We start from the raw sequence: 72,089 nt of genomic DNA, 5'->3' as shown, positions 1-72,089 counted from the left end.
TAGCTTACCCAAAGAGGTCACCCAACACTTGAGCAACCCCACCATGACCAATAGGGTCAGAGGGCCTACTTTACTATTGGCCCTGGGGTCTGCCTCCCAGGCCAAGTACAGTGCTGCCAGGAAGGCTAGCACCCAGCAGAGGCTACTGACAGCTGTCAGTACCCAGAACCACACCCTAAGCTCTCCACTGACAGGTGGCTGAGCTGCTTTAGGGGCATCTTTGGGGTCCTGGCACCCCTCTTGCTGTCTAGAGTGGGGGGTTACCACCTCCTGTGGCAGACACCCTCCTTCCACTCTCCCTTCTGTCAGTGCAGGGGCAACACCTTGCATCTGGACAGCTGCCTGACTACTCAGGACTTCCTTGGGGTCAGGTGAGGCCTCACCAGTGCCAACTCTGGGCTCCCCCCTTACTGGGGCAGAAGGCCCTTGGCTCCCTGGAACTCTCTTTAAGAGTGGCCTACCCTTCCTTTTCTTCTTTCCTTTTCTTGGGGACCCCTGTCTCCTAACTGTAGGGACTGACTCCCCAGGACTTTGGGTTGGGGGGGCGCCCTGGGCGACCACCCCATCTGTGACCAGACTCACCTCTGGGAGGTCATTGCCCAGGATACAATCTAGGGGAAGGTCAGCACTGACTACCACCCTAATCCAGTCAAGGATACCCTCCCTCTCTAGGGGCACTATGGCTACAGGTTTGGGGGTGACCTCCCCTATGGCTATCCTGACTTTCTTTGTCTTTCCTGGGACATACATGTCTGGGGTCACTAACCGGTCACTCACTATAGTGTGACTGGCACAGGTGTCTCTCAGGCCAGTGGTAGGGATCCCATTCACTTGAATGTGGTGGAAGTGCCTACTCCCACCCTCAGGGATCACCAGCTTACCATCTGGTCCTGTCTCCCAGCTCAATGCTAAGAGGACTTCATCATCTGAGGAATCCTCCTCTATGGCTACACTGGACAGCCCAGTGCTAACCACCTTCTTTGGACAGGCTGCATCTCCTCTGAAGTGACCTGTCTGCTGACAGTCAAAGCAAGCCCTACTGTCCAAGAGCTTTTTTAACCCTGGGTCTAACTGTCTCTGCTGGTCAGAGGGGGAGTGGGATTTACTCTCCTCCTTCTTAGGGTTCTGGGGTACAGAGGGAGTCTCTGTGGTGGGCTTACCACCTCCCTCCTTAGGTTTTTGGGGACCTGTCCCCCCCTTCTTGGAGTCTCCCCCCTGGGACTTGACAACCACCCTGGTTCTCAACCACTCATCAGCTGCCTCCCCTAGCTCTCTAGGGTTGGTCTGCTTAGAGTCCACTAGATGCTGGCGTAACCTTTCTTGGGTACAATTGGTCAAGATGTGCTCTCTCATGATCAGATTGTATAACCCCTCATAAGTATCTACTTTGTTACCAATAATCCAGCCCTCTAGTGCCTTTAGTGAAATGTCCACAAAGTCAACCCAAGACTGGGTACTGACCTTCTGGGTGTCCCTGAACTTCATTCTATATTGCTCTGGGGTCAGACCAAACTTCTTGGTTAAGCACCTCTTCATACTAGGGTATGAATCTGCCTCCTCCCCCCTTAAGGTCAGAAGCCTATCCCTCCCTGAGTTGGGGACCAACTCCCACAAAAGGGAACCCCAGTATTGAGGCCTAACCCTTCTCATTTGGAGTGCCCTCTCAAAGGCCCCCAGCCACTTATCTATGTCATTCCCCTCTACATAAGCAGGAACTACCCCCTTGGGTAATCTGGGGCAAACTCCCCCACCCATGGACACCTCAGCTTCTTTATCGCTGCCTCCATCTCTTTTCTCTTTGTATGCCCACTTTTTCTTTTCTAGGGCCAGCTTGTCTGCTTCCAAAGCTATGTATGCTAGCTGGGCCTCCAGCTCTCTTTCTCTGATGGATGGGTTCTCTCCTCCTGAAAGGACCCCCTTCCCACCACTAGCTTTGGGTCTGCCCCTAGTGACTGTATTTACTGAGGACCGTTCTTCCTCATCCTCACTTAGGCTCAGATGCCTTCCCTCCCCTGAGTGGTTAGAGCTTGCATCCTCCCTTCTTTCTCCCTCCTCTGGAGCTTCTTCTGACTCTACCTCTTGGGCCTCAGCCCATGCTGTCAGGGATGTGATCAGGATTTGCTTCCTGAGATCAGTGGTTGCAGGCAACCCTCTTTCAATACACAACCCCCTAAGCTGGACTACTGTCAGTGTGGGTAGGCTAGCCAGATCAAGCTCCTCTGGTTCCCTAGTTTTGTGTCAACAAAAACTTTTTGCAAAAATTGGAAACAAGAATTTAGAAAAATTACAAAAATTCAATAATTGAAATTAATCAAAATTAAAAACAATTTTTGCACTAGGACAATTTAAAGGATTTTTAATTTGTTTCACCTAAAACTGTAACGTGATATTGAACACAAGTACAGGATCCCGTCGCTGCTTCCAATTATGTTGGAAAATGGGTTATTGGTAGGGCAGGTAGGTACCTACACCTAGCAACAAGCCACTAACCTCCACATAGGTACAGTTAGGTCTCAGTAAATTAATCCCAGCTCAACCCTTGGTAGCTTGGCAACGAGCGTCAAGGCTTAACTTAGGAGACAAAGTGTAAAGCATTCAAATATCACAAAACAGTAATTAAATAAAACACAGGAAACAGTTTAAAAATCCAAAACCAATTTATAAAAATAGTTTATATTTTTATCTTTAAAATGACACAAAAACGATTAAAATCGGTTCAGGGGAACCATAGATATGAATTTTTAAAGAATTATTACTTTTCTAGCGCTTAGAAACAAAAAGCGCCAATCGGGTCATCTGGTTGCACCTCGACCGGGGCAAAGTCAAACTTTCAGGCCGACCGCGATGGAGCCCTGCTCGGCTACAGGTCGCGGGAGGCCTCGGTTAAAAAGTTACCTTCTGACTTAGTCTTTATTTTGAAGTTTTTCTTCACCGGGCCGAACCTGCCAGTTGAATCCGACCTCCTGGAGCCCTTGTCCGGATACGCGATGTGGGTTTCCTCGGTGGAGACTTTTACCTTCGGACTTAGTCGTTTTTTCGAGATGAAAATCCTTCGACCGGGGTAAACCTGGATCTTGATCCGACGTCCATGGACCCCTTCTCGGATACGATGGCTGGGAGGTCCCGGTCAACTTTTTACCTTCGGACTTAGTCTCTTTTTTGGATGTTTTTCTTTACCGGGACGAACCAGGAAGTCAGGCCGGGTCGCGGTTGAGGCAAGCCGGCTAGAATTTCCGCGGCGGGTCGGTCCCTCTCTGGAGCTTTTTTCCAAAAATTCTCAAATCTTTTCCAAACTTCTGGGGCTTCACCCAGATGTTCTTTTAAGGTTCTTTTGGGGTCCACAGCTCACCCCAAGGGTCCAGAAGTTCTGTGATGGTCCTTGGGGGGTGCGGACTTCAACTCCCAGAATGCACCTGGCGCAAACTCCTTTTTGGCCACTGGACAGTGGTCAGCTGGTCGCTTTCTTCAGGAGTTGGTGCAGGGGACTCTGGTTAGCAATTTTTCACCTGTAGCAAACAGGGAGTCCCTCCTTGAACCAGTTGAAGCCAGGCAAAGTCCTTCTTGTGGTGAAGCCCAAGTGTGCAGCTGGTGCAGTCCTTCTGAGTGCAGGTTCCAGGTGCAGGCCAGGGGTCCAGCAGGGCAGTCCTTCTTCTTCTTCTTTAGTTCCTTTCTTGTTGAATTCTGGAGGGGATCTGAGGCGTGGGTGCAGGTCTGCCAGTTTTATCCTTGCTCCTGGGTGAAAAGCAGGGGGGCCCTGGTTCTCCAATCAGGGACAGGGTCGTCCCCCTGTGATGACCACTTCCTGGGAAGTGTGGCAAAAATCCATCCCAGAAGGCAACAGTCTCTAAAAATCCAACATGGATGAATCTGATTTTTGGAGGGTACATCTGGCTGAGCCCACCCACTGGTGTGGCTAAAAATCATAAACACACCCCTCTCCTAATCTAATCAAGGGGGCACCTAATTGTCTGGGGTTGCAGGATGTGGGGGTGTTGCTGGGTGCTGCAAATGTCCTTCTCTGCCTTTGAAGACCAGTTTGGCAGCCCTCCCCCTTCCTGCCTCACCATCTGCTGAGGAGAGATTCTCTCCCCCAAGCACATTCCTTTGTGTGAAGCCTGGCCACTTCACACCTCATCAAGGCAGCCTGGCAGAAGCTGCTGCAGGCTGGCCAATCACAGCACAGCAGCAAAAACAATGCAGAGCTGAAATTGGCAACTTTTTAGGTAAAGTCTAAACTTTTTACCTGAACAAGTTATATTAAATCCAACAACTGGAAGTTGTGGGATTTATTACAACAATTAATTTGATACCAAATTCTTGGTATGTAACATTTAAGGAGACTTTAAAATTTAAAATAAAGTCTGCCCATTCTAGCCTATGAAGGCCATTTACTTCAATGAGGGAAAAACTAATTTGGCTGTTTTTACCTCACCAGGGCTTATAAATCTATTTTTATAAAGTCCCTGCTTATAGTTACATGGCACCCAGCCCTAGGGGCACATAGGGCACACCTTAGGGGTGACTTATATGTAAAAATAAGGTAGTTTAAGACTTTGGAAGTACCTTTAATTCCAAAGTCGAATTTGCATATAACTTTAATTTAAAAGCAGCCAGCAAGGCAGGCTTGCTTTTAAAATGACACTGGGCACCTCAGCAGTGCACCTAGGTGTGCACCACCTATGCTGTGGTCCCTAAACCTACATGCCCTACCATATACTAGGGACTTATAGGTAGGTTAACTTAGCCAATTATAATTAGCCTAATTTGCATATCCATTTTACACAGAGCACAGGTCCTGGGACTGGTTAGCAGTACCCAGGGCACCATCAAAGTCAGGAAAATACCAGCAAAAAGAGGAAAATGGGGGCAAAAAGTTATGGGGCCTCTGCAATCAGCCCTGTTTTCTCACAAACATTATAATCCATATTATAATTGTGAGAAAGTCCCTCTTTTTGTGTAGTCACCCCACATTTTTTGTAGATCAAGGCTGCTGGGTATTTGACAAATGACTGACAATAATCTAATATAATAATCTATCTTTTTGTCCTTCCATCTTTGGTAACATTTTTGCCTTACTCTGTACCCTAGCAAACTTTCTAGACCTTCTCCCGTTAGAGGCTTGTAAAACAGTGGTTCATGCCCACATCACAGCAAGTCTAGACCATGCCAATATAATTTACTTATGTCTACCGGACCATTTGATATACCATCTTCAGACAGTTAAGAATGCCACAGCACATCTGTCAGGAATCCCCAAGTTGCCTCCTGCATTATCTGTTCGCATCCCCAGGGATTAGGGTTAAATCATATCTCTGTTCTTGGTTAAACCTTCATTTTTCTAAGTAAACATAATGTGCTGTGTTACACAATTGGTTTTATCAATACTTGTTTTACCAATGCTTGTTTGTTAATGTGAGCAGGTGTAGACATGTGCTTCTAATTTGGTGTGGTGTAGACATATGCTTCTGATTGGATGTGGTGACTCATCTACATGTGGAAACTCAACTGCTTTCCTGATTGGCTATAAATAGCAGGGTAAAGCATGCCTCCCTGTTTGGATTTGTTTTGCTTCCTGATCTCAGCATCTGATTTGGCAGTCCAGCCCCTGTCATCCTCGTATTCAGGACTTTTGAGGCAATTATTTTCTTCGTTCCTGTACCAGCTGACACCAGGCATTCCTCCAGCACACCGGAAAAGACTGCAGCTAAGTGACTAGTATTCTCAAGGGAGTTTGTTCTTTGAACGCCTCGCTTTCCTAGAACAGCTGGTGTATTTTGGCAGAGTGCTTATCTTGAAGAGACAAATGCATTTCTGAACATTCTATATTATTATTGTAGTTACTTGCTTAATTGTGCTTCAGGCAATCTGCTTGAGCTCAAGTACTACAAAAAGTGACAGTGCAATTTTAAAAGAGCATTTACATGACTTTTCTTTCTCTAATAGCATAACTCTTGGATTTAAATTGTGTCATTAATGCCTGTGTTTCAGGTTTTGCGGAATTTGCTTTTGAAGGGTTTTTCACACACACAGTGAAACCAAACCAATCTGTGCCACCCTAACTGTTTAAACTCAGAGTGGACATTTGTATTCATTGGAGGTTTTTTGTTCCTTTTAGTTTAACCCTATGCATGCAGGAAAGTTATACGTGATATAATTAATGCCCTTGTTTGTCTTACTTGTGCATGATAAGTGCAACCACAGTTCTAATTGTAGTGTGCAACAGTAAATCTGTGTGAAGTCAGCCCTACTGTTGCAGTACTTATTGTTATGGTACTCAGTTTGGGTTTTTGGTAATGCAGTGTTAGTAATTGTGCCAACAGTTATTATCCAAGAAAAGTGCTGGAGCATCCCGGTGTTCTTCTACCACTCCTGTGCCCATATCAGAAAGAGAGATTCAGTTTCAAGGAAGTTGAGTGCATTAACTCTACTATCACTCTGTCAACAACAACCGGCCCCCCTGAAGATACAGGGTGCCTGGCTGGACCGGCAAGACATAGCAGTGTTTTGTCTCTTTCTCTTCCACTCCCCCTTTGCTTTTGGAACACCTGCCGGGGTTTCTGTGTCCACCAGGAAGTGCCGAGAGGTATCCCAGGAGGTCGGGGGCATACCATCGCCCCTGCAGACAACGTGCTTTTCAGGTGAGTGGCCCCTTCTCGACACCATCTAATTCTGAAGATTTGCTGACACTCATCTGTATCACACCACTTAATATTTTTTCACTGGTTGTTAGTAAAACAAAAGATTCAACTTGAAGATTTTCTGTTGCTCTAAAGGGTTTTCAGTACCCTGGTTCAAATTTGTATCTGATCATTTACTACACTATATTCCAGTTAGAGCCTTGTGATCCTCTGATGGTTTGTATCCCCAGGTTTAGATGCTGCAGAAAATGAGGATGTTCCCTCTCCGTTCTGGCAACCAAAGCATGGTATCATCTCTTGTTGAATTGACATGGCACACACAATCTGGGGCATTTCTCAAACCTCCTAAACACTTGGTTATTTTGCATTTGTTAATTTCTGTTTTACTGCTGGTCTTTTAGTGCTAGGAAGCTCCTATGGAGCAACTGTGACTTAACAAGTCTTGTGATTCATTCATTAATTGATTCCTTCATTCACTCTTCGCACTAACATCAACCTCACACAGTAGCTCAATATTCATCCTTTGTTTGATACTCATTCCATCTACTCCTTTCTGTTTTTTAACAGTCCTCTGGAAGAAAGGCTGTCAGAACACAGATCTTGCTTTCTGATTTTATTATGGTCCCTCAAAATTCTATCCACCCTAGCTGGACTCCTTATGTGTTGGAGAGGCAGTCTTAATTTTCTGTTTTGCCTCTTCTTTTTTTCTTAAACTCTGGTGCTTCTTTCTATTTAATAAAGCCTTCCATCTTATTTTTTAGTTTGAGTTGAGGTTTTGCAGCTCGAAAATCTAAAGTAGCACAGTCCTCAGAGCCCACAGAGGTATATACTCCTGAAATAATTTTAGGAAGCTACCATTTTCAAACTTGAAAAGGATCAGAATGGCATTTTCCCTGCAATATGGCTTCCCCTCACATGTTACTCAGAACTATTGATGAAACTGCTTCAAAATTCCTAATCAATTTCATTTCTAAATCAAGAGTCAATGCAGCTCTGTGCACATTATGTGTTTGTTTTAACAGCTCCAGTAAAACCAATAATATGGGTGTGCCATGCATAGAAGTGTAAATGCTTCCAAGTATAGTTTCCCATGTAGTATACTCTTCTACAGGTGGTACCATGCCAAGTGCAAAACACACTTAGCATTCCTATCGTAGGGTGTTGTGTAATGACAGACAGCTTCCAATTGATTTGTTGTACAAATGAGCATGAGAAATGCCTTTTACCCAACTTCAGAAAGGTCTGTCTCCCCCCTTTATTTCCTTAATAAAATCTATTCTGTTTTCGAATATAATGCTGCTGAACTATTAAATTCCTACACTAGCAGCAATTACATCCACCCAGGGAGGGAGTTTGATTTCAGATGTATGCCCTATCCATGCCTATCAATTATCTTTTACTTGGCACTCCAGGTGTTCCCTTCATCCCTCCCATCCAGGCCTATTTTATCAATTGTCTATACAACATTTCCAAACAGCTCCTCTAGTAACCTATCTGTTACTTACTGCTGCTCTTTTGCTTGCAACAAATCTTTTCTTGGGTGTTTCCTCCTCTATTGAGTCTCTCAGGGCTTGAGGTTTGAAAGCAGAGATCTTGTCCATTGATCTTTAAAGTTCTTAAAGTGCTTCCAATACTTGCTGGATGCCATGTGTTCATTAGGTCTTATTACAGGTAGAGTTAGTGTTTTCTAGACAATACATCGACCCACAGTCTACTGAGCATGGGTCCTTCTTCAAACCAGGCTTCCTCTGGTGTGTGATAGACGTGAGCCTTGTCCTTGAATATCCCTTTAACCTCAGCCTTGAATAGTAGCATATACTAGAACTCTCAGATTTGGCTTCACTTGGTCGTATAGTTCCTACTGATGTTGAATTGCTCTTGTGTAGAATGGAAATAGCAGTATTCTATTTGACCCACTTAACACTTTACCTTTAAGTCTTACTTCTCTAATGGTCTTTGTCTCTGTAATGGTAGTTAAGGAAACAGGCTATCATTGGCCTTGTGGAATGGACCATTAGCAGTCTCATCACAAGTTCCATATACCCCCTTTCCATGATGAACCAGGGAGAGAAGCTTTCTGTTGATATTATAAAGGACAGACACTTTTTCAAGAATTTCATTGGATTCTTTCCTTCTATTCCCCCTTGGAATCCAACATAGTGGAGTTTGTTTTGACTCTCTGCATCCTGTACACTCATCACCAGTTCTTTAGAGGATGTTGCTAGTGCCAATACTGTACTTATGAGCTCTTTGAAAGTGTCCTCCAAGTCTGAAATACACTCTTCACCACATGCTACTCTCACAGAGACATTTCAAGGTCCTATCTAATCAGCAATATGTCTGAGCCCATTTCTCCACTCTTGTGTTCAAGGGCCCTCCATGAGTTCTGAATTGCCTGGAGGAATGTTTTCACCACTGGGGGCTGAGTCCATGGTCCCTTATCACACCTTGCTGTCTGCCCCCTTGTGGGGTACCATCAGCTTGATACACTTGACCATCCTTCTCTGTTTTGGGGTGCAGTGCTCCTTATTTTTGGCCATTACCCTGGTTGATGTGTGGCAGTTGAATCAGTTTTTGCCTGTTCTTCCCTATCTGTATCTTTGAACTGGTGCTGTTTGACTTAACCTCCCTGCCACTGGGCCCCACTGAGTAAGCCCTGCTCCAGATGCAACTCAGGTTTGTTTATTAAATATGGGAGGGTCCATGTCCTATATGTGTGGTCCCCAGCCTCTCCATTTTGTTAGTTCTGTACTTCGCCTCGCATGCTTACCCCTTCTCTTGCACATAGCAAGAGCAGCTGGGCCTTTATGTTTCACAGTCCTTACGGTTAACTTAGAGATGTCCTATAGGCAGCGCCTGCAGTCCTAGTCAGTGGCCCAATTTGCAAAGGATGTAAAATGCGGTCTCTAGGATTGGCAGTAGTTTAATGACCTTTCATCTCTCCTAAGCTCCCAACAGTAGTGTTTGTAAGGGAACAGAGGCATGAGGAAGGTGATGGGGCCCCTTTCTGCCCACCCCCTCTCAAATGTATGTATATGGTATTTCTATAGTGCAAACTGATTCAAATCAAAGGAAAGCTTAAAGTCAGTGAGTAACAGGAGATGAATCTGAGCTGTTGAAGGTTAATGCATTTGCGACCTAGTGTTCTTTAAACAGATGAATCTTCAACTCTTTTCTAAACTGGAGCTGCGTTGAGGCGGTCCTGATGAATAAAGGGATGCTGTTCTAGAATCTGAGGGTATAGGTGGAAAAGGCCTGTTGCCTTGTTTTTTTCTACTTCTTAGTCGATGGACCGATGATATTCTGGCTGCTGGATTACAGAGAACCACCAGAGATGGTGAGCCTGTCCATAAGATAAGTGGGGTTACTGGTCGTGATAGCTTTGTAAATGATGCAGCTTGTTTTGAATATGTCAGAGGCCAGTAAGGGGAGCAAAAGGAGTTTTATCTGGATTGGGGTGATGTGATTGTACTTCTTCAGGCCCTGGATGAGATGTTCTGAGGTGTGGAGAGTGCAGCCATGGAGTAGCCATCCTGAAGAACGAGTATAAGAGCTTGAATAACAGTTTTGCAGTCTCTTTCTGAAAGAAACAGTTTGACGTTCATTAGAAGAGAGAGCTGGTACCACACTGTCTATGTGTTTTTGGCAATGTGTACCTTGAGGGAGTGGTTGCAATTAAGGGTGAAACAAACTGATTTGCTATTCAGTGAAAGTTATGGTTCGAAGCTCTCAAAGTTAATGCCACTGAGCCACTTTTGTACTGTGTCTAATTTGCTGTTCTTAGCAAATAAATAGGGGTGGGCAGTGAACTCCACTCCGCTGGTGGAGTTTGAGAAGTTTTTCCCACTCTGCTTAGAGCGCAGACTTCCGAAAAATTCTGCATAGCTGAGTTTTTTTCTTCATTCACTTACCAACATTAAGTTGGCAAGCACGAATAAGGAAAATCTTACTCCAGACCACCTTCCAGCAAGATTTCTCAACGCTGGAGGTCACAGATGGTCCCTACCGCTCGCATTGGGAAACCTTCCCTTCGCGTTGAGGAAGCTGCTGCTTGAGTAGAAAATCTACTCGAGTGGCAGAAAAGAAGCAGTGCACTCTTGCACTGCACATGGTGCGGTTTGTGGTGATTTTTCAGCTCAGGACAAACACCCAGTGCTAAAAATCAGTGCGAGGGGCGTGACCTAATGTACACCGCCACTTGTGGAACTTCACGTAGCACGGCAGAGTTTTTTGGTCACTTCGTGTAGCAGAACTCAGAAAACTCCGCCAAGACCAAACAAATAACATGAATTCTGTCTTGGTTGAGTTGAACATTAGGTAGGCTCTGGACGTTCAGTTCAGTATGATGTTCAAACAGTGTTTGAGGCACTGGAAGTAGAGCTGAGTATCATCAGCAAATTGGTGAACTTGATACTGTTGTTGCTCGAATGAGATTTTACTCTGAAAAACAAAAGACAAGAGGCGTCTGGCAAAATAGGAAATGGTTCATTTAATTAAATGTTACAGTAGGAAGATGCAGGAGGCTAGTCTGGTTTGTAGTGGGTACCTATGGTACTTACACCTTATACCAGGTCCAGTTATCCCTTATTAGTGAAATGTAGGCAGTGTCTAGAAGCCAGGCTCTCTAGAGGTAGCTGTACTTGAGCAACCAAGGCTTATCTAGGAGATATGCAAAGCTCATGCAATGCCATTGTAGTCACACAGTACTCACACACATGAAAGAAAACACTCAGGCCCTCATGATATTGGCATTAAAAACCGGCTACCGCCGCGGCGACGGCCACCAAAAGACCGTTGCCGCGGCTACCAGCTGTCCGCTGTATTATGACCACAGCCGGATTTCAACCAGAAGGATGGTAGAAATCCGGCTGTGGCCATGCCGGCTGATGGTGGTAAGGTTGCATTGTTGCCAGCAGCAGTGCCATGCCAGTAGACCACCGCCAGATGTATTATGAGAAATAATACAGCCTGGCGGTGTTCTGCTGGCAGACGCTGCTGCTGGCAGCAGCGCCCCATCCCGTCTCCTGCCGGAGGACCCCCTGAACACAGGTAAGTGGGTGCTCTGCCAGGGGAGGGGGGTGGGAGGTGTTGTGTGTGTGTGTGTGGGGGTGTGTGTGTGTATGTCTGTGCATGTGTGGGGGTGTGTTGCGTGTTGTATGTGTTTGCATGTTTGGAGGTGTGAGTGTGTGTATGTTGAGTTGTGTGAATATGTGTCTGTGTGTATGTATGTAAGTGCGTGCGGATGTGTGTGTGAATGGATGTATGCATGTGTGTATGCATGTGTGCATGTGTGAACGGAGGGGCGTGAATGAAGGGGGGGGTCTGGAGAGGAGGGGGGCTGGGGGAATCTGGGGAGGGGGGTCGGGATGGGGAAGACCTCTGTCAGTGACAGGGAAGGGATTCCCTGTCACTGATAGTGCCTACCGCCATGGTTTTCGTGGCGGTAAGGAAGCCACGAAAACCATGGCAGTAGGCGGGGTCATTATTAGCCACGTTACAGTGACGGCTGCTGGGCTGGAGATTGATATCTCCAGCCCGAAGGCCATTACTGGATAATCTTGTTTTTTATTTCTGTGTGTGTTCTAGGAAACTTACTGTGATTTACTCCTGCTTTCCTGGCACCTGGGGTGGGTTCTGGTACTTACCTTTGGGCTTTCCATGTACTCCCAGCTCCCCTCGACACACTACACTTGCCTAGGTGGGAGACCGACTTTTGCATTCCACTTTCTTAGTATATGGTTTGTGCTCCCCTAGGCCCATTTCTAACTATTGTGATTTTCACTAATTGAACTGTTTTCTAACTGTTTTATGCCTATTTCTGCAGTACAGTGTATATAATTTGTGTATTACTTACATCCTAAGGGAGTATAGTCTCTATGGTATTTTTGGTATTTGTGTCGCTAAAATAAAGTAACCCTGGCGGTCGGTGTTAAAGCGGCGGCCAACCCGCCAACAGGCTGGCGGTAAAAAAAATGGGATTCTGAGCCTGGCGGGAACCGCCAACACAGACAGCCACCTTAACACTCCGACCGTCACGGCGGTACAAACAAACAGCGCGGCGGTCACCGCCAACAGACAGGCGGCAGACAATGTACCGCCCACACTATTCCAACTCACCAATACGCCACCTTTTCCGGGGCGGGAGCACCGCCGATAAAAACACGGCGGAAACAGACTACGGACGGGAAAACGCTCACCACTACGCACTCCAGGAGGAAGGAGGACAGCATGGAACCCGAATTAAGCATCCTACCTGCTCTCGTCTACCTTCTCATCTACCACGAGTACGAAGTCCGGCGCAGACGACAACGGTGAGTACTGCACCTGCGACACACGGGAGGGGGAGGACGAAAGGTTACGGGCACACACATATGCGACCCCCCCCCCCCAACTATGTACTCACCAATGCAGAGCACCAAGTCACAGTGACACCACCCAAACACCCCTGAAAAATGCTAGGACATAATCATATTTGGAATAAATATTTATGTACCAAAAAGCTCCAGAAAATTATCGCACAACCATGAAAGATATTCACAACAAAACTAATGACATACACATCAGTGTATAACTGAAGTACCAAGTCCTGCACATCCTACGAATTCAGCATGTCCGTGGGCCAAAGTCTTGAGAAATAAGGGCAAAGCCCACACAGGAGACCTGAGTCCTTTGGAGAGAACATTGCAGGGGCATCAGATGTAAAAACTACAGGCACCTCAGGGGGAAGGGAAGGGGGGGGCACCACAGCCACATGAGTCCACAACGCCAGATCCACGAGGAGCCACCATGCCCACTGGACCATCCTGGGGAGTGCAAAGCCACAGTCTCTCAATGTCTCTACAGTGGGTGGGCTGCCCACTGGACCATCCTGGGGAGTGCAAAGCCACAGTCTCTCAATGTCTCTACAGTGGGTGGGCTGCCCACTGGACCATCCTGGGGAGTGCAAAGCCACAGTCCATCAGGTGGATGACAGTCTCCACTGGTCAAGGAGGAGGCATGGTGGGCACAGTGAACCATAAACGTGCTTGAGACGGCGGTGCCCAGTGGAGCGGTGCTTGAGAGGAACGGCCCAGCGGAGCGGTGCTTGAGAGGAAGGGCCCAGCGGAACGGTGCTTGAGAGGAAGGGCCCAGCGGAGCGGTGCTTGAGAGGAAGGGCCCAGCGGAGCGGTGCTTGAGAGGAAGGGCCCAGCGGAGCGGTGCTTGAGAGGAAGTGCCCAGCGGAGCGGTGCTTGAGAGGAAGGGCCCAGCGGAGCGGTGCTTGAGAGGAAGGGCCCAGCGGAGCGGTGCTTGAGAGGAAGGGCCCAGCGGAGCGGTGCTTGAGAGGAAGGGCCCAGCGGAGCGGTGCTTGAGACGGCGGTGCCCAGCGTAGCGGTGCTTGAGAGGAAGGGCCCAGCGGAGCGGTGCTTGAGACGGCGGTGCCCAGCGGAGCGGTGCTTGAGACGGCGGTGCCCAGCGGAGCGGTGCTTGAGACGGCGGTGCCCAGCGGAGCGGTGCTTGAGACGGCGGTGCCCAGCGGAGCGGTGCTTGAGAGGAAGGGCCCAGCGGAGCAGTGCTTGAGAGGAAGGGCCCAGCGGAGCAGTGCTTGAGAGGAAGGGCCCAGCGGAGCGGTGCTTGAGAGGAAGGGCCCAGCGTAGCGGTGCTTGAGACGGCGGTGCCCAGCGTAGCGGTGCTTGAGAGGAAGGGCCCAGCGGAGCGGTGCTTGAGACGGCGGTGCCCAGCATAGCGGTGCTTGAGAGGAAGGGCCCAGCGGAGCGGTGCTTGAGACGGCGGTGCCCAGCGGAGCGGTGCTTGAGACGGCGGTGCCCAGCGTAGCGGTGCTTGAGAGGAAGGGCCCAGCGGAGCGGTGCTTGAGACGGCGGTGCCCAGCGGAGCGGTGCTTGAGACGGCGGTGCCCAGCGGAGCGGTGCTTGAGATGAAGGGCCCAGCGGAGCGGTGCTTGAGATGAAGGGCCCAGCGGAGCGGTGCTTGAGAGGAAGGGCCCAGCGGAGCGGTGCTTGAGATGGCGGGGCCCTGTTCAGCGGTGCTCTTCTCCGCGGCGGGGCCCTGTTCAGCGGTGCTCTTCTGCACCGCGGGCCCTGTTCAGCGGTGCCTATCTCCACCGCGGGCCCTGTTCAGCGGTGCTCTTCTGCACCGCGGGCCCTGTTCAGCGGTGCTCTACTCCACGGCGGGCCCTGTTCAGCGGTGCCTATCTCCACGGCGGGCCCTGTTCAGCGGTGCTCTTCTGCACCGCGGGCCCTGTTCAGCGGTGCTCTACTCCACGGCGGGCCCTGTTCAGCGGTGCCTATCTCCACGGCGGGCCCTGTTCAGCGGTGCTCTTCTGCACCGCGGGCCCTGTTCAGCGGTGCTCTACTCCACGGCGGGCCCTGTTCAGCGGTGCCTATCTCCACGGCGGGCCCTGTTCAGCGGTGCTCTTCTGCACCGCGGGCCCTGTTCAGCGGTGCTCTTCTCCACGGCGGGGCCCTGTTCAGCGGTGCCTATCTCCACGGCGGGCCCTGTTCAGCGGTGCTCTTCTGCACCGCGGGCCCTGTTCAGCGGTGCTCTACTCCACGGCGGGCCCTGTTCAGCGGTGCTCTACTCCACGGCGGGCCCTGTTCAGCGGTGCTCTACTCCACGGCGGGCCCTGTTCAGCGGTGCTCTTCTGCACCGCGGGCCCTGTTCAGCGGTGCTCATCCAGCAGGTCAAGGGAGCCAGACCTGGCCTGGACTCCCTGCTCAGTCGCCCTCGGACCGTGACGTTTCTGGACCCTTCGGGGACGGACTCCTGGCCTCCTTAGTGTCCTCCTTCCCAGCTGGGATGTGGCATGTGGGGTCCACCTTCTCCGCGCTCCTGCTGCCCTTCCGCTCCTTTGATGGGGCTCTCGGGCCCTTGCCTCCCCTAGATGGTGTGGGTGGTGAAGTGGCCGCACATTGCTCCTTGGGGGCAGCCCTGTCGGTCCTCGCACGGCGGCCCTTGTTTTTGCGGATCCTCTTGCCGGGGGGGGGGCTGGACGTGTCCTTGCTGCTGATCGATGTGTCACTGCTGGCAAAGGGTGGGCTCCAGAACCCAGGCACAACAGTGACACCCGAAGCTGGGCTGGTGGTGGCTGCGGTGCTCTTGGGACTCTTTGAAGATGGATGGGGGAGCTCATCGGGGGAAAAGAGGTTAAGGTTAGCCAGGAAAAGTTTTTTAGGGCCAAGGTAAAGGGTAGGAGAAGTGGAGATGGAAGTGGAGGTAGAGGAGGTGGTTGTAGGAGAGTCAGGTGTGCTGTCATTGGGTGAAGGTGCTGGTGCTGTAGGCTGTCGTGAGGTGGATGGCTGTTGGGTGGGTGTCTGCCTGCGTTTGTGTGTCTTGGAAGAGGGGGTGACAGACACAGTGGGAGAGGACACAGGGGACGTGTAAATGGCAGTGGGGGTGGTGACTGCACGAGTGTGGACTGTCCTGGAGGGTGAGGTGGTGATGGAAGCACTGGCTGATGTTGGGGTACATGCAGGTGTGAGTGTAGACGTCACAGGGAGGGAGGAGGGAGACGAGGAGGAGGGGGACACAGGGGTGGCAGTGGCTGTTGGCATGTCTGCATCTGGGTGTTGCTTGGGTGAGTGTTTGTGGGATCTGTGGTGCTTGTGTTTGGATGAGCTGCTCTTGGGTGTTGAGGTGTGTGCAGGCTGGTCTGATGGTGTGGATGGGATAGGCTGAGGAACAGGAGACAGAGAAAGGCTGGAGGCAGTAAGAAGAGGGAGGCTGGAAACAGGGACAATGGCTGCCGTCAGTGCTGAGGCCAGAGCAGTGAACGCTCGTTGATGGGCAGCCTGACCCGAATGAATGCCCTCCAGGTATGCATTGCTCTGTTGCACCTCCCTTTGTACACCCTGGATGGCATTCAAAAGGGTCGTCTGCCCAACAATGAGCGTCCTTACCAGGTCAATGAGCTCCGCACTGAGGGCAGCAGGGGCAACAGGGGCAGGGGCTGAGGTGCCTGGGGTGAAGGAGACGCGCGCCTTCCTGGGCGAACCGGCACGGAGCGAAGACTGAGGGGCTGCTGGGAGGGCGGGGCTGGTGCGCTGGGTGGTGGCTGTACCTGTAGAGGCGGGGGGCACGGATGTTGCCGCCACCCCTAGGGAGCTCCCATCCGAGGACGTGTCGCTTTCGCTGCTCTCACCAGCGGTCCCCGTCGTGGTGCTCCCCTCGCCCTCCGGATCACTGGTGCCCTCGGTGTCTGTTCCTGGGCCCACCGGGGCCTTGTGTCCTGCAGCTCCCTTGTGCTCCGATGCCAAATCTCCTCCGCCTGATGATGCTAATGCACACATGCACAAGAAGATGAAGAGAAAGGGTGGGGGGAGAAAAAAGAAGACCAGGTTGAGTGCATGCAATGTCAACACCGTTGGCGGAGAGGACAGACACAGGTGCCTAATGCACTAAGCCGCGCATTCGGGGTACACTACTCAGTACTACTGACTAAGACAACAGGCCAAGAGACGTCAAACGCGCACATGGGAGATGCTGGACCTTCAATGGCTGTACTTGTCACCCTACTGAGGTGGGGGCCGGGGGCACAGGGCCATGCCTAAGGGAGAGGACTACACTACAGAAAGCGCCCTGGCCTAATGTCACCCACAGCCCTCCTCCCCCACCCAGACGCCTCCACTGCGCAGAAAGATAGGAGAATGTGCTGATACTCACCCCCTTGTGTCTGCTGTGATGTCTTAAAGCGCCCATCCAATTCAGGGTAGGCCACCGCCAGGATCCGGGACATAAGGGGGGTCATGGTGCGACTGGCACCCCTCCTAGGTTGGGAGGCCATCCCCAGCAGTGTTTCTGCGGTCTTCCTTGTTCCGCGGCGGATGTCCTCCCACCTCTTGCGGCAGTGGGTGCCCCGTCTGTTGTGGACCCCCAAGTTCCGGACTTCCTTGGCGATGGCACGCCAAATCTCGATCTTCTGATGGGCGCTGACCTATTTGACATGTACAGGGTGGAAAGGAGGAAATCATGAATGACCTGCATGTTAGATGTGATTGGCCCCCCCCACCAACTTTGCCATATGGCACATGCTCTCATCTGTCGGGCGTTGCACTCCTCATTCGCCCCCCACCCCACCAACTTACATCCACCCCAATCCACACAGGCATAGCCCATTCCATGTGCACCCGGTGTACTCACTTGTTGGTCTGGAGGACCGTAGAGTAGCGCATACTGGGGGAGGACCCCATCCACGAGCTTCTCCAACTCTTCAGACGTGAAGGCAGGGGCCCTTTCCCCAGTCGCAGCAGCCATTGTATCTTCCAGACCGAGGTCACAGCATCACTTGCAGTATAGGTCCTCTCCTGTGGATGATCAGGTCTCGAGTGATTAAGCAGATAGAAAATGGCGGTCTCGCCCGCGGCGGTGCGTACCGCGACCGCCGGCGCACTTCGTCATTGGCTCCTGAAACACATAGGCTTCAATGTTAACCAATGCGGCTTTGCGCCGCGGTCTTCGACCGCCTACCGCCACGGTGTGCCCCGCCAGCGCATTGACCTCACATCCCATTGTCCCACTTCACAGGTCAGGCAGCCTCCATTTCAAGGGCCTACATGGCTTAATTTTGACTGCGACACACAGTCCTAGGCCTTGCATTGCCACACATACACGCCTTTCAACCCATTGGCATTCTTTAACTGTGCAAGCTGTCTGTACGTACCTGTGGTTTGGCTGACTCTGTGCTCCATGTTGTCCTTCCTAGGCACCGTCCGCTGGGACTTGCGATGAGAAGGAGGAATCCTCGCGTGTACCGACCGCTGGCGCGGACCTGTCGACAATGGAAGAACGCCATATAATACTTCGATACAGACTTGACCGTGCCACTATCCATGAACTGTGTGCCCAGCTGGAGCCAGCCCTGATGTCCCCCATCTGCCAACCCACAGGGATTCCCCCTCTGGTGCAGGTTTTGTCAGTCCTCCATTTTTTGGCCAGTGGGTCATTCCAGACCACAGTGGCCATGTCATCTGGAATGTCTCAGTCTATGTTTTCTAAGATTTTGAGCAGAGTGTTGTCTGCCCTGATGAAACTCATGCGGAGCTACATCATTTTCCCAGAGGAGGGTGACTTGCCTACAGTGAAGGGTGATTTCTATGCCCTTGGACATATCCCCAACATCATTGGTGCCATTGATGGGACCCATGTGGCTTTGGTACCCCCAAAAGACGATGAGCAGGTGTACCGAAACAGAAAAAATTATCATTCGATGAATGTCCAGGTGGTCTGTTTGGCTGACCAGTACATCTCCCATGTAAATGCCAAGTTCCCAGGGTCAGTGCATGACGCGTATGTGATGCGAAATAGCAGCATCCCCTATGTGATGGAGCAGCTACAGAGACAACGTGTGTGGCTAATAGGTGACTCTGGTTAACCCAACCTGCCGTGGCTACTGACCCCAGTGAGGAATCCCCGGACAAGGGCAGAGGAACGCTACAATGAGGCCCATGGGCGTACTAGGAGGGTGATTGAGCGAACCTTTGGCCTCCTGAAGGCCAGGTTTAGGTGCCTGCATATGACAGGTGGATCCCTAATGTACTCACCAAAGAAGGTGTGCCATATCATCGTGGCGTGCTGTATGCTTCACAACCTGGCTTTGCGACGCCAGGTGCCTTTCCTGCAGGAGGATGGTCCAGATGGTGGTGTTGTAGAAGCCGTGGAGCCTGTGGAGAGTGAAGAGGAGGAAGACTCAGAGGACGACACAGACAATAGGGACAGAGTGATACAACAGTATTTCCAGTAACACCAGGGTAAGAATCACCCACGCCATTTCACAATTGCTTCTAGCCTCCTGCATCTGTACTTTCTGTAGTTCCCACCAGATATTTTTGGGTAATTTTTGATTTTCCCTTCCCTTCTCAGTGCTGTATGACGCAGTGCCTGACTTCTGCTTGGTTTGCCCATGAACTACAGCGTATTGACATTGGTATGTTGTCATCACTAATTGACAGAACAGATATCGAACAGTAATATGTAATACATTTGCTAATAATACAGCATGACTCCAAACTGATTTGTGTGCAATATGTGATTTATTTACAGGGCTAGATATTGGTACATGTGATTATAAGGGTGATGGGTGGGGGTGGAGTAATGTCCATGGCAGAGTCCAGTTCTCAGTCTCACAGGTGCATTGTCCTTTTGCCTGTGGAAGGATGGAGCAGAGGCAGTTCATGGTTGGACAGGGTGGCAATGTGGGACAGTGGGAAGAGTTCAGGGGGTATGTCCTGCTGGCGGGGGTCTTGACATCCTACTCTGTCTTTTTTTTGGATCTCAGGCTCCTCTTACGAGGTGGTTGTTCTTCAGCAGGAGGTGGGGTTCTGGTGGCCTGCCGTGGTGTTGGGGCCTCCTGTCCACTAGCGCCGGCGGAGGTGGTAGGCTGTTCCTGGTCCGGGCTAGTGACAGGGGCCCTGTGTGGTGCCACATGGTCCCGCAACGCGTCTTCTATCCTGTTGAGGGCCAGGACGATGGTCCCCATTGCGGTCCCGATGATTCTCAGCTCCTCCCTGAACCCCATGTAGCGTTCCTCCTGCTGTGCCTGGATCTCCGTGAACCTGGCCAGTACCGTCGCCATCGTCTCTTGGGAGTGGTGGTAGGCCCCCATGATGGTGGTGAGGGCCTCTTGGAGAGTGGGTTCCCTGGGCCTCTCCTCCCCCCCTTGTCGCACAGCAGCCCTCCGAGCTGCCCGGTTTCCCCCGGCCTCTGTCTCCTGGACGGTGTGCCCGCTACCACTGCCCCCAGGTCCCTGTTGTTGTTGGGGTGTTGGGTTAGCCTGGGTGCCCTGTAGTGGCTGACACACCGCTGATTGACGTGTCCTAGAGACAGAGGCATGGGCCCGCTGGGTGGGAGCTGTGCTGGTGTTGGCAGAGGGGGTCGGGTCTGGTGTGGCCTGTGTCTGGGTGAGGGGAACCGACTGCCCAGAGGTCCCCGATGGTCCGGGCTGGTCATCAGGTTCAGTGTCGACAGAGCTGCTGTCCTCACTGTGGGCCTGTTCCGGGGGTGGGATGGACATTTCTGGACCCTCCTGGCTGGTGTTTTGGCGTTCGGGTCCTGCATGGGGTAAGAGAGTTTGGTTATTGTTTCTGTGTGTGCAATAGCGTGCGTGTTATGGGTGCCCTCGTCCCCCAGTGCAGGCATTCCCTTGAGGGAGGTGTTGTGAGGGTAGTTAGTGGGGGGGGGGGTAAGTGCGGTGGTCATGCTTGGGTGATGGGTGTCCATGGATTGTGTTGGCATGCAGGAGTTGGTGTTGGGATGGGTGGGTTGTGCTGGTGAGACATTGTCAGGGAGGATGTGTGCTGGGGGGTTGGGGGTGAGGGTGGGGGTGTGGGTTGGCATGCTGGTGGGGTGGGGGGGATCTAGTAGTTGAGATTGGACTTACCAGAGTCCATTCCTCCGGCTACTCCTGCGAGGCCCTGAGGATGCAGGATATTGAAGACCTCTTGCTCCCATGATGTAAATTCGTGAGGGGTGGGTGGGGGTCCGCCGCCAGTCTTCTGGACCGCGATGTTGTGCCTGGAGACCATCGATCGGACCTTCCCCCGTAGGTCGTTCCATCGTTTGCGGATGTCCTCCCTATTCCTGGGATGCTGTCCCACCGCGTTGACCCTGTCCACGATCCGCTGCCATAGCTCCCTCTTCCTAGCTATACTGGTGTGCTGCACCTGTGAGCCGAAGAGCTGGGGTTCCATTCTTAGGATTTCCTCCACCATGACCCGGAGTTCTTGGTCCGAAAAGCGTGGGTGCCTTTGGGGTGCCATGGGGTGGTGTGGGTGAGGTGTGGGGTGGTGTATGTGATGATGAGTATGTTGGTGTGTGGTGCTTTGTGCTACTATGTGGTGTGTGTGATGGTGTAGTGTGCCTCAGTGTGTATTGCTATGGATTGTCTGCTGTGTCTCTCTCTCCTTCTCTCAGTAATTGTGGTCGTAGGGGTTTGTGGGTGATGTGGGGGTGTGTTTTATAGTTGATTGATTGTGTGGGAGTGGGTTGTGTATGTGTATCAGGTGTGTGTATTTGTAATTGTCCAATGTGCCTGTGTTTTGGTGCTGTGTGTGTATTTTGACCGCGGCGGTGTGTACCGCCAATGGAATACCGCGTTGGAAAGCCCGCCGCGTTGATTCGTGTGTCGTAATGGCATGGGCGTTTTTCTGTTGGCGTGACGGTGGAGGTTTGGTCGTGGCGGCCTGCAGTGGAGTTCGGATTTTTGGAGGTTTGGCCGTTGTGGGTCAGAATGACCATGGCGGCTTGCCGCGGCGGTGTTATGGCGGTCTTCTGACCGGCGGTAAGCGCCTTTTACCGCCGAGGTCAGAATGACCCCCATAGTGCTGCCCCAACGGCATCTACCAACACACACAGCCAAGTACAACATGATGGTGGAAATTCAAAGTGATTGTTTTATTCCCAGCCTCTCTGAAATAGTGACAATGTACTTAAACAAATGCTCCATCTGCTAACTATAGTCCCCCAAACCTACTCTCAAGGTCATGTCCTCTGCTATCCCCAGACCAACGGGGCCTTTCAGGGCATTACATTGATCAGTGAGCCAACTACCGGTACTGGATTATAATGGTCTGCCCATACTCTAGGTGAATTGAAGCGGGTCCTGGCGTGCAGTGCGAAACTTAGGCAGTGGTGACATTTCTTATCAGAGAGGTGATACCCAGGTGTGGTGTACTATACGTCATCCAGTCGGACAATGGAAGGCACTTCATTAACTTCATGCTTGACTATATCTGTACCCTATTAGGGATTACACATACACTAGCCTCAGTATACCACCCCCAAAGCAACATGTAGTTGAAAGGCTCAACAGCCTACTGAAAAACAAAATGAGCAAATTTTGCCCCAGTCTCAACAAGAAGGGACTCCATATCACCTCCTCACATCACTCCAGGTAGTAAAAGGTAGATTGATGAGGACACCCATCTGCAAAATGTGTCCCAAATTGAGCACTGAGACTAGCTTTAAAGCATTTTTGAGGAATTGCGTGTGTATCTCTCAGAGCTAACTAAAATAGCCAAGTTCTTCTCACCCATAAAAACTCCAAATGCACCACCGCCAAGCAACCATGCCAGCTACCTCAACCTGGTCAAGAAGTTTACAATTTGAACTTTGTGAGAAAATGGAAGCAAGCCCGGTTTAAAGGACCCTACTAAGAAGTCTTCATCATGCCTACCGCCCTCAAGGTGGGGGGCAGAGATGCATGGGTCCACCTTTCAGACATGAGGCTGAAACCTTCAATAGTGCATCACCCATGAACTGCACTACAAACTTTCCTTGAAGTGTCAAAACCATCAAAATCAAACCACCAGATGGCCACAGACTTCCCCCACTCAGGTGCATCCAAAGATGTTCAAAAGTTATGTATTATTTCGTTTTTACATTCTCTGGTTGTTAGGGATACAACAGCATCCAGGTATTTCCAACAAACAGTCTGATCTAAGGGAGTCTATTCATGAGTTGTCAGGCCTACACAGGGACTCATATTACCTTTAATGCACAGTACCTAACACTAGCATCCCACAGGCACTGCACAGTGCTCTTTTTTACAACATGTGGTATCAGCACCTGACCACCAAGGGCTCAGGCTCTACGACATCAGCCATATCATGCTATGTCTGCTCTATGATAACACATGCACTAGGAGCAGATAGATTGTACTTATCCCAAGGGGTAGCCCATGTGAAAGCTAAATGCCTTCTCCATCTGTCTCTGTGTAGATTTAGGGCTAAAACACAACTTAATAGAGTATAGGCCTATAGGGTAGTAGCAAATCTGGCACGTTATGAGACGAACCCTACAGCACTGTACCTTCTGACCGGGCCTAGCCACATCAAAACCAAGAAAGATAGGATGCACAGGAAGGGAGTTATAGGGGAAGACACTGCTTAGCAATGGGATTTTTACGAGAAGAGATTCTTGGAGATAGCTAAACCACCTAACTAGGGCACAAACATATCCACTTCTGCTTTCATCTGTGGTTCTAGTGTGGCCCTTAGAGGGTTAAATAACAGTGTAGAAACCCAATATCTGGAGATCTGAGACACTCAAGTAGACAAGTACACATGGATAGGAGATAAGCGGCAACCTCTAATTGTACGGAAACTCACATTGTATTGCTTAAGTTTCAGCGGCAAAGGAACAATTCCACTGGGCATGAACGAGGATTGTGGCAATACTATACATTCTTGACTTGCAGTGGGGCACCTCCATGCTGATGGACACCCACTGGCAGTAAAGCAAGTTTGCTTGTACCCAGCTCATGCCTGGATGGCGTGGCCTCTGCTCCCTCTTTACCATACACACCCCAACCCTAACAAAACTGTTGCATCAGGCTCGAAGGAGAAGAGCTGCTGAATATTTTGGTTGGGCTCAGTACAAGGACATTCCTGAGGAGTTTAGACTGTTCACTGATGCTCAAGTATCAGCAGGATGGTCTATACCCTTCTTCACCTTGCAGACAAAAGCAAATGCCCACTAGTTGCAGACTATGGGAAATGCTCAAAATTATGAATAGTACTGAGCTTGGCCTTAATGCCATCAAAGAAGAACTAAGAGCCATTCACCTCATGATGATGTAACATCAGTATGTTTTGGACTTGATGGGCGCAATGGAGGATGGGATGTGTGCCAAGATTGGCGCATCCTGCTGTATCTTTATACCTGAATATGATATGGACAATGGAACTTTGACACTTGCCATGTCACTTACCGTCTGCACAGAGATATGCTGAGGAGGGAGGTGCCTCGGAGCAGGAGTGGTTCACAAACTGGTTCTGCTGTCTCCATGGGGGCTGACCGGTTTGTGCACATCATTGTTGCCCGTTTTCATCATTTAACTGTTTTGTGTGGTTTCCTACAATTGGGGGTTTCCTGCTCTAATAAAGCAGTCCCCAAATTGGGTAGGGTACAAGTAGCGAAGTAGGTCGAACAACAAAGTGGCGACACTGCGATTGTCATGAAATGGTTTGATGGTGAAGTTGAAAATATAACTAAAGGGGGGATGTTAGTATCAGATCAATCAATTCACACAACAACAAGACACCTTTATACATGAACAATGCATTTTTATTCACGAACAAAGTCACATCACCCCTGTTGAATTCCCTGGTCATGAACTCTCCGTCAACCACAACACGTAGGTACATGGTTAGGCAGGCTTTGCGGCCCAGACCTGAAGGTTAATAACTGACAGATCAGAGGTGGGGCAACACTTAGCCGACAGCCAAGCACACAAGCTTAGATCAGATCAATCAATTAATCAATCATGGATTTGTAAAGCGCGGCTAATCACCCATAGGGTCTCAAGGCACTGATTGTGGAAATGCTGTTCAGTCAAAGAGCCAGGTCTTGAGGTCCTTTCTGAACTGCATCAGTGATGCAGTCTGCCTGAGCTTGAGAGGTAGCGTGTTCCATGTCCAGGCTGCTAGGTAGGAGAAAGATCTTCCTCCTGCTGTGCTTTTCTGGATCTTGGGGACGACTGCAAGGGCGAGCTGGGAGGAACGGAGACGTCTGCCGGGTATGTGGAAGGTGAGGCGGTCATTGAGGTATGCTGGTCCCATGTTTTGCAGTGCCTTGTAGGTGTGCATCAGAAGTTTGTATGTGATGCTATTGTTGACTCGGAGCCAGTGTAGGTCTCTCAGGTGGGAGGAGATGTGGCTGTGTCGGGGCATGTCCAGGATGAGTCTGGCGGCTGCAATCTGGACACTCTGAAGTCTTTTTTAAAGTTTCTTGGTGATGCCGGCATAGAGTGTGTTGCCGTTATCCAGTTTGCTAATGATGCGTGTGTGGGTGACTGTCTTCGTCGTGTCGAAGGGAATCCACTTGAAAATTATTTGCAGGAGTCAGAGGGTGTGGAAGCTTGACGAAGAGACGGTGTTAACTTGGCAGGTCATGAATGGAGAGGAGTCCAGGATAATGCCCAGGGTGCGCACATGGTCTGTGGAGGCGGGGATGTTTTTCCAGACCGGAAGGGGTGGAGCCAATTATGAGAATCTCTGTAATTTACCAGTACAGTCATGGTAGGCTCTTCGTCAGACCATTGAGTTACTGACAGTACGGGGCACGCAAGAGTTGGGGAGTGTGCTGCCAGACACAGCGCTGACCCATACCGGTCCCATGACTTATCTGATTCTGACAGTGGTAGTGGGATTGTGACCTGGCCCCAGCCCTGGGAGTCCCCTGTACAACCTCCATGAATCCTGTCACTGTGTGCTTTGCATTCTCCTAACCTCTGCGGTGGTGCCTCAATTGGTGCCTCCACCTTCTGTGCCATCGCGGTAACAACTTTTCTGACCAAGATGGTCTGCTTCCAGTCAAAGAACTGGGTCTATCCTAACCAGTTCTTGTTTTTTTTTCTCTTCCATCTTTGCCTGTACTTGCCTTCTTTCCCACTTTGTGAGGAACTGCTGACTTGTAGGGGCAATTCCATTATGGATTTCCCTTCCCATACCTGATGCAGTCCTCTGCCATAGCCATATACTCCAGCTTGAACAACCCTCCCATATGCCAGAACCAGTCAAACTGATTTCCCTCTCTAGTCCAGTCTGCCAGCAAGTCGCAGAATGGGTGTGCAAAGAATTCTACATTGTTGCTCGCGACTACCTCCTGAGGGGTCAGTCTGCAATTGTCATGTGCTTGGGTCCAGCAACATCCACTCTTGTTGGTGAATTCCAGAAAACTGTGATTCTTTCCATTAACATCACTAGTTGTGACTGCTACTCTCTGTTCCATGTGTGTGCTCACTAGAACCAGTGGGGATGCATGCTCCCCATGCCATTAAGGTTTGATCTGCCGACTGTGGTGAGCAGGGGCTCCAGTTTTAAGGTGCTCTAACACTGAACTGATGTGGTGCAGGAGGCTCAGGCCTGTGGGCCTGATGATTCGCCATGTCTGGATCTAGGGGCCACTTGAGCTCCCTCAACTGGCAGGTTAGTGTATCTAAATGCAGGGATAGCAGGCATCAGGGAGAACCCCGCCATGCCTATATATGGTGGGGGCGGTGTTGATGCCTTGCGTACTGGTGATGGTTCAAGGATGATCCCATTATGATATTTGGGTAGTCTTTTCAGGGGACAATTACTCTACTAAGCTTACGTTCTTTAGGGGATTTGTAAGATATGCAAGTTCTAGCTTTCTCTATTTTTTATAAGGTTTTCTTTCTTAAGTTGTTAGCTTTTCTGTTTTTATGGGTTTTGAAATTTTACTCAGGTGACAGGAAAATATGTACAAGTGTAAAAGACTGCGTAAAGCCCCCCTTCTTTTTTAAGTAAAAAGACTACAAACACCTCAGTGGCTAACAAAAGTGTGTTTAGGAGACTGCTTAATCTGTTTCTGTGATTTAAATTATGTTTAAAAACTGTCTGCATCACCTGTTTTTGCCTTGAAAAAGCCAAATTTCTGAGTGCACGACAAGCAGTATTTCAGTGTTTTTTACAATCTTTCCCTTACCTGGAAACTAGACTCTGCTAGCTTGAAAGTGTGGATTCAGCCTGTCTGTATCCAAGGAGATTCTGAATAGAGCAGCAGCTTCCTCCGCACCCCCCCAGAGGGGGGGGGGGGCTCTCTGAATCCCAGGCAACATGAGCCCTTCTCTCACACCTGCCCTGGCCCTTAAGTTTGCGGCGGGACCCCAAGACAGCTACCTCCATTTTGTGAACCCAGCTTTTTCCCTGCGCCCTAATACTTCCCAATGATCAAGGATTCCTAGGAGACCTAGGTAAAGAGCCACAGACTTTTCTGGGTAATCGTATTATTTGTGTAAAAGTGTTTTCTACTGCTACCCATGCCTGTTTACTGTAGACTCTCTGTGTTTCAGGCAGCTTGGCTTTTTTAAAGTGCTGTTTTTTAGCCGTGACTGTTTGAAATTTCCCTCCTAGTTTGTGGCAAAAGACTGCATAAAGCCTCTACCCCTTCTTTTTTAAGTTAAAAGTCTACATACACCTCAGTGTCTAACCAGAGTGTGTTTAGGAGACCGCTTAATCTCTTTCTGTGATTTAAATTGTGATTAGAAACTGTCTGCATCACCTGTTTTGCCTTAAAAAAGCTACATTTCTGAGTGTGCGACAAGCAGTATCAGTGTTTTTTACAATCTCTCCCTTACCTGGAAGGTAGAATTTGCTAGCTTGGAAGTGTAGATTCAACCTGTCTGTATCCAAGGCGATTCTGAAGAGAATAGCAGCTCCCTCAAGGGCTGGGGCTTCAGTTAACTTGGCCCTTCTATAGGTTTCTATTGGTTATTGCATATTGTTTTGTGATAGGTTGTTGGGGGTTGGTCTTTCTATCGACTTAGGGATTAAGGTTGGGTTTGTGATTGGTACTAGGGTTGAGATTCATATTGGTTCCTGGTTTTAGAGTTGGGGTTGTGATTGGTACTTGGGTTGTGATTCCTATTGGTTCCTGGTTTTAGGGTTGGTGTTGTGATTGGTACTAGGGTTGTGATTCCTATTGGTTCCTGGTTTTAGGGCTGGGGTTGTGATTGGTACTAGGGTTGTGATTCCTATTGGCTCCTGGTTTTAGGGTTGCGTTTGTAATTGGTTGTCAGGATTAGGGGTATGATTGGTGAATAGGGTTGGGTCTCCCATTGGTTGTGTGATTTAGGGTTACAAATCTGATCAGTTAGGGTTAGCACTAGGTTTCTCTTGGACAGTAGGGCTATTTAAGTCTAGGGCTCAGGGCATCTCAGCCCGGGCATTGAGGCTAAGGGAGGAAAGGACAAGGACATTTGCCTGTTTGGGCCTGTTCAGGACTGGTCGGGCCTAGGGCAAGAAATGCTGCCCAATTCTCCATTGACCAGAAAGGACCTTACTCCCTACACACCAATCAACATGCAATCACATTATCAGCTAAGACATCCAACTCATGGATCACATACTGACTTAATACAAATTGCAATGTCTCATCAACCAACACAAACCCCCAACTACAAAACCTATACACAAATCCACCACAACTACAACAGTAAACTCCTTCATTCTCACAGCAAACACTACTCTGTCCATCCCCACTAACACAACCTGCCATCACCCACATAACACAAAACCACATTAAACATTATACATTACTTTCAGCCATCCAAATACACACTCCCTGTTCATACAAACCAATAGCACTATCCTCTATTTGCTCCTGCCAGACCCCCTTTTATCATGGCAATACCTAATCCAAGCCTTCCAACACACCATCTACAAACATCCTTCCCCTCTGTTCACCAATTACACACAACCATACAATCCTCCACTCCACTCCACCACACATATTACCTATTCCAGTCATCACAACTAACACAAACACCCCTGACACACATCCATCCCCTCTTACACACCTCATACACTCATCTCCAAAACACATCAACACCCCCTGTATTACTGTAATACCACTCACCAGTACTAACTCACATAGTAATAATCCATAGAAAACTACTACATCAATATCCCCTCTCACTAGTCCACAAAAACAATACAAACCACACACATCAGCACATCAAAATAGCACAAACTTTCATTATACTTTCCGTGACACCAACTCCCACCCTCATGACTACACAAAGAATACAAATCCTGACCAGTCTTTACCCCTAGATTCTCACTCTTCACAAACATCTACCACGAGCACCCCAACACAGCAACATTCATTCACCCTCCTCTCATCCATTGCACAATTTAGAGCCTTACATTATGATCCACATGCTCCTCCCCCACCCCTAACCCATACTCCTTCCACACTAAACAGAAACAAACAAAATAAACAACATGCCACTCTTAACAACTTTGCATCCCCTTGTCTATTACATAATGAGGGTACTGTAGCCGGGTTGGGAATTCCCCGGCTACAGAGAACGACCCCAGCCCTGACTGCCAGTGCCCCAGGGGCACTGGGGAACGCTCCGACTTGCCGGGGAGCGACCCGGAAGAAGGTATGCTAGAAGGAGAGCCCTAAAAGGGGGTGTGGTCAATGCGTGCGGCGCACGAGGAGGAAGACTTTGAGGGAGCCGCTGAGAGAGAAGAAAAGACACATGAAGCCGAGGACGCCGAATTCAACAACCCGGAGCGGCAGCCTGTGCCGCAACCGAGGTGCACTCTTCCCCGCCATGTCCCTGGAGGGACGTGGCTGAGGCAGGTACGTTCCTGCCTTCGGGGTCGCTATCCTGCATAGTTTGGGAGGGACGTGGGAGCGGGGTGGGGACAGAACGGAACACCTGACCCTCCTGGGGACAACCCCGCTTCCTAATGGGCAATATCACGAAGGACTGAAGGAGAGAGGGAGACAGAGGGACGCAACACCTGTGTTTTGTCTGATTTTTTTTTTCCTCTTTGCATGAACCTATTTGCCCTATTATGATAAAGTTGGCGTCATCGCCTATAAATAGTGGTAGTAACGATATTAACCCCACCGGAAGGACTGTGAGTAGAACAGCCTTCCAGAGCACGCCCTGAACTTTCCTTCCACAAAGGGGTGGTTGCTTTGGAGTTGTCAAAAGGGAAGACCCGGTACCCTCACCCCCCTTCGCTACACCCACTTACTAATACCATCCAAAAACTCCCAGAATTCAAACTTACCTGTTCCTTCTCCACTTTTTCTGGGCAACTCCACCGCTGTTTCCACTGAGTCGACCGAAGCGCAAATCCAGCAACACCAGAGAGAAGACCAGTAGAGGAAGACGAAAAAAAAAAGAGAATAAGCTGAAACTACGAAACTTCACCAAATACAGGGACTAGCAGGAGTCAAAGACGACCCTAAAGATAGAAAAATTTTAGACTCAGGGACGGGGGTAAAGACTATTTCACCTAAAGGAAAATAAAACCACCACAACTGAGCACCGTATCACTGACTCTGAGTAATTTTTATTCTTTGCATCATCACTCTGCGCTAGAACCCCCACCTCCTGCAGGTACCCTGCAAAAAATGTACACTCTTCATGTCTCTCTCAGCCACCAAGTCCACCACCGACACACACAGACCCAACAAAATGCCTCCTAAGCCTGCTAGAAGAGGAACACTGTATTGAAAAACAGGACTATTGTGACCCTCACACAGTTATCACAACTAACAACACACCTGCTACAAGCTCAAATTATACTGCTCACCCTTCTCCTTAACAAAACAACACTGCCTCTAACACACTTGCTCTAAACTGCCAGCTCATAAATGCTCGATCACTGTAAAAAAACAAGCACCACATCTACGACCTGCTCACAGACACACAACCTGACTTACTATTCATAACAGAATCATGGTTGGGAGATGACATAGCCCCAGTGTTGCATGAAGCCGTTCCTCCAGGTTATCAAACCATCACAAAAACTGTTTAGGCGAGAGAGGAGGTGGACTAGCTATTATATTCAAACAAGCAATAAATCTCAGTAAAACAGACAACATTTCCATAAAAAGTTGTGAAGCCCTCCTCACCAGATGCCACCCTACTCCAACGTCCCCCTGTAACTTTCTCCTTCTTTACAGACCTCTACCTAAAATCCCAACATTCCCAGATGCCTTTCTAGATACAGTCTCAAAGCTTATTACATTATACTCAAACCTATGCATTCTTGGCGACCTAAATATTTGGTTTGACAAACCCAATATGCCCCATCCAAAAGCTATCTTCACTGGCCTAGTCTCATTGAACCTACATCAGATTGTACACAATCCCACAAACATCGCTGGACACATCCTAGATGTCATTTTTGCTAAGCCTGAACTAATTACTGTTCATAGCATCACGCCAATCACATGGTCAGACCACCATTTGATAACTTTCTGACATAAAACACCACAAATCAACACACCCAACAAATACTTACATACATGCACCTATCGACCATGGAGCAAACTCAATTTTGAAGACTTAGAAACACAACTAACAGCCAACACAGATCTAGATACAATTAATTCTGTTCCAAAACTTTATGAGTGGTTACAGGAAGCTTTTGATATCCTAATACCACTCAGAAAATCCAAACAGGACAAAAGAAAACCAACACCTTGGAGAAACACAGAACTTAAAAAGATAAAGCAACAAATCAGAAGGCTGCAGCGGACCTGGCTCAAAACAAACAACATTCAAGACAAACTGCAGCTACACAAACTTAACAGAATATACAAATCATCAATCAAAAAGCTAAAAAAAGGTACTACTCAGACAGAATTCAAAATGCTAAATCTGCAACCAAAGAATTATTTTGAATTCTCAATGAATTTCGAAAACCTAAATGCATGGAAGGAAGTCATCCCACTACTCAAGAGTTCACAAACAAACTGGCAATCCATTACACAACCAACGCAGAAACATTGGACTCCTATTTGAAACAGAAGAAAACCATCAGCACCTACCCCTTTCCTAAAATCCCCTCTAAGAATAAACCAGCCCAGCCTCTACAGTCCTTCAAACTAATGCCACAAGGTGAATTTATGGATTTGGGCAAAGCTAGCAAGCTTTCCGGTTGCCCTTCTGACCCTTGTCCACAACACCTCTTCAAGAACATTCTTTTATCTACTTCTGCTGCCACACCAATACGAAGAATCATCAACAACTCCTTAACTACAGTACAGGAACTTTTCCTGAAGACCTGAAAAAGGCATACATATGTCCATTATTAAAGAAAAAAAACCTAGACCAACAGGACCCCAACAACTATAGACCAATCACAAATGGACCTTTCCTGGGCAAACTGATAGAAAGAGCAGCATTCGCCCAGATGTCACAATTCATTGAAGACAATTCCATACTTTCAGACGACTAAACTGGATTCCGCCCAGGAAGAGGCACTGAACCAGCACTCATAGCAATCTGGGAAGATCTTAAAAACACAGTCAACTGCAATGGAGTTCCTGCACTACTTCTCTTGGACCTCTCGGCTGCCTTTGATACGGTTGACCATGACACCCTCATTCAAGACTCTACAAAGTCGGCATAGAAGGGACTGCTCTCGACTGGATTACATTGTACCTTCAAAACAGAACTAATATTATCTATCATCTCACCTTTGCTTTTTAACATCTACATGATATCATTACCAGAACTGATCAATGATTTGCAACTCACATGCTACAGCTATGCAGGTGACACCCAAATATTACTTAAATTGGAATTCCCCAAAGTCATAGGCCCTCATTTGGACCTTGGCAGTAAAAACCACCCACCGCTGCGGCTGTGGTAGGCAAAAGACCATCAATGCAGCTTTCAGCCGTATCATGACCACAGCTGTATTCCCACCAGAAGGATGGCGGAAATCCGGCTGTGGCCATACCGGCAGATGTCGGTAAGGTGGTGCTGCTGCCAGCAGCAGCGCTACGCCAGTAGACCGCCGCCAGCCGTATTATGAGAAATAATATGGCCTGGCGGTGTTCTGCTGGCGGACGCTGCTGCTGGCAGCAGCACCACATCCCGTCTCCTGCCGGAGGACCCCCTGAACACAGGTAAGTGGGTGTTCTGACAGAGGAAGGGGTGGGGGGTGTTGTGTGTGTGTGTACGTCTGTGCGTGCGTGTATGCGGGTGTGTGTTTCGTGTTGTATGTGTGTGCATGTCTGGAGGTGTGAGTGTGTGTATGTTGAGTTGTTTAAATGCATGTCTGCATGTATGTATGTAAGTGGGTGCGGATGTGTGTGTGAATGGATGTATTCATGCATGGATGAATGTGGGAATGGGTGTGTGTATGCATGTGTGTGAAGGGAGGGGCGTGAATGAAGGGGGGTCTGGAGAGGAAGGGGGTTTGGTGGGGAATCTGGGGAGGGGGTGGGTAAGACCTCTATCAGTGATAGGGAAGGGATTCCCTGTCACTGATAGTGCCTACCGCCATGGTTTCCGTGGCAGTAAGGAAGCCATGAAAACCATGGTGGTAGACAGGGTCATTATCCCGCAGGCGGTACAGTGACGGCTGCCGGGCTGGAGATTGATATCTCCAGCCCGGCAGCAGTTACCGCTGTGGCAGTCGGTGTAGTACATTGGCAGTTTGGCTTGGAAAATACCGCCAGCCTGTTGGCAGTACTTTCCACCATATTAGCGCCGATCGCCGAGGTCATAATGACCCCCATAGGAAACTCACAAATCTTCAGTTGCCTCAGAGCCGTTGATTAATGGATGACTTGAAGCCATCTCAAACTAAATGCCTCCAAAACAGAAATACTCACATGTGGTGACTGGAAAAATTATGACCCACTGTGTGCCTGGTCTGACGATCTCGGACCACCTACTCAATTATCCGAGGAAGTTAAAAACCTTGGATTTACCATGGACTCCAAGTTAAGAATGAATGCCCAAGTGGACAAATTAGACAAACAAGCTTCATCACCTTGAATAATCTGCGAAGCATCTTCCCCCACCTGGGATTTCTACGCAAACTGGATTATGCCAATGGCCTCTACCATGGATCATCTCTATCTATTATGAGAAAACTACAACGTATTCAGAACTCCGCTGCCAGGCTACTATTACATGTAAAGCCACAAGCCCACATCTCCCCTGCCTTGAGAGCACTAAACTGGTGACCCGTTGCCAGAAGATCCACCTTCAAGCTGCTTTGTATCACCCCCAAAGCTATACATGGAACAGGACCGTTTTTATCAGAAACAAAATAACCAAATTCATTTAACAAAGAAACCTCTGCTCAAGATTGGCACCCAGCCTTAGAACACCACCATACAAGAAAAAGCCTATAGGTGGTACATCCTTCTCTGTTCAAGCAGCTAAACTATGGAATTCATTACCCCCAAATATAAGATCCACGGAAAACTATCTTGTCTTCTGAAGACTACTAAAGAGTTGGCTCTTTCCTTCATAATCACCATATGGAAACAACAATGGACTGCATATGTCTATGTTGATAAATATTGTTAATCTGATTATGTGTATATTCTAGATATGTAGAGTTCTTTAGGAAATATGTATTGCTACTATGTCATAACAATAAATTACACACATACTCTTTAAACCTGCTTAACAGATGTATATTTACTCAAGGTTGGGTATGTGTATATACGTATATATATATATATATATACATATATATGTGTATGTGTGTGTTTATGCATGTGTGTATGTGTGTGTGTATATACATATACATGTGTATGTTATTCTATGCTTAACATGTCCATAGGTCATTGCATAGCTCCTAGATAAGTTGTTATATTAGATACTTATGAATCCCTTCTCTCGTTTTTACATCACTTTGATCAAATGTTTTATTATCATAAGCATTTCACTATTCAAAAATTGAGGAAAGTACACCTATTAATTAACTTCAAATATTACAAATCTTGAAAGTCTGTGTTTACACAATACTACTTTTCTTCTCATATTATTATACCCATTATTATGTTCCTAGAAAATATATTCCCTTACTATTTATTTATTACTCTAGTCCTACTGTACTAGAGAAAAATTAAAGACAAATAAATAAATTAAAATATATAAATAAAATTCAAATTATGAACAAGTAAATTCAAGTAAAATAATAATAATGAATAAATACATTAAATTAAAATAAAAATAATGATAAACAAGTGTGTGTGTGTATATATATGTATATATATATATATATATACATATATATATATATATGTATATATATATACATAAATTTATAAATAAATAGAAATAATATAAACTTACTCTCTTTTAAGCTTTACTTTGTCTACCCATCACCATATGTCATGTCTCTATCAATCTATCCTCCATCCCCACCCTGACCCATCCCAAACCCATTTTACTACTTTCATCTCCAAAATAACCCTGCCTAAGCTCTTCCCTCCTCTTCCACATTTAGCTCACCCAAACCTCAGTTTACTACCAGGATCTCCCAAAAACCCTACTAAATTCTCCCTCATTTATCTCATCTTTGACTCATCCAAGACCCCTTCTGCTATTATGATCTCCCTAACACTTTCCACAGACTCTTCTCTCCTCCATCTCTCCTTTACTGATCCCAAGCCTCATCCTATTACAATAAACTCCCAATTGACACTTCTGGATTATTCCCTCCTCTATCCCTCCATTACTCTAGTCAATCCAACTAACAGACTCATATATCATCTGCTCAGATTAATTTATAATAATACTAAAACTGTACTCATATTTGCCTATACTAATCCACTACTAATTCCTCTTGGGTTCCTGGGTAGCGTGCTACTCACCGAAAAACACTTTGACACCTCGTCAGGGGTAGTAATCGCTATATAAATATTATTACAATACAATACGAGCAAGAAGGGGTCGGCGGGAGAACATGGCAGCCGGCTGAGGGGCTGGGATCGGAGAGCTCTTCAGGGCTCGGAGCGCACAATGCACGGAATGTGCTGAATGCCGTTTTGAACATTAGCCACTTACCAGGGGGTCGGAGGAGGCGGCGTGACTGCAATTTTGACAGAGGGATGTTTTTTTCTTCCCTTTGAAGGTGGCAGGGGCACAGAGCAGTTACATTCAGAAGCGGGCGGTGCCCATGCTGATAGCTGGCTCGGAGGTGTTCAGAGGAAGGGAGGCAGTAGCAAGGATTCCTTTCCAGGGGAGGTGTGGCAGAGTCAGCACCAGCTGCATTTACAAAGGCAAAGGAAAAGACGTAGGAGAAGGTGAGAAGGCGTTTTTTACAGTTGGGGCTGCAAGAAGTAAGCAAGAAAGCCGAAGGTGTGTGGAAGGTTCTTTTTGTTCTATAAATATCAGACTACAAGTAAGGAGTAGCATTATTTCTTCGGCATTTCAAGGTCCCATGGTGGATAAGGCAGAGGGGGTGGCTCTGAGCCAGGCCAGAAGGGGAGAAATAGGAGTTAGGGGTGGCAGAGGTGGGGTAGCCTAATCCCTGCGAAGTGCGAAGGGGACGATAAAGCAGATAGAAGTGGAATCCGGCGAGAATTTTCAGAAGCAGACCATGAGGAGGAGTAAGGAAGAGCAAATTAATAATTTAGGTAAGAGGAAAGGTATTCTAAGTAACTTAGGTTCTGCTTCAAAGAGGAAAATAAAGGTCACCCCCTCATTAAGGACTTATTTTAGGGTGTTACCTGGAGCCCCGGAAATGTCAAGTGCACAAGGGACAGAGGTAGGACAGCCCTTGCTAGGAAGGGGGAAATATCTACCTCAATGGTTAATGGGGACTCGACGCAACAAAATATCCCTGGAACCCGCTTTGGGGATGACAGCTTTACAGGAGGAGGACGGGGGGGTCAGTCAAGCTGACATACAGGCTGGAGAGGAACTTGACCCCTTGAATGGGAGTGGGGAGGTAAACCTATCCAGTGACTCTGTTACAGATATGCTGACGGCCCTAGCCATGGAATTGAAGGACGGGTTTAAAACGTCTAAGTCTAATCAGGAGGAGATTAGGAATTTGTGTGAAGATCTTGGCAAAAAAATAGACGATTTTGCAGCACGGACAGCTGCCTTGGAGGAAGAGGTTGCTGACTTGAGGGCTGTTGTGGAGAAAAATAAAGAGCAGATAAGAGGTTTGAAATCAGGAGAAGCAGGGATGCTGGCTATACTGGAATCCCTGGAAAACAATCAAAGGAGAAATAACTTGAGGTTCCTCAGGGTCCCTGAGGGATTGGAGGGAGATGACTTGAAGGGATTTGTGGTAAAATTAATAACCCAGTAAATAAAATTTGATGATGCTGGAGTCGATATTGCAAAGGATATTCACAGGGTACACAGGGTCCCCACAAAAATGCCCCCCAACAGGGATAGGCCAAGGAAAATCTTGGTCTACTTTCTTACGTATGGGCTTAAGGAACGCATTTTGGAGATGGCATTAAAGAAAAAGTCATTCTGGGTGAATGGTGCTCCATTTGAGGTTAGGTCGGACCTTGCATCTATTACTCTAAATAAGCAATGGGAGCTGGGGAAAAGAATCGATATATTGAGAAGACTTGGGGCAACGGCCCAATTAAGGTTCCCGGCATCCCTAAAAGTAATGGCAAATAATAAGATGTATAATTTCAATGATTGTAATGATGTCAATGACCTGATCAAGAAATTAGAGCAAGATTCTGGTGTAGTATTGGCCTCCTCCTCTAACATCGGTTAGTCGGTTATGGTGATATGAGGCTCTGAGCGCTGCATGATGACCCTTCATAGGCGGTAACACCGGTCTATGAAGATAGGGAGGGTTCTCCTGGGGTTGGGAGGATGGGGGTGGGTTGAGGGGAGGGAGGGGGTGATGGGGAGCACTGGGTGGAGTGTAGTATAGGGAAAAAGAGAAAAAAGGTCCTGGGTGATGTGATGGATAGAGAGGAAGGTGGGGAAATACGAGGTCTAACAGGGGAGGGGGGTACCTTGAGGGTGTATGTCGAGAACAGATTTGAAGTTTCTGTCATGGAATGTTAATGGCCTCCGGATGAAGAGTAGACAAAAGAGGATGGTACAATATTTGAAGGATGCTCAATGTGATGTGCTGATCTTGCAGGAAACCCATCTCTCTAAGGAAGAGTGTGTGGAAGTTTTACGACCATGTAGATGGGTGCAGCAGATAGCTAGTTCTAATTTTGCGGGGGGTAGTAAGGGGGTAGCCATCATAATAAAAAACCATGCTAATATATCTTTTGTTGAGGGTCCGGTGGATAAGTCTGGGAGATGGGTGGTGGGAAGATTAACGGTGTATGATTTTGCATTTACTCTAGTGGGGTATTACGGTCCGAATCGGGATGATACAGCTCCGTTGGGAAAACTCACATTTGTTTTGCTCCAATACTGGGGCCCTATTATATGGATGGGGACTTCAATGTAGTGCTGAATTCGTGGAGTAGGTCAAGAACTAACGAGAAAATGCATGCTCAGGTTCGATTAATGATGTCACAATTTGGCTTAAATGATGTTTGGAGAGAAAAGAACGGGTGTGAAAGAGGCTATACTTATAATAACAAAAAATATAGACATCAATCTAGGATTGATTATTTTCTAAATGATGAAAGTTTGAAAGGGGCTGTGGAAGAAGTTTTACATATTGGGGCTCACCTCTCGGATCATTCGGCAGTGACTTTGAAGCTCAGTTGGTTTGGGGATAAAAGAGAGAGAAGGTGGACTCTGGATAGAATGTTATTATTGGAAGATGAGGTCGCAGCAGAACTACGGAGAGGGACGGAAGAATTTTTCGATCTTAATAAAGGGTCAGCCTCGCTTGCGATAGTTTGGGATGCGTTCAAAGCGTTTTTGAGGGGGAAGCTGATAAGTGTAGCTCCATATAGAAGGAAAAATTACTATGAAGAAATAAGTAGGCTAGAAAATGTGATTCGACAGGTTGAGCAGAGATTGGCAGCTATGGATTCGGAGGAGGAAGAAGTTAATCAGTTATATAAACAAGATTAAGAGGCTTGTTTGGATTTAGCAGCAGTTATAGATAAGCAGATCAGAATGATATGTGAGGCCAGCAGGGTGTCTCATTTTGAATACGGTGAGAACTGCGGCAAACTGTTGGCCTGGAAGATAAAAAATGGTATAGTTAGGAACCGGGTGGGAGAAATTCGGGACGGAATTTCGGGAGAGGTTAGGAAGAGCAAGAAAGAGGTGGAAAACACTTTTTAAAACTTTTTAAAGGAATTATACACTGAGGATTTAGAAGTTTCAGCAGATTTGGTGAAGGGATTCGAAGTGGCATCTCTAAGTGAGGAGGAGAATAAGGTGATAAATTAGCCAATTGATATGGTAGAGCTTGAGCAGGCGATAAATGTGGGTAAATCAGGCAAGGCAGCAGGGCCTGATGGCTTGTCCGCCGAAGTTTATAGAATCTTGGGTAGTAGTATTATGTTTTTTTAGAGAACTTTTTAATAACATTCTTGTGACTGATGGGAGACCCCCCCCTTGGAGGGAAGCTATTATCACTATAATTTTAAAACTAGGGGAGGATCCTAGGTGTTGTGAATCTTATCGTCCAATATCCCTCCTAAACTGTGACTATAAGATCTTTTCAAAAATGTTGGCAGACAGATTAGGGGGTGTTATGGGGAAGCTGATACACACTGATCAGAAAGGGTTCTTGAAAGGACGACATATGCAGGATTTAGCACATGGGTTGGTAGCCTCTGTTGATTTGGCCACCACATGTCACTCCCCTTTAGCAGTTGTGATGATCGATGCAACCAAAGCTTTTGATAGAGTTAATTGGGATTATTTAAAGACGGTATGTGAAGGTTATAATCTGGGGGGACACTTTATTAGGACATTACAGAAAATGTATCTTGATCCCTGTGCAAGAATTTTGGTTAATGGTGATCTTACTTCCTCGTTTAAGATAGGAAGGGGTACGAACCAGGGGTGTCCATTATCCCCCCTTTTGTTTGACTTGTATATTGCGCCACATGCTACTACAATTAGGAATGATCAGCGAATTCGCCTCTTTGTGAGTGGGAATTTTTCTACGAAAGTGTCCTTGTGTGCAGATGATCTGATGATTTATACTTCTAATCTAACCCACATTAATTTGATATTGGAAGATCTGATGAGAGATTTTGGGAGTATTTCGGGGTATGCAGTTATTAATCGAAAGACGGAGGTGATGGTTTGGAATATGGAAGTAGGTAGTTCTGTAATTAAGAAGGAGGATGTTAAATACTTAGGTATTACTATAACACAGGATATAAATAAACTTGCCGAAACAAATTTTAGGAAGGTTCTGAGGGAGGTGGATAACCTATTGAAGAGATGGTTAAATCTATCTTTAACTATTATTGGTCGGGATAATTTAATTAGGATGGTGATTGTCCCCAAGTGTACATTTATCTTCAATTCGATTCCATTAATGTTTAGCAAGGATTATTTAAGGAAACATCAAGGAAAAATTTGCAGTTTCATTTGGGCATCTAAAGGTGTACGTATTTCTTGGAAAAAATTGAGAAGGAGGAAAGAGAAAAGGAGGGTTGGCTGTGCCAGATATGCAATACTATACGTGGGCCTTCTTTTTGAAGAATGCGAGGGAGACCTTTAATCACCCACGTCGGTCTGAGCTGGGGCAGGCTCTGATCACAATGCCAGAGGATAATAGGTTACAGACACATTTTATGTATAAGTTTGGTGACCCCAAGTACTTCAAGGAACTTAGATTGAAGGTGTTACAAGATTTAGCGGTATGCGATCAGGATAGCCACGAAACTATCGTATTACAGTGATAAGGCCCCAATTTAGGACTCCCCAGGGCCACCGGAGTGGACCAAGGATGCATTGGCAACCCCTTTAAAAGTTGCAGGTTTGTTATATTGGGGACATCTTTGTTATAATGGAGAGGTTAGATCATTTGAAAACCTGAATGGGGAGGTAGGGGGTAACTTGTCCAAATTCAAGTACCTTCAGATTATCAGATGGGCAAAGGATTTAAAAGTGGAGTTGGGAGGCACAAATGAGTTGGAAGATCAGTGGCACCTGGAAATCCCGTTGAAGAAGGAGGTGGCTAGATGGTACTGGCTATTTATGGATATAGTGGACGGTGATTTCACCTTACCAGAGGAGCTATGGGGAGAGTGCTTGCCGGAGCACCAACACAAAGACTTATGCAAGTATCTACTACACTTTTATATAATATTGTCAAGCCTGCTGCGTTAAGGAGGAATCATTTGTTCTCAATTCACAGAGTTTTCTGGACACCAGCAAAGCTTTGTAGAATGGATCAGGACAATATGGTCGGATGCAGGAAGTGAGGGACCCTGGTGGTAGATGATGTCCATATGTTCCTGGAATGTCCCAAGCTCAGCAAATTCTGGGTAGAGGTTGGTGATGCTATAAGTGAAATACTTTCTATAAGACTCAAGGTTAGCACCTCGCTTGTGTTTTTTGGATGTTTGATAGGACCCCAGCAGATAAGTAGGGATGGCTCTAAGCTGTTGCTTTATATGATGCTTGTGGCAAGGAGAGCAATTTGTAAAAAATGGAATGATGCCTCACCCCCAACGTTTATGGATTGGAAAGATGCTTTGATGTATAATTTAAAGTTGGACACGAGTAAGATTTGTAAAAAAAAATAGATTTTGGAATCAATTGAAGCAGTGGTGGGGTTTGGGAGAGGATGGGTGAGGATAAGGGAGCACATTTGGATTTGGCACGGTCCAATGATTAAACATGCCTCCAACGTACTACCACTGGCTGTTGTTGGTAAGTGGAGTGGGTATAGCGAGACCATACTTCCGGGAGGGTAAAAGTCTGGCGGAGTCGGGCAGCGTTTGATCATAGTACACTCTGTTTTATTGACCCCCCCGCCTTATATCCTCTCATGGGGAGGAAGGATGGTTTGAAAATGAGAACCACTAAAAAAAAAAAAAACTAAAAAAAAGTACAATACAATACAATACAATATTGGATCTCTACAGTAATTATATACACAAGGTTTTACCAATCCTAATCTGGTGGGGGAGGATATACACACGGGGCTTCCTAGATCTAATGATCTCAATGTTCTTCCCAGATGCATCAAAAATAAAACTTTAGCAAACAAATGCATGAAGGGACACAATCCTAGGAACAAGTGCAATGGCTAACTCACAACAGCTTTACAATTTGGAAACAAAATAGTGAGCCTTACTTTGGCATTAAACAACAAATTGTGCAAACCAACAGTTTCTTCATGTATACATTAAAGATTGAGAGCACAACATTCAACATTTAAGACCAATATAGGCACATTGGTCTACCAGAACCATATTATCAAAACAACACCATTTCACCTGGCAGGGGAGATGCTGACTAGGCCCCAAAAAGTCAGTGAAATGGCCCGTCTGCCATACCTCAGCCCTGCCCATTCCTAGTGCACGTTATCCTGTGATAAAGGGAAGCTCCGTGCTGCATGAAGCTAAGGGAGCATGATAATTCTATTGATACCAGCTCAGGAGAAAAGATTTCATAAATGTATATGGAGAAAGAAAGGACGTACTTTAGTGACTATAGACCCTTCTTAGCAAAACACAGCTATGCCTAATATCCGGGATCCCAATTGCTCTAGTGCCCTAACATCAGAATTCCCCCTCTGTCATACCCAGGGCCATCTGTGTTATGTCCAGTAGTCCAAGTGAAGCACACCTCTCATTTCTTTCAAATAGCACCAGTGTTAAGAAACCAGTGGCACTGAGAAAACCAGGAAAGCCAAATAATATTGGAATGTGAGCCCTGTATCACACCCAGATCCTATGTATACTGACTGTATCACACCCAGTGGTCCAAGCGAATGATCCTTTTAAAACAGAGAGCTGGCCCTATGTCACAACCACAGCCTTAAGCGTCCCATCTTTGTCACGCACAGCGGCCCAAGTGATCACCCTTCCTGATGCTAGCAGTGAAGAAAGTGACTTCCACGGATCACAATTTTCCTAATTTGCCGCATGCCAAATGTTAGGACTAAGGCTCTGATGTAGTCTCTTACCCATTTAAAGCAGCTTCAGGACGGACCTACACCCTGCAGAATCACCAGAACTTTCAATCAATTTCAGCATCTGCTCACCTTTCTTGTTTCTGCAAATGTGAATCTGGTCAGGGTGCGGTCTGCTTCCTTTGGTTGCAGTCGAGTTCAAAGAAGCAATCAGCCCCTGACTGGCTTGACAAAATGTTGCTCGAATTATATTTTACCTTAAAAAACAAAAGACAGGAAGCGTCTAGCAAAACAGGAAATGGTTCTTTAAATTAAACATTATGGCTGGGAGAGCAGTTACAGAACCGGGGTCTGAGGACTGTCTCTCATAGCAAATTGAAATGACCCATACTTTATACATCTGTCTGGGAACAATAAACGCATAAAGCATTCTTTCCCTGGTGAAATGGGCAAACAATTGACAAAGAGAAGTAAATACAATTTCCAGATAGGGAATCCAGGTGGGCCTTGACCTGGCGTGGACACTGTGTGGGCCAGTGAGTAAGTGTCCACATGTCTGTCCTAAGGAGCACGTGGTAACTGCATGTGCTGTGAGTGCTGTGCCCTGATTGGCTAAGTGTACCTAACTCCATGTAGCATCTAACTTTATGGTGCTTTGGGAATGCATGCATCCCTATGGGCATTTGTGCTTTTTGGGGCAATCTCTGAGAACTATTGTTGCCTATCTGTGAGATCTGATCTAAGCTTGTGTGTTTGGCTGTCGGCTAAGTGGTTCGCCACCTGTGACCTGTCAGTCATTAACCTTCAGGCCCAAGCTTCAGAGCCTGCCTGACCACGTACCTAAGTTCTGGGGTTGATGGAGAGTTCATGACAGGGGAATCCAACAGGGGTGATGTGATTTTGTGTATGAAAATGTATCATTCGTGTATAAAGGCGTCCTGTTGTCGTGTACATTGAGTGATCTGATATTAACACTGTTCCGTGTGAGTAGAGCACCAAGTGGCTCTCTACAGTCATGGAGCCAATGCTTACCACCTATTCCCCCTCTGTTGTTGATAAGGCATAGCAAGAAAAAGAGGATCAATGGAAGGCACAGGGGACGGTTTAAGCAGGGAAAAGGCACATGTCTCTGTCTTCTGACCCTCTGTCATCAACCACAAGAATTCCATTTGTACTAGGCCCCTTCAGTTTGGTTCCTCCTTAGTGCAAGGGGTGGTTCCTGGTATCCAAGATGCCATGCTCTACCAGACTTGGCTTCCTGTGCCTCCAGTGTTGTCCAGCAAGCCGAGGAAGGTCATGTGTGCCCAGGCACTGTCACACATCTCTCCCCGAGACTTTATGTGGTGATATTTGTGGGAGGGAAACGGACCTCCTCCTCTAATGCTGGCCACACTGGGGTCTCCTGCACCCAGCGGCAGGTGATGTACTGATGGGCTGACATCACTGACCTGCTTGGTGTCAAAGTAGCTGGCCTAATTAAGTGAAGCTTTTTATATTTTACATTTATTATTTTACAGGAGGTATTATTTAAATCTCAGGTAAGTGTAAGTGATATATGTCTAGATATATATTTATATATTACAAAGCCATTGTGTGGCTATAGTTAGGTCATAGTTTCCATAGCAAGAGTGCTTGGTTTTCCTAAAAACTTTCGGGACATTTGAGGAATTTTCACAAACTTTCCAAAAACGTTCAGCTCTTTCTGGAAAGTTTTGGGCTGATCCATCAAATGAGTGTAATTAAAAAAGAAGGGTTCCAAAACATAGCTTTCCCATGTTAATTCCCATTTGCAATTTTGGGGGATGATACAGAAAAACTGTTGAGTGGAATTACACCAAATTTGACAGAAAGTTAAACCTTTACTCAGAAAGCATGTTTTTCATTATTTAGTGTAAATCTATTCAACCATTCTTGAGATGTTTGTGTTTAAAGAAGTGCTTGGGGTGCTCATGAAGGGGTTTAAATTATAGTGAAAACTGGATAGGTGGTCCCATGAGAGTCCCATTGTACTCCTTCAGTAATGCAAATTAAAACACTAGGGGCCATATGTACGAAAGCTTTTTCCCATAGACATAGAATGGGTAAAATCCTTTGGTACATCTCGCCCTAGGGCCCTCTGATTGGTAGAGAGAGCTTTTAATTCTATCAGCTTTTTCAATCCTGCAGGACCAGAGCCGATCCCACTAAACTGAGTGATCAGTTTGGCTGTCCTCAATTTAAAAAAGTGTCAATAAAAAGTGCAAAAAAGTGTTGAAGCCACAATCCAGAAAACAGAAACTCGGTATTTGTGTCCACAAGTAATAAAAAAAAAAAAAAACATATATGGAGGCAGGGTAGAGATACCCTAACCCCCTGGGACCAGAAGTATCGCAGGACTCATGTGGCAGCAGCAACATAAGCTGCTCCCCCATGGGACCACACAAGCTTCAGTTAGTAAAGTTTGCAAGGTCTTGCAGTGCTATGAGGGTGAAACATGTGTAACAGTACCGCAGTATTTTGAAAAAAATAAATAAATCAGAAAAATCTTGAGTGGGGATCCACTGAGGGTTGGCCACCTACAGGGTTGAAGGCCATGCACGGTCAGGGGTTGGTCACTACTGGGGGGCTTGGGCTCAGCATCAGGAAAGAGACCACCACTGCTCACTGCTGTGCCCAATCAAAAGTGGTGTTCAGCAGGGGAGGTGGGTGAATATGATAAAAAAACAGAAATCCACTGAATAATTATATGCAAAAGTGAAGTTATAGTTAGATATCAATATATGACCATACCACATGTTGACAAAAAACCACTAGAAATTGTCTGAAACACATAGATATTAAAGTCATGTTACATTTGAAAAAATTCAGAGATTCCCTGAAAAAAATAAAGGTTAAAGTGATATAGTTTTGGTATTGCAATATAATTTACCTTGTGTTAAAAAAAAATCTATCTATCTATCTATCTATCTATCTATCTATCTATCTATCTATGTGTCTGTCTGTCTGCCTGCCCGTTCGCCCGTTCATCCATCTATCTATCTATCTATCTATCTATCTATCTATCTATCTATTTGTTTACCTTTCTGTTTATCTATCTATACAAACATTTTTTCCATTAATCCCCAATGAAAGAGGAGTGGGCACACTTCTAGGTTTTGCAACAGTGCATTGTTTACTCCAATAACAGCAAAAGAGGTTAGCCTGTTTCTGCCACACAGTAGCCTTGCTCACAGTGTAGAGTGCAAACTTGAATTCTCCCTTATATTCCATGCACCCCATAATGTGATATACATTGAAGAAATCTGTATGTGTAAACATCTCAGCATGTATATTATGTTGATGATGTTAATAGTTAACCATTCGTTTTCTGTCCCTATACCAACAGTTTTATGCCCTTTTTCAAAGTGCATCAGGTGGTCCATATTAGCTAACTCGTAGTTATATACGCTTCAGTGTTCGTTTTACAAATTTACCACTAGTTTATATGAAGAAAACCTTCAAAGATCGTATTATTCAAAAATAGATAATGCAACCATAATTCAAATATTGGTGGCCGATCATCTGCCAGCTCACACAACTTCAGTGGTTTGATGGGAAGTAAATCATTAACGGTCCAGCTCATGTGACCAATGTCTTTTATCCAAATAGCGCCACTATATATATATATATATATCTATATCTATCTCTATATATATATATATATATATATAATAATATGCTAGTATGTTAGGATTTCTGTATACACTTTGTAAGTGCAGAGTACTTGTGGTCCATAGAAAGTAGTATCGCCACAGTATATACGTATATATGTAATATGTTAGTACGTTAGTTTTTTTTAAATAGATTTTGTAAGTGCAGAGTGCTTGTGGTCCACAGAAAGTAGTGGGGTATGTCAGTTTGGCAGGGATGGTGTAGAACTAGGGGAACATGAGGTGAGGGGAGTGGACATCAAGGTAATCGTACTATCTGGATTCTCTGACACAGTGAGCTGGGTATTATTAGGCTGATGTAAAGGATGTTAGGAAAATTTGATATCAAGCATGTTGGCTCTGACTGTTCTGTTACTATTACAGATTTCATCTCTGTGACGTTCAGAATGGCAGAATGACTGCCTATCGCTTTCACGGTGCAATAACACAAATACAGAAAGTGATTTGAGGGGCTGGGGCTGCCCCCAGAGTGCATGGAATCATACAACCAATGCTTGTAAAAGCCTTTGGGTATGATTCTAACATGTTTATTACCAAACATGCCTATGTTCGGAGTTACCATTTTGTAGCTGGACATAGGTAGTGACCTATGTCCAGTAAACATGTAAAATGGCGTCCCCACACTCACGAAGTCTGGGAAAATGGTCCTGGAGGTCGTGGGGGCACCTCTGCTAGTACACACAGGTACTCTGCACCCTGCCCTCAGGGCTGGAGGGCCTGCTATAGGGGTGACTGATAAGTGACCTGGTCCTCTAGAAGCCTTTGCATGGGATCCCTATGGGTGGCAAAATATATGCTGCAGCCCATAGGGATCCCCTGGAACCCCAATGCCCTGGGTACCTAGGTATCACATACTAGGGACTTATAATGGGGTACCAGTATGCCAATTTTGGGTGAAATACTGGGTTACCAGTATGCAACAACAAAATTTAGAGGAGAGAGAACATAATCACTGGAGTCCTGGTTAGCAGGATCCCAGTGAACACAGTCAAGCACACTGACATCAGGCATAAAATGGGGGTAACCATGGCAAAAAGAGGGTACTTTCCTACAATCACACAAACTACAGGCCATTGACTACCAGTGGCCAGTAGACAGTATACCAGTAGTTTGACTGGCAACATAAGGGGCATTTTGAGATGACTGTGATGTTGAGGAAAAAATGTGGAGGGTCTGGAGTTGTCTGATGCTGTACTGTCAAGTGGGATTCCAGCCCATAATGTGTATTAGGCTGCTCTGTATGTTTTAAACCTGTCATGGAGCCGCATATAGGTAAAGTTATTTTATGTGCAGCAAGTTCAAATTACCCTGTCTCACAATCATCCATCCCAGTCTGTACAATTCCATTACACACTTGTTCATACATCCCACAAATCCCCACCTTCACTGACACATAGAAGCCCTTCTATCTTGCATTAGTCACTGTATGTGATGCAGACCAGGGATCTCAGTCTTGGGAGTTTAGACAGGAAGCCATTGTAGCTGTGCTTGGGATTATGTGCAAGGATTGTACAGGTAGTTTGGCCTTTAGTAGCTCAAAATGATAGTGAATAATCAGGGGTGGCTCTCACAACAGGATAGGTTGCAAAGCTTTAGCCGAGATGATGATGTAGACCTGATTAGGTAACATGAGGAGCTAGCAAGTTTTGATGGTTCTCGTGAGATCACTGCAAATGAGTAGTTCCTAGTTACCTAATTTTTTGGGGGAAAAATGTAGTTAATGTTTGGTGAATGTATGTGTGAATATCCAACATGTAATGTCACAGCAGTACTGCCAAAGAGAAACATTCACATTTCTTTTCTTGTTCTTTTCTGTCATCTCTACAGGTCATCTCTACAGGTCAACCCCATCAGAAGTGAGAGATTTGGAAGGCTATTCAAAGAAGGTGCAGACCCTGGAGGTTCACAAGCTGCACAGCCTGCACTGTAGGAAGAGGTGGGAAGACCTGCATCACGTGTTGTGGAAGTCCGTTCAGGGCCAAGCTGGACAGTCCTCTCAGTGTTTCCGGCGGGTACGCCGCATCCTGATCTCTCTAATGACCCACGTCCTTGCAGTGACGTAACCAGAGCTTGATTGACAGTTGGGGGCCCAATTGCAGCAACAAGGGGGGTAAGACATTCTCAGTAGATGTTGTGTTTTAACTTCTTTACTTTCCAGCTGTGTCGTATGCCATCAACATTGGGGTTGACACACATCCAAAGCTCATGAGGATTTCTGGAGATGTGAGTTGATCATACAGTATCTCATGCTGTTTGTGACGTATTGCTATGTGCTGAAGGTTGCTACTAGATGCCTTCTCACAAGACAAGTATTGTCGTGGGCAGACACATGACTGTATGTAAACAAAGGGGTTTGAAGCATTTTCTCAATGACATGAGGGACAATTTCACAAAACATATCCAATCTCATGAATGGGTCAGGTGGGATGGTGTAGTGAATGTAGGCTCGGTTACTGGTAACTGTGGCTAACTACACAATTATAATGCAGATGATATATAAGATTTGACATTGGTAAGTGGGTGCTATAACAATAGTAAAACAAGCATCTGCACCAAATGTATTGTTATTCTTTGTACAGTGTTATAATTCTTTATTTTAGCAGCTTTTTATGGGCACGTTATTTTAGCCATAGGCCTACAGCTTGTGCTCTTTAGCCTAGTAATAATTCATTTTATTCACTTTTTTTCTGAGAAGAAGCTTCCTTCTGTGGTGATGTTTTTATTTCCTTTTATCTCATACACTTTTAACCCAGAAACTGTTTTCATTCTGTTTAGTCTGACATTCTCATTCTGTGCTCTGCTCAAGGCTGTACCCGATATTGTTGCAGGCACAACGTGGAACACCACAATCTCTTCCACGGAAACATGCGTGTTTTTATTTTAGGAAAGGTTTCCTAGAACACCAGCTGTTTTATTATAAAACATCTCTTTGCCCCCTATACGTTAGAGGGAGAGTTCTAACCCGAAAATTGCGACCGCATGCGGTTGCTTCATTGAAGCTGTCTGCTGAGACTTGACGTCTTTTCCACCTACGTGGGAGAGGACTCTCAGTAGAACAACAGCTCCCTTCTACTACCATATTTAGGTATGGCGGATGGCGTCTTCCTAGGGATTCTGAATGGCAGATTAGGGCTATCACTGTTGTACTCCAATATAGTATTTAAGTGGCTAGGTAGGAATCCAAACACCTAGCATTCTGTCACTGTGGTGGAACTTGTCTCATGTTTCACTTTCTTTGTCACCACTGTGTTATTAGTATGTTTCATTATCCTAAGCATTGCAGCACATGCCATTTTATCTAGAACACAGTTGATTAAAAAAAATACATTGAACCAATTCCTGCTTCTGTTTGTCTTTGCATGTGTGAGACAAATGTAACTGAGAGAAAAAGGATGAGATATGTTTCACCACAATTTGCTATGAGAAATCAAAATGCCATGCTCCTAGCTGCCACAAATCACCACCACTTTTAGGAGCTGATGAGGTAATGCTAGCTGGCACAAAGGGGTAGGCCAACAGTTGTCACAAGCTGTGGAATCAGATTCAGTTCCCCACAAAGCTAGTGGTGCTGCTACCCAAATCAAGCAGTCTCATTGGTACAATGAGAGCCAACACGTCACTATCACATGTTTGAAAGCAGTTTGTCCAGCAAACATCCAGTAAGTTCATGTGGACAGTAGCAGGTTCACCTGAGTCCTTAGTCCTTCACAAATGTGGATGTAAGCCAGTCTGTGATTACTAATGTTAATTCGTCTGCCAAACTGTATCGCTTGCAACAGAAGGGAATGTGTCTACATTCATGAGAGAGTTGTAAATCCCACAGATAACATTTTGGTGTCCGTAGTTCTGCCCAGAGGAGAAATTAATGATGGAGAGCAATCAGATACTGAAAGGGACATTTGCATATGTAACGTTACATCACATAGATGCTGTGGTGCCCATCTTGAGCAGTCAATTTCCATCTCAACACCTTGCCCTTTGAGAAAAATGAATCCATTTTGCCTCTGTACTGCAGTGGTACAGAGGTGTTTCCAGGCCTATGATGTGGGAACCCCCTGTCATGGAGTAAACGACAAGTGTATAAGTGACAAAGGCATATTTGATATGGGAGCTGGGATGTAGGATTACTGAACTTAGTGCAAATGTTGTGTGATGTACATTTATGTCCAATTGTATTCTCGCAGATACCCTAAACTGTTGTATCTGTGGTTTTTGCATCAACTGGGCAAGGCAAAGTTGACAGCGGCCACATTGGCAAGGATGACGCTCGCTAATGGGAATCGGGTGTGTACACCATGACACAGAGGGACCTAGTGGCACCAAGGGTGAGAGGACTGGGCAGGACTGGCCAGGAGATCACAAGAGATTGGACATCCTCCTCTGAGGCCTCCAATGAAGACCAGTCCTTAGTAGGGGTGGACCCTGGAGAGATTGTAACAAGTGTTTTCATCTGACCTCTCATTCCAATCTCTATCCTCACTCTTGCTTCCCCCCAGTTGGCCGCTGCTGCCTCCTTAAGAGAGGCGGTGTCACCTTTGCTGCAGGCACCTCTGCCCCTGCCCCAATGTCTTAGGCTGAGCTCAGACAGGAGGCTGTAGATCTTTTACTGGCAATTGCTGTAGGCCAGACTGCATTTCTGAATGCCATCCAGGGGATGGCTGGCCAGAACACCCAAAAGCTGGCTTACCTGGGTGGCATTCACTGTGCCCTCTCTGGCCCACAATAGTCATTCCAGGCTGTTGCCTCCTCTTTGGGTCAGCCTCCCACCCACCCCAACCTCATGCCCACACTCTCACCCCTTCCCTTTCCCAAATCCCCCAACCCAGGTCTAACAAAAGCCCACACAAACATATTCACGTACATACTACAACAGCCACAAGCAGGACATTTTCACACCAACACAGCAAAAATTAAAAAAACGTTGGCACACACATGCAGGCCCCACATACCGCACTATCACCACCACCAGCATACACACATATACAACACCCACCACTACACCCACACCCCAACACACCACCAGTACAGCCCCAGTTTATGCACCCACCACTAGAAAAACACCCACAGACACCACCAGCATGCCCTCAATCAGTACACCCAGCACAACACAAATGCCCACACACACCAGAGGCACACCCCCAGTCAGTGCACCCGCCACTTCAGCAACACGATGAAGTAAGCAAACAGATCTATAAAGCATCTCTGAGAAAGTACCATCATGCAATTTGGAGAGAACGGACAAATGTTCTTGCTGATAGAATTAAGCAATCTTTCAGTTCCTCAAGAGATTTATCATATAGCAAACTTGTTTCTGAACTGACACTTTATCAATCAAGCAATCAATCAATCATATATTTTTAGAGTGCATACTCATCCATGGGGTCTCAAGCCCTAAGGGGTGCGTCTTCAGAGATCAGTTGAAGAGCCAGGTCTTGAGGTCCTTCCTGAACTGAGGCAGCAATGGCAACTGCCTAAGGTGAGGAGGTGAGGTGTTCCAACCTTTTTCTGCCAGGTATGTGAAAGATCTTCCTCCAGCCGAGGACTTCTTTATGCGTGGTACGTTGATGAACGACTGCTGGGACGAGTGGAGTACCAGGTGATGCGGTGGTTGAGGTAGCTGGGTCCACTGTTGTGGAGGGCTCTGTAGGCATGTACAAGGAGTTTGAATTTGATCCTCTTCTCGACGGTGAGCCAGTGGAGGTTTTTCAGGTGCACTGTAATGTGTTCTCAGCGGGGGATGTTTAAGATGGAGAATATTTCAGAGAGTGGTCCCACCGTCTCTACTGAGCAATATGAAATTTTGGCGAATCACTTTCTAGGAAAAGTGTGGGACATCTATGAGGCCCTTTCAGAGACAATAGATGCTACGGCAAATGGGAACAGCAGTCCAAGAGTACAGTCATGAAATACTCTCCAGTTTTCCACTACTGACCAAAGAGCAAGTTAGGGTTGCTGCAACCTCTGTGAAGTCAGGCTCTCGCTGCGACCTGTTCCAAATGACATTTTATGGAAGGGGGGCAGCATGGTGCTTTGAATCTTGACTGATTTGTTTAATCTTCTGCTAGAAAAGTGTAGTGTCCCAGAGGAATGGAAACACAGCATCATCTGCCCATTACTAAAAAAGTCCAACTTAGGTCCTGAGTTAATAAGAAACTATGGACCCATCACTCCCCTGCCTGGAGTTAATAAAATCTTAGAGAAAATAATCAACAGATGTATCACAGAACATCTGGAAAGTAATAACATTCTTCATCCTACCCAGATAAGATTTCATGTGGGCTGTAGTACAGAGAAAGGTCTTTTAAGAGCCACTGAAGATCTCTAAATGATAATAGACCAGTGTGGATCAGTAGCACTGATACTCCTAGATCTAAGCACTGCCTTCGTTATATTCTCCTGTTCTAGTCTTTTGGAGAGGCTGGAAGAGGTAGACATCAAAGGGAAGGTGCATAGATGGTGTGAGAAAACAGGGCTGATTGCAGAGGCCGCTAACTTGTTGCCCCCATTTTTCACTTTTTGCTGGTGTTGTCCTGACTCTGATGGTACCCTGGGTACTTCTAACCAGTCCCATGACTTGTGCTCTGTGTAAAATGAGTATGCAAATTAGGCTAAATATAATTGGCTATGTCAACCTACCTATAAGTCCCTAATGTAGGGTAGGGCATGTAGGTTTAGGTACCCCAGCATAGGTGGTACACCCATAGGTTCACTGCTGAGGTGCTCAGTGTCATTTTAAAGGCAGGCCTGCATTGCTGGTTACTTTTAAACTGAAGTTATATGCACATTCGACTTTGGAATTAAAAGTACTTCCGAAGTCTTAAACTACCTTATTTTTACATATAAGTCAGCCCTAATGTGTGCCCTATGTGCCCCTTGAGTTGGGTGCCTTGTAACTATAAGCAGGAACCTTATAACAATTGTTTTATAAGCCCTGGTGAGGTAAAATAGCCAAATGTGTATTCCCTCACTGTAGTGAATGGCCTTTATAGGCTAAAATGGGGAGACTTTATTTTAATTAACTTTAAGTGTCAGATACCTTGAGTGTGGTATCAAATTAATTGTTATAATAAATCCCACAACTTACAATTGTTGGATTTAATATAACTAGTTCAGGTAAAGAGTTTTAAAACTCTACCTGAAAGTTGCCAATTTCAGCTCTGTAGTGCCCTTCTCTGATTGGCCAGCCTCTGTCAGCCTGGCCAGGCTGCCTTGATGAGTTGTGAAGTGGCCTGGGCTGAACACAAAAGATGTGCCTGGGGGATGAGATCTGCCTCAGCAGATGGGGAAGCAGGAAGGGGGAGGGCTGCCAAACTGGTCTTCAAAGGCAGGGAAGGACATTTAGAACAGCCCAGCACCTCCCTCACATCCTGCAACCCCAGACAATTAGGTGCCCTCTTGATTAGAGTAGGAGAGGGCAGGAGAATGGTGTGTTTAGGATTTTTAGCCACATCAGTGGGTGGGCTCAGGTAGATTTAACCTCCAAAAATCACTTTCAACCATGTTGGATTTTTGAGGAATGTTGCTCCCTGAGATTGATTTTTGACACACTTCCCAGGAAGTGGTTATCAAAAGGGGAAGGAGCCTGCCTGTGATTGGATACCCAGGACTCCCTGTTTTTCACCCAGGAGCAAGGATAAAAATGGCAGAGCTGCACCCACACATCAGATCCCTACAAGGAAGAACATCAGAAGAAGAAGGACTACCCTGCTGGACCCATGAACTGCATCTGGACACTGCACTCTGAAGGATGGCACCAGTTGTACTCTTGGGCTTCACCACAAGAAAAACTTTGCCTGGCTTCAACTGGTTCAAGGAGAGTCTCCCTGTTTGCTACAGGTGAAAAATAATAGCTATCCAGAGTCCCCTGCATCAGTCCTGAAGACATTGACCAGCTGACCACTCTCCAGTGTCCATCTTGGCGTTTGAGCCAGGTGCATTCTGGGAGTTGGAGTCCACACCCTCAAGAAGCAACTCAGAGCTTCTGGAACTTTGGAGTGAGCTGTGGATTTCTAAAAGACCTTCAAAGACCTTCTGGAAGAAGATCCAGAAGTTTGGAGAAGGTTGGTGAAATTTTTGGAAAAAGATCCATAGAAAGACCGACCCGCCACAGTGAGTCTAGCCGGCTTGCCTCAACCGCGACCCGGCCTGACTTGCAGGTCCATCCCACTGAAGAAAATCTCCCAAAAACTGACTAAGTCCAAACGTAGAAAGTTGACCAGGACCTCCAGTGCAGTGTATCCGAAGAGGGCTCCAAGGACGTCGGATCAAGATTCAGGTTTGGCCCGGTTAAAGGATTTTCGTCTCGAAAAATCATCTAAGTCAGAACGTAGAAATCTTCACCAAAGTCTCCTGCGATGCGCCTCCAAGGAAGGGCCTCAGGGAGGTCGGATCGGACTGGCAACTTCATCCCACTGAAGAAAATCTTCAAGAAAATGACTAAGTCCGAAGGTAAACTTTTGACCAAGGCCTCCCACTTGCTGTAGCCGAGCAGGGCTCCATCGCGGTCAGCCTTAAACTTTGACTTTAACCTGGACCTAAGTTCAGGTGCAACCAGATCACCAGATTGGCCCTTTTTGTTTCTAGGCGCTAAAAAACACTAGTTCTTTAAAAATACAAATCTCGTGTTCCCCTTATCCGATTTTATTTGTTTTGCTGTCATTTTAAAAATAAATATGTAATCTATTTTTATAAATTGGTGTTGGATTTTTATTGTGTTTTGTATTTTACTCATTTACTGTTTTGTGATTTTTAAATGCTTTACACACTTGTCTCCTAAGTTAAGCCTTGTCACTCGTTGCCAAGCTACCAAGTGTTGAGCTGCGTTTAATTTATTGAGACCTAACTGGACCTAAGTGGAGGTTAGTGGCCTGTTGCTAAGTGGAGGTACTTACCTGCCCCTACCAATGATCCACTTTCCAACAGATGGATTGCCCCATTCCTGGAAAACCACAGCTTCCAGGTTAGTCCATTCCTCTTTTCCAAATATCAGCTGTGTGGAGTCCCACGTGGCTCGTCCCTGAGCCCCATGCTTTTCAACATTAATGTCCGCCCTTTAGCAGATATATACTCTTTTGGCTTCAAGATGGTATCTTATGCGTATGAAACACCACTGGTCATTACATTGTCATCAGATGTAGATTCTACTTCTTTAAGTATAAATAGATTCCTAGAGAAGGTGTGTGAGTGCACAAAGGATATCTGTCTAGAGCTGATTGGTGAGAAAACCAAAGTTATGGTGGTAGGGAAGAATCCAACACTCTAGAATCAGGTCACCTGGCCACCATCATTAGGAGAAAGGCTATTCCCTAAAGCTGAAGTAAAGAGCCTATGGATGGTCTTGGACAAACAGCTAACCATGGCCTCACAAGTGAAAAATATGGCTGGAAGCTGTTTTGGCCTCCTGAGAGCTTTGAGAAAGGAATTAAGGTGGCTCCTGATGGAATCACGAAGGATAGTGATTCAAAGTTTGATCCTTTCCCACCTGGATTATGGTAATAAAACCCTTTATTTAGAAAGTCCAAAGGCTGCGATAAAAATAATCCAGAATGCTGTGGCCTGTATAGTGTTAGGCATTCTGAGAACACTGTCAGCAGGAGCGACGCTTAAGGCACTTTACTGGCTTCCTATAAGTGGAAGACTAATATTTAAAGCATTATGGGGGTCATTACGACCCTGGCGGAAGGCGGAGAACCGGCGGTAAGACCGCCAACAGGCTGAAATCCATGGCGGTAAGCACTATCAGTGCCAGGGAATTCCTTCCCTAGCACTGATAGGGGTCTCCCCCACACCCCACCCCCACCCCTACTCCATCCCCTACCTGTAGGAAAGTACCATCTTGCCTGGCATGTTACCCCCATTTTTCACTGTATATATGTTGTTTTAGTTGTATGTGTCAATGGGACCCTGTTCTCCAGGGCCCCAGTGCTCATAAGTGTGCCTGGATGTGTTACTTGTGTAGTGACTAACTGTCTCACTGAGGCTCTGCTAATCAGAACCTCAGTGGTTATGCTCTCTCATTTCTTTCAAATTGTCACTGACAGGCTAGTGACCAATTTTACCAATTTACATTGGCTTACTGGAACACCCTTATAATTCCCTAGTATATGGTACTGAGGTACCCAGGGTATTGGGGTTCCAGGAGATCCCTATTGTAGGAGGCTGGACTGGCTTGTAGTGAGTACCAAGGGGTACTTGCACCTTGCACCAGGCCCAGTTATCCCTTATTAGTGTATAGGGTGTCTAGCAGCTTAGGCTGATAGATAATGGTAGCTTAGCAGAGCAGCTTAGGCTGAACTAGGAGACGTGTGAAGCTACTACAGTACCACTTAGTGTCATATGCACAATATCATAAGAAAACACAATACACAGTTATACTAAAAATAAAGGTACTTTATTTTTATGACAATATGCCAAAGTATCTTAGAGTGTACCCTCAGTGAGAGGATAGGAAATATACACAAGATATATATACACAATAGCAAAAATAGGCAGTATAGACTTAGAAAACAGTGCAAACAATGTATAGTTACAATAGGATGCAATGGGGAAACATAGGGATAGGGGCAACACAAACCATATACTCCAAAAGTGGAATGCGAACCACGAATGGACCCCAAACCTATGTGACCTTGTGGAGGGTCGCTGGGACTATTAGAAAATAGTGAGAGTTAGAAAAATAACCCTCCCCAAGACCCTGAAAAGTGAGTGCAAAGTGCACTAAAGTTCCCCTAAGGACAAAATAGTCGTGTTAGAGGAATAATGCAGGAAAGACACAAACCAGCAATGCAACAACTGTGGATTTCCAATCTAGGGTACCTGTGGAACAAGGGGACCAAGTCCAAAAGTCACAAGCAAGTTGGAGATGGGCAGATGCCCAGGAAATGCCAGCTGCGGGTTCAAAGAAGCTTCGACTGGACAGAAGAAGCTGAGGTTTCTGCAGGAACGAAAAGGGCTAGAGACTTCCCCTTTGGTGGACGGATCCCCCTCGCCGTGGAGAGTCGTGCAGAAGTGTTTTCCCGCCGAAAGAATGCCAACAAGCCTTGCTAGCTGCAAATCGTGCGTTTGGAGTTTTTGGACGCTGCTGGGGCCCAGGAGGGACCAGGAGGTTGCAAATTGGACCTGAAGAGAGAAGGGATGTCGAGCAAGACAAAGAGCCCTCACTGAAGCAGGTAGCACCCGGAGAAGTGCCAGAAACAGGCACTACGAGGATGCGTGAAATGGTGCTCGCCAAAGTTGCACAAAGGAGTCCCACGTCGCCGGAGACCAACTTAGAAAGTCGTGCAATGCAGGTTAGAGTGCCGTGGACTCAGGCTTGGCTGTGCACAAAGGATTTCCGCTGGAAGTGCACAGGGGCCGGAGTAGCTGCAAAGTCGCGGTTCCCAGCAATGCAGCCCAGCGAGGTGAGGCAAGGACTTACCTCCACCAAACTTGGGCTGAAGAGTCACTGGACTGTGGGGGTCACTTGGACAGAGTCGCTGGATTCGAGGGACCTCGCTCGTCGTGCTGAGAGGAGACCCAAGGGACCGGTGATGCAGCTTTTTGGTGCCTGCGGTTGCAGGGGGAAGATTCCGTCGACCCACGGGAGATTTCTTCGGAGCTTCTGGTGCAGAGAGGAGGCAGGCTACCCCCACAGCATGCACAAGCAGGAAAACAGTCGAGAAGGCGGCAGGATCAGCGTTACAGAGTTGCAGTAGTCGTCTTTGCTACTATGTTGCAGGTTTGCAGGCTTCCAGCGCGGTCAGCAGTCGTTTCCTTATCAGAAGGTGAAGAGAGAGATGCAGAGGAACTCGGATGAGCTCTTGCATTCGTTATCTAAAGTTTCCCCAGAGACAGAGACCCTAAATAGCCAGAAAAGAGGGTTTGGCTACCTAGGAGAGAGGATAGGCTACTAACACCTGAAGGAGCCTATCAGCAGGAGTCTCTGACGTCACCTGGTGGCACTGGCCACTCAGAGCAGTCCAGTGTGCCAGCAGCACCTCTGTTTCCAAGATGGCAGAGGTCTGGAGCACACTGGAGGAGCTCTGGACACCTCCCAGGGGAGGTGCAGGTCAGGGGAGTGGTCACTCCCCTTTCCTTTGTCCAGTTTCGCGCCAGAGCAGGGGCTAAGGGGTCCCTGAACCGGTGTAGACTGGCTTATGCAGAATTGGGCACATCTGTGCCCAAGAAAGCATTTCCAGAGGCTGGGGGAGGCTACTCCTCCCCTGCCTTCACACCATTTTCCAAAGGGAGAGGGTGTCACACCCTCTCTCAGAGGAAGTTCTTTGTTCTGCCATCCTGGGCCAGGCCTGGCTGGACCCCAGGAGGGCAGATGCCTGTCTGAGGGGTTGGCAGCAGCAGCAGCTGCAGTGAAACCCCAGGAAGGGCAGTTTGGCAGTACCAGGGTCTGTGCTACAGACCACTGGGATCATGGGATTGTGCCAACTATGCCAGGGTGGCATAGAGGGGGCAATTCCATGATCATAGACATGTTACATGGCCATATTCGGAGTTACCATTGTGAAGCTACATATAGGTAGTGACCTATATGTAGTGCACGCATGTAATGGTGTCCCCGCACTCACAAAGTTCAGGGAATTGGCTCTGAACAATGTGGGGGCACCTTGGCTAGTGCCAGGGTGCCCTCACACTAAGTAACTTTGCACCTAACCTTTACCAGGTAAAGGTTAGACATATAGGTGACTTATAAGTTACTTAAGTGCAGTGTAAAATGGCTGTGAAATAACGTGGACGTTATTTCACTCAGGCTGCAGTGGCAGGCCTGTGTAAGAATTGTCAGAGCTCCCTATGGGTGGCAAAAGAAATGCTGCAGCCCATAGGGATCTCCTGGAACCCCAATACCCTGGGTACCTCAGTACCATATACTAGGGAATTATAAGGGTGTTCCAGTAAGCCAATGTAAATTGGTAAAAATGGTCACTAGCCTGTCAGTGACAATTTGGAAGTAATGAGAGAGCATAACCACTGAGGTTCTGGTTAGCAGAGCCTCAGTGAGACAGTTAGGCACCACACAGGGAACATATACATGCACACCTATGAGCACTGGGGCCCTGTGTGACAGGGTCCCAGTGACACATACATATAGGCCACAAACTTATGAGCACTGGGGTCCTGACCAGCAGGATCCCAGTGACACATAACAAACATACTGAAAACATAGTGTTTTCACTATGAGCACTGAGGCCTGGCTATCAGGATCCCAGTGAGACAGTGAAAACAGTGACAAACACCCTGACATACACTCACAAACAGGCCAAAAGTGGGGGTAACAAGGCTAGAAAGAGGCTACCTTCTCACACAACCCCCCCCCCCCAAACGAAGGACAATAAGGCTAACCTTGGCCAGTTGAGACTTTATTGTCTAAGTGGTGATAAGTAGAGAGTAGCTCTGCAATAGACTGGTTACTCTCTTTATCATCCACTATATGGTTACTTCCCTGTGGGGATGTAAACCACCCTGTTTGAAGTTTTTTAGCTAACCAACAATGTGAAGATGTATTTTCAGAGTTTCTATCAGTAAGTTTTAGTTTAGAGCAGTGGGAATTATCCACTGAACCTATTTGTAATGATGGAAATGCCAGACAGGGATGCTGTCTCAGTAAAGCCATAGCTGGGCAAAAACTGTCCATTTGGCTGGAAGAGAGAACAGGGATGCTGTTTCTCTTGAGTTGGAGCAGGGCAGGGATGCTGTCCTATGAGCTCCACACTAGGGCAGGGATGCTGTCCTAAGTGTTGTGAGGCAGTACAGGGTTTCTGCACTAAAGTTTCTCTGGGAGGGTTGGAGGGATGCTCCATGTTAACTAAAATGGTGCTCTTTTTGTCACCAATGTTAGTTATCCCACAGAGAGGTACTTCTATCTCAGGGAGTTCAGCTATGCCAGCTGATGATTCCCTTGGAACAGGTGCCACCCCAGGAGAGGTTTCTCCCACCACAGGAATGGTATCCTGAATGGTAGGGTGGTTAGGGGATACTGTGATACCCTTTTTACCTGTTGATGGAGAGGGATCCTGAGTTTTCAGGCCTTCTCTCCTTTGCTTTTTCATCTCAGTAGAAATGAGAGGGAACAATTCCTCAGGGATGCCCAGCATGGCTGCATGGGCATAAAACTCTACATCAGCCCAACCTGAGGCCTCTAGGTCATTACCTAAGAGACAGTCTACAGGTAAGCTAGGTGATACCACCACCTGCTTAGGGCCAGTAACTCCACCCCAACTAAACTGAATTATAGCTAAGGGAAGAAACTTAGTGGAGTTATGGACATCAATAATCTTATACTGTTGTCCAATGATGTGTTGTTCAGGAGGCACTAGGTTTTCAGTCACCAAAGTGAAACTGGCACCTGTGTCCCTGTAGGCCAAGGCCTCAACACCATTTATTGAAACTGTCTGCCTGTACTTATCCATTGTAAGGGGACAAGCAGCCAGTGTGGCAAGGCCAATGCCACTAGGTGTGACAGAAACTGTCTTGGGACTGATTACATCAGTTTCCACTATGGACCCATAAGTGAACCCAACTACACCCTTTGCTTGACTGTTGCCAGCAGTCCCACCACTAGTACCACTACTGCTAGGGGCACTAGAGCTTGATGTATTAGTGGTGGTAGGCTCAGGGGGTTTACCTGGACAGGACTTATCCCCTGGCCTATGGCCTCTATTTTTACACACAAAGCACCAAGGCTTTTTAATGTGTGCAGGTTGGGAAGAAGAGGAAGAATTTGTTTTATCCCCACCCTCTGAAGAGTGTTTAAGATTTGAAGTGGGATCTTTGGTTTTACCCTTATCCCCATGCTTATCTTGAGATTTTTCACCATCTTTCTTCTTATTGCCATCTTTGTCACCCCCTGTATGAACTTTTCTGTTCACCCTTGTTCTGACCCATTTGTCTGCCTTCTTTCCCAATTCTTGGGGAGAGGTCAGATCAGAGTCTACCAGGTACTGGTGCAACAAATCAGACACACAATTATTAAGTATATGCTCTCTCAGGATTGTGTTATACAGGCTTTCATAATCAGTAACCTTACTGCCATGTAACCACCCCTCCAAGGCCTTCACTGAATGGTCAATGAAATCAACCCAGTCTTGTGAAGACTCCTTTTTGGTCTCTCTGAACTTTATCCTGTACTGTTCAGTGGTTAAGCCATAACCATCCAGGAGTGCATTCTTAAGAACTTGGAAATTATTAGCATCATTTTCTTTCACAGTAAGGAGCCTATCCCTACCTTTTCCACTAAATGATAGCCATAGGATAGCAGCCCACTGCCTTTGAGGGACATCCTGTACAACACAGGCCCTCTCAAGTGCAGCAAACCACTTGTTAATGTCATCCCCCTCCTTATAAGGGGGAACTATCTTGTGCAGATTCCTGGAATCATGCTCTTTTGCAGGATGACTATGGGGAATACTGCTGCCGCCACCATGGGTATCTAAACCCAACTTCTGTCTTTCCTTCTCTAATTCAAAAGACTGTCTATCCAAATCCAGCTGTTGCTTTTTAAGCTTCAGTCTGGTTTGTTCCACCCTCAACTTATTGAGTTCCCTCTCTAACATTCTGTCATCAGGGTTGGTGGGAGGGACATTTCTAGAAACAGAGCTATGATGGGAATGAACAGAAGGAGACCTGTCCCTTACAGAAGCCATCCTAACAGCTTGGTTTACAGAAACATTACTACCAGTATGGTGAGAATAAATGCTTTTGCTATGATGTGAGACAACACTATTTATATGGTGTGGCTCATCATCATTACCATCTATGCTAGATTGTCTAGTAATGGGCAGGCTAGGAAGTTTCTTTCCTGAATCTTTTCCTGGGGGAGTCCCTGAATCAGATTGAGAACTATTAGGTACTTTTTCAACAGATGAGGCACCTATGGCCTTATCCTGTTCTCTAAGCATGTTAAGTAACAGTTCCAAGGAAGGATTCTTCCCTACACTCAAACCTCTCTCTATACAGAGACTCCTTGCTCTTTTCCAGCTAAGGTTGTCATATGCAAGTTTGGACAGATCAACACTTTGGCCTGTGCCAGACATTTTTTAGAGAGAGTTAAAGTGATAGAAAAAGAGAAAAAAGTTTTCAGAACTTTTTGGAAAGACAGAAAAAACTTTTTAAACTTTTAAGAACTTTTTGAAAGTTTAGGAGTACTTTTCAGCACTTAGAAAAGAGTGAAAAGAGGAAATGCAAAACTTTTTGGCTATGTGTATATACACTGACCTTGTTTTGTATATTTTTCTCTTATGAAAAGTACAATGACAAGAGTGGTAAGTAGTCTCAAGCACTTATCCCACCACTGCACAACCAATGTAGGAGGCTGGACTGGCTTGTAGTGAGTACCAAGGGGTACTTGCACCTTGCACCAGGCCCAGTTATCCCTTATTAGTGTATAGGGTGTCTAGCAGCTTAGGCTGATAGATAATGGTAGCTTAGCAGAGCAGCTTAGGCTGAACTAGGAGACGTGTGAAGCTACTACAGTACCACTTAGTGTCATATGCACAATATCATAAGAAAACACAATACACAGTTATACTAAAAATAAAGGTACTTTATTTTTATGACAATATGCCAAAGTATCTTAGAGTGTACCCTCAGTGAGAGGATAGGAAATATACACAAGATATATATACACAATAGCAAAAATAGGCAGTATAGTCTTAGAAAACAGTGCAAACAATGTATAGTTACAATAGGATGCAATGGGGAAACATAGGGATAGGGGCAACACAAACCATATACTCCAAAAGTGGAATGCGAACCACGAATGGACCCCAAACCTATGTGACCTTGTAGAGGGTCGCTGGGACTATTAGAAAATAGTGAGAGTTAGAAAAATAACCCTCCCCAAGACCCTGAAAAGTGAGTGCAAAGTGCACTAAAGTTCCCCTAAGGATAAAAATAGTCAAGTTAGAGGAATAATGCAGGAAAGACACAAACCAGCAATGCAACAACTGTGGATTTCCAATCTAGGGTACCTGTGGAACAAGGGGACCAAGTCCAAAAGTCACAAGCAAGTCGGAGATGGGCAGATGCCCAGGAAATGCCAGCTGCGGGTGCAAAGAAGCTTCGACTGGACAGAAGAAGCTGAGGTTTCTGCAGGAACGAAAAAGGCTAGAGACTTCCCCTTTGGTGGACGGATCCCACTCGCCGTGGAGAGTCGTGCAGAAGTGTTTACCCGCCAAAAGAATGCCAACAAGCCTTGCTAGCTGCAAATCGTGCGTTTGGCGTTTTTGGACGCTGCTGGGGCCCAGGAGGGACCAGGAGGTCGCAAATTTGACCTGAAGAGAGAAGGGACGTCGAGCAAGACAAAGAGTCCTCACTAAAGCAGGTAGCACCCAGAGAAGTGCCAGAAACAGGCACTACAAGGATGCGTGAAACGGTGCTCGCCGAAGTTGCACAAAGGAGTCCCACGTCGCCGGAGACCAACTTAGAAAGTCGTGCAATGCAGGTTAGAGTGCCGTGGACCCAGGCTTGGCTGTGCACAAAGGATTTCCGCCGGAAGTGCACAGGGGCCGGAGTAGCTGCAAAGTCGCGGTTCCCAGCAATGCAGCCCAGCGAGGTGAGGCAAGGACTTACCTCCACCAAACTTGGGCTGAAGAGTCACTGGACTGTGGGGGTCACTTGGACAGAGTCGCTGGATTCGAGGGACCTCGCTCGTTGTGCTGAGAGGAGAACCAAGGGACCAGTGATGCAGCTTTTTGGTGCCTGCGGTTGCAGGGGGAAGATTCCGTCGACCCACGGGAGATTTCTTCGGAGCTTCTGGTGCAGAGAGGAGGCAGGCTACCCCCACAGCATGCACAAGCAGGAAAACAGTCGAGAAGGCGGCAGGATCAGCGTTACAGAGTTGCAGTAGTCGTCTTTGCTACTATGTTGCAGGTTTGCAGGCTTCCAGCGCGGTCAGCAGTCGTTTCCTTATCAGAAGGTGAAGAGAGAGATGCAGAGGAACTCGGATGAGCTCTTGCATTCGTTATCTAAAGTTTCCCCAGAGACAGAGACCCTAAATAGCCAGAAAAGAGGGTTTGGCTACCTAGGAGAGAGGATAGGCTAAAAGAGGGTTTGGCTACCTAGGAGAGAGGATAGGCTACTAACACCTGAAGGAGCCTATCAGCAGGAGTCTCTGACGTCACCTGGTGGCACTGGCCACTCAGAGCAGTCCAGTGTGCCAGTAGCACCTCTGTTTCCAAGATGGCAGAGGTCTGGAGCACACTGGAGGAGCTCTGGACACCTCCCAGGGGAGGTGCAGGTCAGGGGAGTGGTCACTCCCCTTTCCTTTGTCCAGTTTCGCGCCAGAGCAGGGGCTAAGGGGTCCCTGAACCGGTGTAGACTGGCTTATGCAGAATTGGGCACATCTGTGCCCAAGAAAGCATTTCCAGAGGCTGGGGGAGGCTACTCCTCCCCTGCCTTCACACCATTTTCCAAAGGGAGAGGGTGTCACACCCTCTCTCAGAGGAAGTTCTTTGTTCTGCCATCCTGGGCCAGGCCTGGCTGGACCCCAGGAGGGCAGATGCCTGTCTGAGGGGTTGGCAGCAGCAGCAGCTGCAGTGAAACCCCAGGAAGGGCAGTTTGGCAGTACCAGGGTCTGTGCTACAGACCACTGGGATCATGGGATTGTGCCAACTATGCCAGGGTGGCATAGAGGGGGCAATTCCATGATCATAGACATGTTACATGGCCATATTCGGAGTTACCATTGTGAAGCTACATATAGGTAGTGACCTATATGTAGTGCACGCGTGTAATGGTGTCCCCGCACTCACAAAGTTCAGGGAATTGGCTCTGAACAATGTGGGGGCACCTTGGCTAGTGCCAGGGTGCCCTCACACTAAGTAACTTTGCACCTAACCTTTACCAGGTAAAGGTTAGACATATAGGTGACTTATAAGTTACTTAAGTGCAGTGTAAAATGGCTGTGAAATAACGTGGACGTTATTTCACTCAGGCTGCAGTGGCAGGACTGTGTAAGAATTGTCAGAGCTCCCTATGGGTGGCAAAAGAAATGCTGCAGCCCATAGGGATCTCCTGGAACCCCAATACCCTTGGTACCTCAGTACCATATACTAGGGAATTATAAGGGTGTTCCAGTAAGCCAATGTAAATTGGTAAAAATGGTCACTAGCCTGTCAGTGACAATTTGGAAGTAATGAGAGAGCATAACCACTGAGGTTCTGGTTAGCAGAGCCTCAGTGAGACAGTTAGGCACCAAACAGGGAACATATACATGCACACCTATGATTAATACCTGGTAAAGGTTAGGTGAAAAGTTACTTAGTGTGAGGGCACCCTGGCACTAGCCAAGGTGTCCCCACATTGTTCAGGGCCAATTCCCCGGATTTTGTGAGTGCGGGGACACCATTACACGCGTGCACTACATATAGGTCACTACCTATATGTAGCTTCACAATGGTAACTCCGAATATGGCCATGTAACATGTCTATGATCATGGAATTGCCCCCTCTATGCCATCCTGGCATAGTTGGCACAATCCCATGATCCCAGTGGTCTGTAGCACAGACCCTGGTTCTGCCAAACTGCCCTTCCTGGGGTTTCACTGCAGCTTCTGCTGCTGCCAACCCCTCAGACAGGCATCTGCCCTCCTGGGGTCCAGCCAGGCCTGGCCCAGGATGGCAGAACAAAGGACTTCCTCTGAGAGAGGGTGTTACACCCTCTCCCTTTGGAAAATGGTGTGAAGGCAGGGGAGGAGTAGCCTCCCCAGCCTCTGGAAATGCTTTCTTGGGCACAGATGTGCCCAATTCTGCATAAGCCAGTCTACACCGGTTCAGGGGACCCCTTAGCCCTGCTCTGGCGCGAAACTGGACAAAGGAAAGGGGAGTGATCACTCCCCTGACCTGCACCTCCCCTGGGAGGTGTCCAGAGCTCCTCCAGTGTGCTCCAGACCTCTGCCATCTTGGAAACAGAGGAGCTGCTGGCACACTGGACTGCTCTGAGTGGCCAGTGCCACCAGGTGACGTCAGAGACTCCTTCTGATAGGCTCCTTCAGGTGTTAGCAGCCTATCCTCTCTCCTAGGTAGCCAAACCCTCTTTTCTGGCTATTTAGGGTCTCTGTCTCTGGGGAAACTTTAGATAACGAATGCAAGAGCTCATCCGAGTTCCTCTGCATCTCTCTCTTCACCTTCTGCCAAGGAATCGACTGCTGACCGCGCTGGAAGCCTGCAAACCTGCAACATAGTAGCAAAGACGACTACTGCAACTCTGTAACGCTGATCCTGCCGCCTTCTCGACTGTTTTCCTGGTGGTGCATGCTGTGGGGGTAGTCTGCCTCCTCTCTGCACTAGAAGCTCCGAAGAAATCTCCCGTGGGTCGACGGAATCTTCCCCCTGCAACCGCAGGCACCAAAAAGCTGCATTACCGGTCCCTTGGGTCTCCTCTCAGCATGACGAGCAAGGTCCCTCGAATCCAGCAACTCTGTCCAAGTGACTCCCACAGTCCAGTGACTCTTCAGTCCAAGTTTGGTGGAGGTAAGTCCTTGCCTCACCTCGCTAGACTGCATTGCTGGGAACCGCGACTTTTGCAGCTACTCCGGCCCCTGTGCACTTCCGGCGGAAATCCTTTGTGCAAAGCCAAGCCTGGGTCCACAGCACTCTAACCTGCATTGCACGACTTTCTAAGTTGGTCTCCGGCGATGTGGGACTCCTTTGTGTAACTTCGGGTGAGCACCATTTCACGCATCCTCGTAGTGCCGGTTTCTGGCACTTCTCTGGGTGCTACCTGCTGCTAAGTGGGCTCCTTGTCTTGCTCGACGTCCCCTCTACCTCCTGGTCCAATTTGTGACCTTCTGGTTGCTCCTGAGCCACAGCAGCGTCCAAAGACGCTAACCTCACGATTTGCAGCTAGCAAGGCTTGTTGGAGTTCTTTTGGTGGGAAAACACTTCTGCACAACTCTCCACGGCAAGAGGGATCCGTCCACCAAAGGGGAAATCTCTAGCCCTTTTTGTTCCTGCAGAAACCTCAGCTTCTTCTGTCCAGTAGAAGCTTCTTTGCACCCACAGCTGGCATTTCCTGGGCATCTGCCCATCTCCGACTTGCTTGTGACTTTTGGACTTGGTCCCCTTGTTCCATAGGTACCCAAGATTGGAAATCTATCGTTGTTGCATTGTTGGTTTGTGCCTTTCCTGCATTATTCCTCTATCACGACTTCTATGTCCTTGGGGGAACTTTAGTGCACTTTGCACTCACTTTTCAGGGTCTTGGGGAGGGTTATTTTTCGAACTCTCACTATTTTCTAATAGTCCCAGCGACCCTCTACAAGGTCACATAGGTTTGGGGTCCATTCGTGGTTCGCATTCCACTTTTGGAGTATATGGTTTGTGTTGCCCCTATCCCTATGTGTCCCCGTTGCATCCTATTGTAACTATACATTGTTTGCACTGTTTTCTAAGACTATACTGCATATTTTTGGTATTGTGTACATATTTCTTGTGTATATTTCCTATCCTCTCACTGAGGGTACACTCTAAGATACTTTGGCATATTGTCATAAAAATAAACTACCTTTATTTTTAGTATAACTGTGCATTGTGTTTTCTTATGATATTGTGCATATGACACTAAGTGGTACTGTAGTAGCTTCACACGTCTCCTAGTTCAGCCTAAGCTGCTCTGCTAAGCTACCATTATCTATCAGCCTAAGCTGCTAGACACCCTATACACTAATAAGGGATAACTGGGCCTGTTGCAAGGTGCAAGTACCCCTTGGTACCCACTACAAGCCAGTCCAGCCTCCTACATTGGTTGTGCAGCGGTGGGATAAGTGCTTTGAGACTACTTACCACTCTTGTCATTGCACTTTTCATAAGAGAAAAATATACAAAACAAGTTCAGTGTGTGTACACATAGCTAAAAAGTTTTGCATTTCCTCTTTTCACTCTTTTCTAAAGTGCTGAAAAGTACTTCTAAACTTTCAAAAAGTTCTTAAAAGTTTTAAAAGTTTTTTTTTTTCTGTCTTTCCAAAAAGCTCTGACAAACTTTTTTCTCTTTTTCTATCACTTTAACTCTCTCTAAAAATGTCTGGCACAGGCCAAAATGTTGATCTGTCCAAACTTGCATATGATCACCTTAGCTGGAAAGGAGCAAGGAGTCTCTGCACAGAGAGAGGTTTGAGTGTAGGGAAGAATCCTTCCTTGGAATTGTTACTTAACATGCTTAGAGAACAAGATAAGGCTAAAAGTGCCCCATCTGTTTAAAAAGTAGCTAATGGTTCCCAATCTGATCCAGGGACTCCCCCAGGAAAAGATTCAGGAAATAAACTTCCTAGCCTGCCCATTACTAGACAGTCTAGCATAGTTGGTAATGATGAAGAGCCACACCATACAAATAGTGTTGTCTCACATCATAGCAAAAGCATTTATTCTCACCATAGTGGTACTGATGTTTCTGTTAGCCAAGCTGTTAGGTGTCCTCTGTAAGGGACAGGTCTCCTTCTGTTCATTCCCATCATACCTCTGTATCTAGGAATGTCCCTCCCACCAACCCTGATGACAGATTGTTTGAGAGGGAACTCAATAAGTTGAGGGTGGAACAAACCAGACTGAAGCTTAAAAAGCAACAGCTGGATTTGGATAGACAGTCATTAGAATTAGAGAAGGAAAGACAGAAGTTGGGTTTAGAAACCCATGGTGGCAGCAGCAGTATTCCCCATAGTCATCCTGCAAAAGAGCATGATTCCAGGAATCTGCACAAGATAGTTCCCCCTTATAAGGAGGGGGATGACATTAACAAGTGGTTTGCTGCACTTGAGAGGGCCTGTGTTGTACAGGATGTCCCTCAAAGGCAGTGGGCTGCTATCCTATGGCTATCATTTAGTGGAAAAGGTAGGGATAGGCTCCTTACTGTGAAAGAAAGTGATGCCAATAATTTTACAGTACTTAAGAATGCACTCCTGGATGGTTATGGCTTAACCACTGAACAATACAGGATAAAGTTCAGAGAGACCAAAAAGGAGTCTTCACAAGACTGGGTTGATTACATTGACCATTCAGTGAAGGCCTTGGAGGGGTGGTTACATGGCAGTAAAGTTACTGATTATGACAGCCTGTATAACTTAATCCTGAGAGAGCATATTCTTAATAATTGTGTGTCTGATTTGTTGCACCAGTACTTGGTGGACTCTGATCTGACCTCTCCCCAAGAATTGGGAAAGAAGGCAGACAAATGGGTCAGAACAAGGGTGAACAGAAAAGTTCATACAGGGGGTGACAAAGATGGCAAGAAGAAGGATGGTAAGTCTTCTGACAAGGGTGGGGACAAATCTAAAAATGAGTCTTCATCAGGTCCACAAAAACACTCTGGTGGGGGTGGTGGGCCCAAATCCTCTTCAAATCAAAACAAGGAAAAGAAACCATGGTGCTATTTATGTAAAATAAAAGGCCATTGGACAACAGATCCCAGTTGTCCAAAGAAAAGCACCAAGCCTCCTACCACTACAACCCCTAATGCTACACCTAGTGTCCCTACTAATAGCAGTGGTGGTGGGAGCAAACCTACTAATAGCCAATCCAAGGGAGTAGCTGGGCTCACTATTGGTAACTTAGTTGGGGTTGGCCTTGTTAGGGAGGCCACAGAGGCTGTGTTAGTCTCTGAGGGGGCTATTGATTTAGCCACCTTAGTTGCTTGTCCCCTTAATATGGATAAGTACAAGCAGCTACCCCTAATAAATGGTGTTGAGGTTCAGGCCTACAGGGACACTGGAGCCAGTGTGACTATGGTCATAGAGAAACTGGTCTACCCTGAACAACACCTACTTGGTCACCAGTACCAAGTAACTGATGCTCATAACAACACACTTAGCCACCCCATGGCTGTTGTAAATCTCAACTGGGGGGGGGGGGGTTACTGGTCCAAATAAGGTTGTGGTAGCCACAGATTTACCTGTAGACTGTCTATTAGGAAATGATTTGGAGACATCAGCTTGGTCAGATGTGGAGTTGGAGGCCCATGCAGCAATGCTGGGCATCCCAGGGCATATTTTTGCTTTAACCAGGGCTCAGGCCAAAAAGCAAAAAGGACAGGGAAGCTTGGATCCTGGAACAATGGACCAAGTGCTCCCTAAAGCTAGGGCTAGTAGAAGCAAACCACTTCCTACTATCCCTCCCTCTACAGTGGATTCTACTTCTGAGGAAGAATAATTTCCACCCTGTGCAGAACCTACACCAGAGGAGCTGGAAGCAGACACTGCTGAGCTTTTGGGTGAAGGGGGGCCTGCCAGGGAGGAGCTGAGTGTGGCACAGCAAACCTGTCCCACACTAGAGGGTCTAAGACAGCAAGCTGTCAAACAGGCTAATGGGGATGTCAGTGACTCTCACAGAGTTTACTGGGAGGACAACCTCTTGTACACTGAGGCAAGGGATCCTAAACCTGGAGCTGCCAGGAGATTAGTGATTCCTCAGGAGTACAGAACGTTCCTCCTAACTCTTGCCCATGACATTCCCCTAGCTGGGCATCTGGGTCAAATGAAAACTTGGGACAGGCTTGTTCCCTTGTTTCATTGGCCTAGGATGTCTGAGGACACAAAAGAGTTTTGTAAGTCCTGTGAAACCTGTCAAGCCAATGGCAAGACAGGTGGCACCCCAAAGGCACCCCTTATTCCACTGCCTGTGGTTGGGGTTCCCTTTGAGATGGTAGGGGTTGACATAGTTGACCCCCTTGACCCTCCTACTGCTTCAGGCAATAGGTTTATCTTGGTGGTAGTGGACCATGCCACAAGATATCCTGAAGCTATTCCTTTAAGGACCACTACAGCACCTGCAGTGACAAAGGGCCTCCTGGGAATATTTTCCAGGGTGGGCTTCCCAAAGGAAGTAGTATCAGACAGGGGAAGCAATTTCATGTCTGCATACTTAAAGGCCATGTGGAAGGAGTGTGGTGTAACTTACAAGTTCACAACACCCTATCATCCACAAACAAATGGACTGGTGGAGAGATTTAATAAAACTCTCAAAGGAATGATTATGGGTCTCCCTGAAAAACTCCGCAGGAGATGGGATATCCTTCTACCATGCCTCCTTTTTGCCTACAGGGAGGTACCCCAGAAAGGAGTGGGCTTCAGCCCCTTTGAACTTCTTTTTGGACACCCTGTTAGGGGTCCACTCACACTTGTAAAGGAGGGTTGGAAACAACCTTTAAAAGCTCCTAAGCAGGATATTGTGGATTATGTACTTGGCCTCAGATCAAGGATGGCTGAGTACATGAAAAAGGCCAGCAAAAACCTTCAGGCCAGCCAAGAGCTCCAGAAGCAATGGCATGATCAGAAGGCTGTTTTGGTTCAGTACCAACCAGGGCAGAAAGTGTGGGTCTTGGAGCCTGTGGCCCCAAGAACACTCCAAGATAAATGGAGTGGTCCCCACACAATTGTTGAGAAAAAGGGTGAAGTCACCTATTTAGTTGACTTAGGCACTGTAAGGAGTCCCCTTAGGGTACTCCATGTAAACCGCCTGAAACCCTACTATGACAGGGCTGATCTCACCCTGCTCATGGCAACTGATGAGGGACAGGAAGAAGACAGTGATCCTCTACCTGA

The sequence above is a fragment of the Pleurodeles waltl genome, chromosome 6, assembly GCF_031143425.1.
Source record: "Pleurodeles waltl isolate 20211129_DDA chromosome 6, aPleWal1.hap1.20221129, whole genome shotgun sequence".
Classification (NCBI taxonomy): Eukaryota; Metazoa; Chordata; class Amphibia; order Caudata; family Salamandridae; genus Pleurodeles; species Pleurodeles waltl.
Note: the sequence above shows the minus strand (reverse complement) of the source record.